We start from the raw sequence: 72,089 nt of genomic DNA, 5'->3' as shown, positions 1-72,089 counted from the left end.
TTCATTACAGAGCAAGATCTCAGAAATAATGAAACAATAAGCCAGAATCTGGTCTTAATAATCTGTGGGTTTTATGTTTTATGCCATTAAAAGATGTAAGGATTTACATCCTACAAAGTAGAACATGCCTTAGGACACACAGATAAATGATTCATGCGGCACTACAACGTCTGACATTGAACATTTGGGTAGAGTCCCTGGTGTTCATTGACTCTACTATGGTAATGCGTTCTTAATTCAAAACTCACAAGGCCAGATTTGTAGATTAACCAGGTTGAACAGACCAGGGCTGAACTGCACATTTGCATATTTGATGACTTTGGCTAAGAGCTGCCTATAGTTGAGGGAAGGAAAGTTGACCAAAGAGAAGGCACAGGTCTCCAGAAGCACCAAACAGAAACTGCAGAGAGTTGAATATAATTTTTGTAAGCACACCATCAGGACAGAGTTCCTACAGGCCTCAACAGACCAGCACTTTTTAAACCTGCAGAATGTTCTACAAAGAACATTCAAATTGCCCTTCTTGTAAAATATAATCTTCCCAGAGTGTTCCACCCATTCATCTTTTATAAAGATGAATTAACCTTTATAAAGGTTAATTATGAGAAAGTTACAGAAGAGGCAAATTTGCTCAAAGTACATTATATGTGTTATGAAAATATCACAATGAAACCCCTTTATACAATTAATATACACTAATAAAAAAGAAAGAAAAAAATAGAGGTCATAAGTGGAATAAAATTGTGGGAAGATAGATTGAGAATGCAGCTCAGTGGTACAGGGCTTGCTCAGGCCCTGGATTCAATCCCTAGCGCTACAAAAACAAACAACAGCTATAAACCAGAAACATCATGGGATGAAATTATTTTAATAAGGGTGATTGAGAAAAGTTGCCCCACTGTCTTGGATCAGAAGGAGAAGTGGTTTTCTTCCCACAGGCAGACACATCACCTCTGCTGGAGAGACTCTAGGTCCCCTCTCTGACTTGTCATAAGTAGAATCCTTCAGCCCCATTCTCCACGTGTACTAACTTTTGTAAGTGCCTCTCTCATTGAGGAGACCAAGAATGATGAAAGTGCCTGAAACATTCTGCATCTTGTACATTGGTAAATTTAACCATAGGTCAGTACTTTGGAGGTGGAGAGGAAGGAAGAAAGGCAGGAAGGCAGGCAGGAAGGAAGAAAGGAGCATGAGGGTCCTGATATGTTGGGACACCGTGCCTGGTGGCCTGGCATATCTGGTTTTTGCCTGGCTTTCTCCCCAGAGGTAATTTGTCTCTGTGTTTGCTCTCCTGGAGAAATGTAAGTGCTTTAGTGAAAGCTGCTGTAAAAATGCACACAGCCTGAGTAACTTCAGTCTGAGGCTGGACACACCTTAGCCACTAAATGCCCCATGAAAGAGAAGACTGTTTAACACAGCACAGAGAGCCCACCCTTGGTTTCCAACAAGTCTTCTGAAATTTAAAACAAAACTCTCTCCCCTCCCATTGCATAAGTCATCATGCTTTTCAATAATAGGTGGCGATTTTGCTCCTCGGCTTTGTGATGGCAATATTTCCCGGGGAAGAATCTTGTCATATCCTCTATCCATGTGGAGCTTGCCAGTGAATAATTGTGCAAATTCCTGCTCTGCTAGGGAATCAAATACTTCTGCAAAACATTTACCTTACTTAATAGCCAAGCTGGCGGCCACACCTGTCAAACAGAAAGCTCCTGATAATCTGAGATAAAATAGTATTAATATTTTTTGTAGGCCAGCAGCATTGTCATGAGGCTCAGTGATAAAAGGAATTTATGAGGTGGGAAGACCGCAGAAGATAGCATTATAACAACATCCCGTGTTTATAATTGGGAAAAGGGGGATGGTATACTCTTTCAACAAGAACAGAACTCAGGATGCAAACCATGACTACCTTGCATTTGTAGAGTTCATTGTAGCTTATGCTCTATCTTCATGCACCAGAATTTTTTTTTTTTTTTGATGGGAGTAGGGTTTGAAGGCAGGGCTTCATACTTGCAAAGCAGGTACGCTATCACTTGAGCACACCTCCAGTCCATTTTGCTCTGGTTATTTTAGAGATGGGGTCTCTTGAACTTTTTGTCTGGGCTGGCCTTGAACCATGATCCTTCTGGATTTCAGTCTCCCAAGTAGCTAGGATTACAGGTGCAAACCACCAGCACCTGGCTCATGTACCAAAACTTGGATGGCTGTGCCTCCTACCTGTGAAGATACCTGAGTGGTTATGATTATTATTATTATTAATTATTGTATTTATAGACCCAGTGTTTTGCACATGTTGAGCATGTGGACTATCACTGACAGCCCCTGGGTGGGTATTTTGAACTCCTTTTCCTGAATTTAAAAAAAAAAAAACAGGTTCAGAAAGGTTAAGTGACAGCTAATCCAATAGGTAATCAACTAAGAGTAAGACCTAGGTGTCCACCTTGAGTATTTTTAGTACATTTCCAATCATAAGGAATATTTAGAACAGGTTGACATTGCTTTGTAAGCCTTTGGATAAAACTTTCAAAATAAAATTTGTATCATAGAATGGAAGACAGTGTCAGTCCTCAAGGACATTGTTCCAAGTGACCTTTTCCTTCATGGTCCAGTGAAAGATCATGTTGCAAATAAAGAGCTAAACTGGATAGAGGGACAGGGTACATTTCAGTTTGAGAATATTCATCCTGAGGCCTCCAGTTGGCAATTGTTTTGGGTTTACCCCAGTCAATAAGGAGGATCTGGGGAGTGCATAGGTGGGGGACTTCTAAGAACGCAGTTTTTGAGTCAAAATAGAAACTTTCCTTACATTCTGACTCACAGGGGATTAGACAGTAGTGGATGGATTAGACTAAAATGCTTCAGTTAAGAATTTAATCCTGTTAGGCAACAGTAAGTCACTTTTCTTAAAGGCTCTCTTGTCAAAAGGTAGAAGGAAAAAAAAGGTGATACAGTTTGTAAGAGATAATTGTTTCTGAAGAGTTGCTTGCCTAAGGCCTCCTAAATTCTATGTTTTCTTCCAGTTTGCAGCAGTTTCTCTTCTAAAGAGACCAGTGGATTTTATAGTGAGTTGAGCATAGGGATAAACCTTCCCTGCTGGGCTGTTCCTGCTTGCTTTGACATCCAGGGACAGAGCTAGAATAGACGAGAAGAATAGCCAGTGAGGGACTCTGGCTGCCATTCACGTAATCAGAATTCAGTTGTGCAGGGGACAACTCATAAAGTGAAACCAAATGGTTAAACTGATTTTGACTTTGAAAGCTGATTAAAACATACAGACCCCTTCTTGTTTCTATTGTCGCAAGACTCTCCTTAAAGGGCAAAGACTTTCTTTAAGATCTGTTTTGCTCTGTCCTTTCTATTATTGTATTTAAAATATCCCCTAGTGGGGGATAAATTATTGGCATGAAGGGGTTAGAGGAATACCTTGTATTTGAGTGACTTTTGACATTTACACCATATAGCTATGATCACCATGTGGCTAGAGCCCTGCCCTTGTATTGCTGGTAGGGCTTTCCTCAGGAAAGACAGATGTCAGAGAAAAGGCAACTTAACTTTAGACTCCAAAGAAATGCTGCAGACCAGTCACTGGTTGAGTCTCCTGTTATCTGCCAAGTTCAAGGCCAAATTCTAAAGAGCAGCATAGGATGTTAAACACAATGCCTATTTCCAAGCTGTTTAGAATTTAGTTTGGGTGAGAAGATATAAATGATTCCATTTATATCTGATGGTCATAAACACTGGGGTTTTTTTTGGAGGGGGGTGATGCTAAGGATGGGATCCAGGGCCTCATGCATGCTAGGCAAGGGCTCCACTAATTACCGAACTATACCCTAGCCCAAGACCTTATTTAATATCAGATTATAAAGGCAGTTCAAAGTCACTAACCAAACAGACTGTCAAAATGCATTTGTCCATGTTGTCTTATTATATTGGACAAGAGGTTATGGGGATTTTCCCTTGGATTTACTACCATGGGAAAATGAATGTAACAGTAATTCATTCAGTCAAGAAGAGGTGTGTGTCTGTGTATTATTCACTCAGTCAACAGGACATAAAGGGCTCCACGAGGAGAGATTTTAGACATTATGTAGCTAAAAGAAGGAACTAATATTTACTGAGTGAGTTTTACTTGCTGGACACTCACAAGATTTGTGAAGCACATTCACATGCTGGGACTTGCGTTCCCACACATACATGCTGGGACTCCCAACCCAGGGATGCTCACTTACACATTGGTCCACCATCCTGGTCATATTTACAACTCATTGGAAGAGACACATTCAGATGCTTCTCTTGAAGCCAGTGGATTCCACAGCCATAGGGGTGGAGGAAGCTTGGTCCAGAGACTGGGTACCAGTGTGGTGCCGTTGCTGCTGCTGTTGCCCTGGACACTGTGTAGCTGTGTCTGGGGAGTTCCCACATCATCCTGATGGTGGAATCCATGGACTTCTTCCACAAAGTGAGAACATGGATCCTCCCAAGTACACCTTAGTTAAATGGGAAAGGAATATGGAGAAAGCCCAGAGTCTCACTTGGATGCCCAGTGTCTAGACACTTGTCATAGTGGTGCCTGTACTTTCAGCACCACAAATTCTTTCTTTCTTCCTTCCTTCCTTCCTTCCTTTCTTTCATTTATTCTCTTGTGTGTGTGTGTGTGTGTATGCAGTACTAAGGATGAATCCAGAAGCCTAACTCCTGCTATATAATCACTCTACCACTGAACTATATCTTCAGCCTTTACTCTCCTCTATTCATCAGGCACCACAAAGGTGTAAGAAACAGTTTGAGGCATTGGGAACACACTGAACAAGAGAGACCTGGACTCTGCCCTTTCTAGGGAAAGGAGATAGAAAGTAGATAAGCCAATGCAGCAAGTGGAATAAGTCCTATGGATGAAAATAGGCAGGGAAGAATGTAGATTGCCCGAGGATGTGTAGGGAGTGAGTTGCTATTTCAAATAAACAGGCAGTCATGAAAGGCCTCACTAATAAACTGGCATTTGTCTGACAGCTGAAAGATGTGAGAGAGAGGGCCACTCTTTGGATGGGATAAACAATTCCTAATAGGAGGACTCACAGGGGCATAGGCAATTTGGTAGGCACACGAAAGGGGTTGGTATTCACCACTCATGAGCATATAGGAAAGGAGTAGGGGCACAAATGATGGTGTGTGTGTGTATAAAGACTTGAGTGCTCACTCACTGGAGGGTTTTGAGCAGAGGAATAAAATGACTGACATGTTATAAACAGACAGTTTGGGCTGGGAATGTAGCTCAGTAGTAGAGCACTTGCCTAGTAGGTGTAAGGCTCTGGGTTTGATCCCCAGAACCACAAAACTTAGTTTTTTGGGTTTTTTTTTTCTCTTTTTTTAAGTGTTTAGGGCTATATGTTTCTCTCTGGGCACTGTTTGGATATACTTTGTGTATATCACATGGCTTCGTTCCCTCTTTTGATTCACTTACAAGGCCTCATCTCTAGGCATAAGATCAATCACCATTGTTCCTCATCCCTTTACAAGAGAGAAGCTTACCTATGTGTTTCATTAATTCCTACCCTTAGGGAGAATTCTCTCTAAGGGACCTCATTGTCCAGCACTCTATATTAGGCCTTGGTTGATGCTTTTAATTCCATCCAACATTTATTTCATTTTATTTTTTTGTTGTGCTGGGAATGGAACCCAAGGCCTCTTTTGTGCTGGGCAGTTTCTTTACTAGTAAGCTATGCCCCCAGCAACTTTCAGACATATTTTAATGATTTTGAGTAGCAACAGAAAGGCCTCTTTCCCCCCCAAAGTCTCCCTGTTCCTATGCAAATTCATGGGACAAGTAGGTAGACTGGTAGACAGTTCTGTCCATCACCACTCATAGTCAACCCCAATGAGTTGGAGCCATGACTGTTAAGGACACTGTCAGCCCTCAACCCCCAGACCTGGTGCTCACACCTCCTCTTGCACTTACCTTGTTTCGTTTAAGCTTCATGATAATTTCGTCAAGTAGTATTTTTTTTAATCTCCATTCGCATATACAGACACAAGTGCTTATAAAGGTAAAAGACTTTCCAGGAAATATTTGTACAGTTAGTAAGTGGCAGAGATGTGATTGGAGCTCAGGTTTTCTTCTTTTTTTCTTCCTTTGGTGGTACTGGGGCTTGAACTCAGGGTCTTTTTCTTACTAGCCAGGTGCTCTACCACTTGAGCCATGCCCCCAGCCCATTCTGTGTTGATTATTTTTGAGATAAGGTCTTGTTTTATGCCTGGCCAGCTTAGGCAGCAATCATCCTATTAGTTCTTCTCCGTATTGCTGGGGATGACAGGAGTGCCTCACTGCACCCAGCCATTAGTTGAAACAGGGTCTCATGAACTTTTTGCCCAGGCTGGCCTCTAACTGTGATCCTTCTGATCTTTACAGGCTTGAGCAACCACATCCAGCCTTGGGTCTTTTGAATCTAGAACTCTTCCAACTCAATCAGTTTGACTCCTCAAAAGTTTCAGTACCTGTCGTTCCATTATATCATTGTGTCAGGAAGTGATGTATTCTATCTACATTATGTTTTTAGATAATCAAAGCTTAGTCTTTTAAGCACCAACATTTTGGAAGCAACTTCAGGCATAAATGTTTCTAGAATGTGTTATATATTCTTCTATTTTCTTACTCAGGGCACACTGAACAGATTATAAATTTTGCTGGATGATTCACCTCATCTTTATGAGCATCAATTATTACACAATGCCATAATATAGGGAATTTAAGTGTCTTGCCCAAGGCTACACAGCTGTGAAGTAGGAAACCATTCAAACACAGGCAGTCTGGCTCCAGCGCCCACTTTCATAGCAACTATGCTATGATGCCTCACGAAGGGCTTTAAAAGAGTCAGAGATCGCTGTGGGCTGGAAATTACTTGTCCCAGTCTTGTTAGTTGCTGTGGTAATTTACTGGATCCAGTTCTGGGTCCAGAAATGGTAGAAACAAGATCAGACCCAGAGGAATACAGGCAAAGGTTTAATTGGATCATTGTTCGAGTCAGATGAGGGATACAGTTCTGACTTAGGATAAGGCAGGCTGGTGGCTCCCTAAACAAAGGAAAAAGGGTTGCTGATACAGGAAGAGTTCCTGCCAGAAAATCCCATCTAGGTTCTTCCTGCAAAAAAGGAATTCAAGCTTGCAGAGCATGATGTCCTGACTGACCAATGTCTGAGCTCAGTTGTAGACAGCTCATTGGTCAGTTCTGACTATGAGGGTCCGGCATGTTTAGGAGGCTGACCCCTTCTTGCATGTGCATGGGGAGGATGTGTTTGTAGCTGTTGTACTTTTAATTCCAGGGCTAGCCTTGGTGCCCTCTTTAGGTTCTTGCTTAGCCTTTCTGTGAAAGTACAAAATAGGATGATTCCTGCAGAGTCCCTTCTCAGCATCTGAGCATTCTATCCCCCTTTTGGGTGGTTCCTGTTGTCTCAGTAATGAGCAGGATCTGAAGGCATGAAACAGGCACAGCAGAGGTGGAGATGGCACTCCATGGTGTTGCCCTTTCCTACTGGAGAAACGCTGAGTCGTAGCTGAAGTCTCCTCATCTATCCGTGGATGCACGCACGCACACATTACTCTGTTACTTGGTCTTAAAAAGGCAGCAAGCAAGTCCTGCATAAATGAATCTGAAGGACATTAAGTGACATAATCCACACACAGAAAAATAAATACTGCATGATCTCACTTCTAAGTGAAATCTACAAAAGCCTAATTTATAGAAAAAGAGTAGAATGGTGGTCATCAGGGATAGGGTAAGGGAAATGGGGAGATGTTGATCAAAGGGTACGAACTTTCAGTTATAAGATGAACGCGGCCTGGAGACCCAGGGAACAGTGTGAGGACTGTAGTTAGTAATAATGTATTGTGTACTTGAAATTGGCTAAGAGAGTAGACACCATACCTACAAAAGAAAATACAACTATGTGAAGTGAAGAATATATTCATTACTTTGATTGTTGTAATTATTTCATAAATGTATATGCATATCAAAATGTTAGTTGTGGACTGGTAGAGTGGCTCAAGTGGTAGAGCAGCTGCCTAGCAAGCATAAGACCCTGAGTTCAAACCCTAATACCACCAAAAAAAAAAAAAAAAAAAAAGTTGTGCACCTTAAATTCATATAATTTTTGTCAATTGTATTCTAATAAAGCTGGGGATAAGAAGAGTTTGAACCTTCTGAGGAGGTTTAGCACTTGTCTGTGTGACTCAGGCCTTGTGTGACTTTGTTTACCTGACTCCTTTTTGTCTTTTAACAAACTAAGATCAGATGCTTGGATAGGTGGGGTTTAAAGGGGCTTGGGGAGGGATGGGTCAGGGGAGTTTTGTTGACAGAGGTTGCTGTAGTGGCCACCTAGCTGCCTAGGCATTGAGGACAGTGGATGGGGAGGAGCTTTGAGGCCAAGCTCTGAAACCCCACACATTGTCCACAAGGTTGGCTTGAACAAGAAATACACCCACTATCTGCTGTGTCTCCACCTCAGAGCTTTCCAAAATTATAGAGAAATCTAACATTACAGCAGTTAGAAGACTGTTCCCTTCTTTACACCTGCTAGCTCACAAGGTCCTCACAGCCAGAACTGCCAAAGTGGTAAGTCAGAGGATAGCCAGGACATGGGAGAAAGGAAAAGAGCAGAGTCATGATGGCAGGGAGGAAAGGTACAAGAGGAATAGTTCATGAACTTAAACCTGGACTGCAAGAGCTGGTCAGGCCCTGACAAATCCTCCAGTTCAGCTCTCCCATCTGTCAAACACTGGCGTCACTTGTAAGTCCTTGGAAAATAACCAGCAGGTGAATAAAGGCAGGAAGAAAAGAACAAAACAGAGCAGTAACCAGAGACTTCCAGGCTCCAGTGATCAGCAGACTACAACAAGAGGGAAGTTCAGTCTAAAATCAGGTTATTCTAGTAGCTCTTTCTTTAGCACTTAAAAAAAGATTTTATCCTATTCATGACTAAGAGAAACAAAGGCAACTCATTGGGGAGGAGTTAAGTCCTCACCCCAACGGCCAGCTAGTTCCTCAATTGTGCTTTGGAGGTTTATGGAATCTTTCCTTTCCTGAGACTGTATAGAACCTACTACTTGTCACCAAACAGAATGGTAAACAAAGCAGGCCAGGATCCTCACCAGGAGGAATTCTCTGTTTCTTGAGGTACAGGGTTCAGGATATACTACCCCAAAATATGACTATAGGAGACCAGCATAGGACATCCCTAAATATGCCTTTTTGGCCTAAGATTTATTTTGAGCTGATCATTTTGAGTAGCTATAGACACAGGAGGAGTCCTGGAAAGTTAGCATGGTACAAGAGAAATTCACAGGGAGGAAAGAAGTCTCCAGGTGTAAAGATGTTTTCTTTTTCTACCAGAAGATAAGGACTGAATCACTGCTGCAGCTGGGCCAATGAAAAAGCATTGATTTAAGCCTGCACAACATACGGTGCCTTTCTTTTATCGTATTTTCCTGGTCATCTCATCCTAACTGGGCTTTTCCTTATAACCTTCTTTCTGTGTAGTTTTGTTAGGGGGGCTTTTTGTGTGTGTGTGTGTGTGTGATGATGATGGAGTTTGAACTCAGGGCCTACACCCTGAGCCACTCCACCCGTCTTTTTTTTTGTGATGGGTTGTTTCGAGATAGGGTCTCGTGAACTGTTTGCCTGGGCTGGCTTCGACCTGTGATCCTCCTGATCTCTGCCTCCTGAGTAGCTAGGATTACAGGCGTGAGCCACTGGTGCTGGCTCTCCGTAGTTTATTATTTTTTTTTTTTGCAGCACTGAGCGTCTGAACCCAGGACACATGCTAGGCAAGTGCTGTGCCAATGAATCATACCCCCGACCCTAGTGAGTGATCAGATGGGTCCAGAATAGGTGTAGTGCGTTGGGGGACCTGCTGAGGGCTGAATGAGCACATTGTGTGTAGAGCGACAAGAGATGCCCAGATCCAGAGAGAGGCATAGTTGGAAAAGTCAGGAAAAGGGGGAAGATGGAGAGCCTCAATGTAACTCCCAGGGGATACTAATAAAAGTTAATAAAAGCAGAAATGGAAAAGGAGAGGCTGAGGATTTGAAATGATGGCAGGGGGAGTTGTACTTTGCTGTTCAGGCAAATGATGTGATGGAATTGGTATTTAGATTATTCACGTTTATATTTCCATCATTTAAATATGCAAACTTTGAGAACTCCATGGGGCACTTGTTCATCATCACATTGGGAAAAAGCTAGAATTTATTAAATGCATGTGTCTTTGTTTATTTTAGGCAATAATAGGAATGCATTGTGTTCTCTACAAGATCATAAAGTGGAAAAGAGAATGACATGATGAAACAGACTGCAAACACCCTGCGTACAGGTAGACATGTAAATAAAGCTTCACAGACAGGAAAATGTGTCCTGGAAGAAGCTGTCTATCAGGAAAACCAGGCAGCCATCTCTTGAGTAAGGAGTACTAAGAAAGGGAAGAAATAAATTCTACTTTCTCCTCCTCTCCTTCTCTGTTCCCCTACCCCATTTCTTTTCCTTTCTTCTCCCTTTTTTCTGTCCTTCATTCTCTTATTCCTTCACTCTCTTCCTTCTTTCCTTCCATCATCAAAATGAGAACTACTATTTTACATGCTCTTAAGAACATAGAGCATTTTGTTTTGTTCTGGGCTCATTATTGACAAAACCTGAAAACTTCTTTTTGCTTCTTTCTGACACAGGGGACTGCCGATAGCCTGGCATTTCACTTTGAGTTTTCCCGAAAGCAGATCTAGTGATGGAGTCAAGGTTTAAGCATGGCCCAGGAGTGGGGGTGAAGGACAGGTGAGCACAGCAGGGAAGGAAGAAGAGCCTATGACAAAGATATACTGCTGAGTTAGGCACAGCTTCCGGATCTGATCCCATGGGACTGCCTAAGATGAGTCTTGAGATCATCAGCCAATAGGATGAAAAGGGGGAAGCATTTATCCATTGGCTCCATTTCTCCCATGGTCAGGCTTTGCCCTATAGGTATTGATTATATTCCCAACTTTTGGACACACCATGCTGGGTCCTGTGTGTCAATCAGCATGTCAGGGCTGGCACTGGGGACTCCAGTCTGGGTGCTGTTAGGTTGCACTTGCTGATCACATCCTGTGCAGAACTAGTCTCAACAGCAGTGGCTGCTGAAAAAAAAAAAGAGGAAGGGGAGAGGGCATCAAGTGGTGCCCAAAGAGGACCGTGACCAAGGCAAGTTGTCTACCATAAGTAATGACTTCAGAAAACCTCTTTTCTTAGAAATACTGCTGATGGAAATGTAGTTGGTAGGTTCCCTCCAAGTGTATTGGTAATACTTGTATTCTACTGTAAAGTAATGCTTATGACAGACACATAGATTTTGTCCATTATGGACCATTCATTGCAATAGATTTGTCCAACAGTATGGGGGACTTCATGGTTTGTCCTCTCACAGAGAACTGGAGGATGTCTGGGTTGGGTTACTAGTGACTAAGTGTTCAATCACCTTGGAAGCTGGAAGAGAATTACAGTGAACTGGAAGACTACATAAAGTACAGACTGGCATAATTTGGGAATACTGACAGATTCCCACGTGTCTCTTTTTGATTCTTGTGGGGAGGCCTGGCTCTATGTAAGATGTCCCTTTGTTCAACCTCTTGAGAAAAATGGATCTAGAGAAATAATAGTTAAAGAAACCGTTCTCAGTTTTTTTTACCTATTGTTTCCAACTGGACTATTTAGTTCAAAGAAAGTTAAAATAAAAATTAAAGAATGGAAAGGGAGATGTCAGATCAGGTCAGAAATGAGCTGGTGCCTTATGGCTCATATTTGAAACTCTCTGATCCTTTAACAGTCTCCTTTATTTCCCCTGTATCTCAGCATTCTGAAATAACATGCTTTTCCCCAAAAAACTTAGATGCTCTACCCAAGAGGCAGTGTCTCTGAGATGTCCCTGTCCTTACACTTAGGCCAGTTATTGAGCTTTTGTTGGGATAATTTTGGGGCTATGGATGTCTACACCCAGAAGGCTGACATCTTATAAGTACATATGGTTTTTGTTCAAACAAATTCACAGTTGACAAATGTTTGGCTAGAAGTTATAATGATAAATTTAATAGCCCAACTGTCATCTTTATTTGAATTAAGCTTGCTAAATGTCAACTGGAATTTCCCAAATCAGCCACATTTGTTGACAAGTATAGATGGATTTTCTTGTCTAGAGATGTTCAGGTGGTGCAAAGTAATTAAGGAGTCTTTCGTTATAATTGTTCACTTCTAATTCTGACAACAATGTCCTGTTTTGTCATTTCTGTAGATGAAAACCTGGAATGACCCAGAATGTTCCATATCCATGGAAGAGCCTTATTTTGCTTGTGAAAGAAAGTCATACATCTATAATAATAATAACATGAAATGATGTCAGGGGTGGAAACTCAAGAAATTAATCTTCAAAAAAATTCTGCAAATGTGTGCTTAAGAAAGCCAAATGATCTGCTCTGATATGAAAAGTCTTCAAGAGAGGCACCAATGTTTTGTTTATTACTTTAATAAGAGATTATTTTTATTTTTTAATTACATGGTATTTATGTGTTTGATCTTTTTCAGAACTGCGGTTTGAATTCAGAGCCTTGTGCTTGTTAGGTAAGTTCTCTACCACTTGAGCCAGATCCCTACCCCATTTTGCTTTTAGTTCCTGGGCAGTTGTCAGTGCTCTTGGCACAGTTTGCTGGTGCTGATGTCTTCATTCAGGCCTTGTTCTTAAAGTACTGTGGTTGTAGGTTTTTATTTGTTTGGAAGTTCCTGAGTCACTGGAGCCCTGGAGCCTGGAGCTGATCCCACCATCCCTACTTTTTTCCTTCCTCCCTCCCTTCCTTCCTTCCTTCTTTTCTTCTCTCTTTCTTTTTTTTTTATTTTTTTGTTTTTTTGTTTAGTGTATCTTGGAGTTATTGCCTAGCATCAGATCTTGTTGAAAGACATATACTACTTATAGCCATTAGGGGCAAGGGATAGTAGAGGAACTAAGCACCAGACAGACCCAAAAGTCTGGGAAGGAAGAGGCTGAGGAGAAAGTGTCTTAGTGGAATGAGAACTTCAAAGGCTGTTACATACAACTGAGGAAGCTGAAATAAAATGTGTACACATAGGGATAGGCACATGCTCAAAAGACCTGAAAGGACACTATGCTTGTACCTATGGTGGATCTGCAGGGTCTGTCCAAGCAAGAGGGGAAGGTTAAGGTGGAGTTGTAGGCAGCCAGGCTTAGTATTGAAGGAATGCCCTAGTTCAGAGCTAGGATGCAAAGATCAGGAAAGTAGATCAATATACTTCCCAGCATTTGGTTCCAAATGTTTGAGGAAGTCTTTATCATGTCACTGGTTGACTGCTGAGATAATGGAACAGAGACTTTAGTGACAACACATGACAAGAAACACAATCTTTACTTCACAACTATGGTTTAGGAAAGTTATTAAACAAATGGATGATTCATGCCATTGGCAAGCCCTGAGGAGCATCTGATTTCCAAAGCGCTCACCTAGTAATAGCCAAAATATCCAGTTTTTTTTTTTTTCTTTCTCCTAGTGGTACTGGGGTTTGAACTGAGGGCCTCACACTTGCTAGGCAGACACTCTACTACTTGAGCCACTCTGCCAGCCCTTTTTTTGTGATGGGTTTTTTCAAGTTAGGGTCTTTTGAACTATTTGCCAGGTTGGCTTTGAACCTTGATCTACCTGATCTCTGCCTTCTTAGCAGCTAGGATTACAAGTGTGAGCCACTGGTGCCCTGCTAAAACACCCAGTTTTTAACAAAAAATACGAGGCATAGAAAGACAGGAAAGTGTGTACCATTCGCAGGGGAAAGAAATGAGTAGAAATTATTCCTGAGGAAGCTCAGCTATGAGACTTTCTGGACAAAGACTATAAATAAACTGTCTTAAATTGCTTTGATTGAAAATGGCAACCAGAGATGAAGAATTAAAGTAAGCCAGGAGACCTATGTCTGAACAAGTGCAGAATATCATTAAAGAGATAGAAATCACAAAATAGAACCAAGTCAAAATTTTAGTACTGAAAAGTACAACAGATGAAGAAATCACAAGAAGGATCCGACAGCATATTTGAACAGGCAGAATAAATGATTCACAATTATTCACAGGAAATTTGGAAATATGTAATTGGAATAGCAGGAAGAAAAAGGAACAGAAGTTGAGACTTCTTCACACTATCAAGTGTACTAACATGTATTATGGAATTTTTAGGAGAAGAAAGATAAAGGGAATATTGGATATTTGAAGAAATAATGACCTAAGACTTTATAAATTTGATGAAAAAAGCATCTATCTATCTATCTATCTATCTATCTATCTAAGAAGCTGAAGAAAGTTTAAGTAAGATAAATCTGCAGCGATCCCATTAAGATACATTGTAATTGAATTGTTGAATGCTGAAAACTATCCAATAAGATCAGTACCAATTGCTCATTGGAAACTAGAGTGGCCAGAAGACATTTAAAATGCTGAAGGGCTGGAGGTATGGCTCTATTGGGAGAGCGCTTGTCAAGTAAGTGTGAGCCCTGAGTTCAAACCCCAGTAACACACACACACACACACACACATACAAACTGAAGAAAAACAGTCTTTGATCAAGAATAATATATTCTTGCGAACTATTCTTCAAAAATGAAAGAGAGACCAGGCACCAATGGCTCATGCTTATAATCCCAGCTACTTGGGAGGCTGAAATCAGGAGGATTGAGGTTGGAGGCCAGCCCAAACAAAGTCTCCATCTCCAAAATAACCAGAGAAAATAGACTAGAGGTGTGGTTAAAGCAGTAGAGCATCTGCTTTGCAAACATGAAGCAGAGTTTAAAAAAAAAGAAGGAAAGAAAGAAAGAAAAAAAAAAGAAATTAAGATATTCCCAGATAAAAGTTGAGATATTTTGTTGTTACCATATCTACCTTATTAGACATGGTATAGGGAGTCTTTTAGGTTGAGCTAAAAGGACAGTAGGCAGTGATTCAAAGCCATATGACGAAATAAATAACTCTGGTAAGTATATAGGTAAATAAAAAAGACACTTGTAATTTTGGATTATAATTTCTCTTTCTGTTCTCTGTGATTTAAAGATAAATGTGTACAACATATCTATGTCAATAAACCAGAAATGTATAAATACGTAATTTGTTACAATAGTAACATCAAAAGAACAGTGTACCTATATAGGAGTAGAGTCATTTTTCCATGACATTGAAACTAAGTTGGTGACAATTCAAATTAGATTGTTATGAATTCAGAAGCTAAGAGTAATAGCCACTAAGAAAAATAAATAAATACAGAAACGGAAAGTGAGAGGCAATGAATGAAAAAACATACACCAGAAAAAAAGCAAATCAAACACAAAATAAGCTAGTATTAGAATAATTAGTGAATCAAAAAGTATGATACCTAGAAAACAAATAACAAAAGAGCAGAGGTCTCTCATTTTTAGTCATCACTTACATGTAAACAAACTAAATTCATCAATTGAAAGACAGAGACTGGCAGAGTATATTAGAAAGTATGATTGCCAGGTGCCAGTGTCCCATGCCTATAATCCTAGCTACTCAGGAGGCAGAGATCAGGAGGATTGCAGCTCAAAGCCAGCCTGAGCAAGTAGTTCACAAGACCCTATCTCAAAAAACCCTTCACAAAAAATTGGGCTGGTCTAGTGACTCAAGGTGAAGGCCCTGAGTTCAAGCCCCAGTACCAAAAAAAAAAAAAGTATATATATATATATATATATGATTGTGGGCAGGGGCAGCCCTTGTCTACCATGTGCAAACCCTGGGTTCCATCCCCAGCACACACTCAAGCAAGATCCAACTATATGCTGTATAATTGAAATTTACTTTCTGTCCTTAGTCACAAGCAGGTTGAAAATGGAAGATTGAAAAAGATCTGCCATGCAAATAGTAATGAAAATGGAGCAGGTGTGACTAGATAGACTATAAGTCAGAAACTGGCATAAGAGACAAAAAGCCTTTTATATATTCATGAAAGGGTTATTTCATCAAGATGATCTAACAATTATAAACACATAAGCACAAAACAGAGCTCCAGAATGTATGAAACAAATATTAACAGAAATGATGGTAGAAAAGAAACATTTCTAAAATAATAGATAGATACATCAATACCTAACTCTAAATAAAGGATGGAATATATAGAATATTCCACCTAACAACAGCAAAAATAAAATACTCTTCTCAAGTGTACATGGATCATTCTCCAAGATAAATCATATGTTACTATGCAAAAAAGTCTCCATAAAACTTACAAGGGTTGAAATCATACAAAGTATTTTCTCCAACCATAATGGCATGAAGTTAGAAATCAGTAACAGAAAAGAATTGGAAAATCCATAAATATGTGGACATTGAATGACACACTCTTAAGGAACCAATGAATCAAACAAAATAAAATCACAATGGAATTCAGAAATTACTTTGAGATGAATGAGACAAAAGGATAACACATCAAAACTTATAAGATGTAGTAAAAGCAGTACACAGAGGGTAATTTATAGCTAAAAATACCTACATTAAGAAAGAACACTCTCAGATTAGAAGCCTAACTTACCACTTCAAACAACTATGAAAAGAAGAGCATACTAAATTCAAACCTGGCAAAAGAAACAAAACAATAAGAATTAGAGAAGAGATAAACAGAATACAGAATAGAAATAATTGAGTTAATGAATCCAAAAGTTGATTTTGGAGAAGATCAATAAAGTTGACAAACCTTTAGTTAGACTAAGAAAAAAAAAAAAGAGGAGATACAAATAACTAAAATCAGAAATGAAAGAGGAACATTATTATTGACTTCATGGAAATGGAAAGGGAATATCAGAGAATTCTATGAAGAACTTTACACCAACAGATGAGATATATACATGAATGAACAAATCCCTAGAAACAGAAAAATTACCAAAATTAAAGAGGAGAGAAAATCTGAATTAAATTATAATAACTAAAGAGACTGAATGACAGTTTAAAACCTCCCAGCAGGCTTCTGTGTCATCTGGCCAGAGCCCATCATTCTTTCTATTGCAATGATTTCCTCTCCTTTTTTTTTTCAATAAAACTCTACTATTACTTTGCAAAACAAAAATTAAAAACAAACAAATGAACAAGACCAAAACAAACAAAAAACCCCAAACCTCCAACATAGAAAAGTCTAGGATTAGATGGCTTCACTAGTGAATTTTACCAAGGAATTAAAGAAGAATTAATATCAATCCTTCTCAAAATCTTTCAAAAGATTGGAGAACACGCCCAAACTCATTTGTATAAGGCCATATTGACACCAAAGCCAAAGAAAGATATCACAGTAAAAGAAGCCTACAGATCAATATTCCCTTTGAATATAGGTATAATGATTCACAATTAAACATTAGCAAATGAAATTCAACAGCATATTGGAAAGAATTATTTGCTATGACCACATGGAATTTATAAGGAATGCAAGGTTGGTTCAACACAGGAAAGTCAATCACTGTAATACACTGCATTAATAGAATGAAGGATACACACACACACTCATCTCGACAGATATAAAAAGCTTTGACAAAATCCAACACTCTTCTATGATAAAAAACACTCAGAAACATAGGTATAGAAGGGAACATCCTTAATATGATAAAGGGCATTTATGAAAGACCTCTTTTGTGTAAGTTAACATCTTATGGTAAACAAACAAACAAACAAAAATCCTGAAAACTTCCCCCTCTAAGAGCAAAAACAAGAGACTGATGCTTGCTTTCACCTCAACAATTGAACTTTGTACTGGAAATTCTGGCCAGAGAAATCAGACAAGGAAAAGAAAACCTTCAAACTTATTTGCAGATGACATGAAACCATAGATAGAATATTTCCATTTTCACAATACTGAATCTGCCAATCCATGAGTGTGGGAGATCTTCCCATCTTCTATACTCTTCTTTGATTTTTGTTCTTCAGTGGTTTAGAGGTCTTTCACTTCCTTTGTTAAGTTTATTCCTAGGTACTTTATTTTTTTTGAGGCTATTGTAAATGGAATTGTTTTCTTATATTCTTTCTCAGTCGTTCTACATATTCTACATGTTCAATGCAATCTCCATCAAAATTCCAATGACATTCTTCACAGAGATTGAAAAATCAACATTAAAATTCATTTGGCGCCCAAAAGACTGCAAATAGACAAGGCAATACTGAGCAAAAAGAGCAATACTGGAGACATCACAATATATGACTTTAGACTATACTACGGAGCCATAGCAATAAAAACAGCATGGTACTGACAGAAAAACAGACATTAAGACTAGTAGAACAGACTAGAAGACCCAGATATGACTGCATGCAGCTATGCCCACTTGATTTTTGACAAAGGCACCAAAAACATGATGGAGAAAAAACAGTTTATTCAACAAATGTTGCTGGGGAAACTAGATATCTGCATGCAGAAAACTGAAACTAAATCCATGTCTTTCACCCTGTACAAGTATCAACTCAAAGTGGATTAAGGACCTTAATATAAGACCTGAAATTTTGAAGCAAGTGCAGGAAAGAGCAGAGAATATACTGGAAGCAATAGGCATAGACAATGACTCCCTAAATAGAACTCAAATGGCTCAGCAACTAAGAGAAAGGATTAACTAATGGGACTGCATGAAATTAAAAAGCTCTGCAGAACAAAAGAAATGGTCACCAGATTAAAGAGGCAGCCCACAGAATGGGAGAAAATCTTTACCAGCTATACATCTGACAAGGGATTAATAACCAGAATATACAGGGAGCTCAAAAAGACTAAACTCCCAAAAAAATCAATGACCCAATAAAGAAATGGGCAAAAGCACTGAACAGAGCCTTTTCAAAGGAAGAAGTCCAAATGGTTAACAAACACATGGAAAAATGCTCACCATCTCTGTTTATAAAGGAAATGCAAATCAAAACCACAGTAAGATTCTACCTCACCCCTGTGAGAATGGTTACTATCAATGTCAGAAATAACAAATGTTGGCGAGGATGCAGGGAAAAAGGAACCCTCATACACTGCTAGTGGTAATGTAAGCTAGTATAATCAATATGGAAAACAGTATGGAGGCCCCTTAAAAAACTAAAAATAGAACTGCCATATGATTCAGCAATACCACTCCTAGGGATATACCCAAAGGAATGTAAGTCAGGTAGGTTACAGTAATTCAGATTCATGGGCACCTGCACACCCCATGTTTATTGCAACAGTATTCATAATAGCTAAGCTATGGAGACAGCCAAGATGCCCTGCTACTGATGAATGGATTAAGAACATGTGGTATTTACATACAATGGAATTTTACTCAGAAGAATGAAATTTGGACATTTTCTCTCATATGTGGAATATAGACCCAGTACAAATAGAAGCAAATATTATGAAAAACAGTTCACATTAAGGGGAGGTCACATATGAGAGAAGGATAGTAAAAGAAGGAAGCTAAGAAGGTGAATGTGGTTGAGTACTTTCTATACAAGAATGAATATAGAAATTTTAAACCTGTTAAAATCACCATAAGAAGAGGACTGTGGTAGAAAGGAGAAAAATAGAGGGGATGAAAGAATTCAGGTTATAATACATGGAAATGTCACAATGAAACACTCTGTATGGCTATCTTAAACAAACAAAAATGTCATTTTTTTTTTCTGAAACAGAGAACAGAAAGGCAAAACAGGTCCTGTCTGGGAGTTGTAGGATACCAGTGGAAGGAGAGAGAATATAAGGAAAGTGTGCAGGAGAGTGAATGTGGTGGAAATAGTATATAAACAGGTATGCAAATGAGACTGGGTGAATCTATTCCAGGTGGGGGAGGGGGATAAAAGAAAATGATGGAGGGGATGAATTCAACTATGATGTTTTGTAAGAAATTTTGTAAATGTCACAATGTACTGCCACTACAGCAATAATAAAAATAAAGTGTAAAAAATAAAAATAAAAGACAGTATGGCAAAAAAAAAAAAAAAAAAGGAAATTTCCAAAGAATTCACTATACAGCTACTAGATCTTATAAGTAAGTTCAGCAAAGTTACAGGGCAGAAGATAACACACAAAAATCAGTTGTGTTTCTACATACCAGCAATGAACAATCCAAAGAAGAAAGCAAGAAAACAATCCCATTACCACGGTACTCAAAAGAACAAAATACCTAGAAATAATTTTAAGGAGGCAAAGGCTTCATATACTAAAAGTACAAAACATTGCTGAAAAAAATTATAGAGCACTTGCCTATCAAGTATGAGATCCTGAGTTCAATACCTATTGAGTTAAAAACAAAAGACCTCCCAGATTCAAGGATAAAAGATTTAGTGTTGCTAAGATGACAAAACTAGAGGCTCAATGTAATTCATATCAAAATTCCAATGGCTTTTTTCTCCCCCAGAAGTAGAAAAGCCATTTCTCAAATTCATATGGAATTTTAAGGGGTCCTAACTAGTCAAAACTGTCTTTAAACAGAACAAATTTGGAGAACTCACACTTCCCTCTTTATAAAACTTACTATAAGCTAGGAATGTAGTTCAGAGGTAAAGTGCTTGCCTGGCATGCACAAGGCTTGGGGTTTGCTCCCCAACACGGAAAACAACCCAAACCAAAGCACACAAAACTTGTTACAAAGCAATAGTAACTAAACAGTGCAGGAGTGGTAGGAGGATACACGAATGGTTAATGAGGATACAAAAGATGCTCAGCATCATGTCAGTAGAGAAATACAAATCCAATACACAATGAAATACAACCTTATACCTACTAGGTTGCTTATACTTAAAAATAAGGGAAATAGTTGTTTGTGAAGATGTTGAAAAATGGTAACCCTCGCCCAGTGTTGGCTAGAATGTAAAATGGTCCAGCCTCTATGGAAAACAATGTGGTAGTTCCTAAAAAGCTAAACAGTATTATCATATGACCAGCAATTGCACTCCTAAGTATATACTCCAAAGGACTGAAAGTAGAGACTCAAACAAATATTTGTACACACATGTTCATAGCAGCATTCATAAGAACCAGAAAGAAAAACCCAAGTGCCCATCAATCGATAGATGGATAAACAAAGTTTGGTATGTAAACAGAATGTAATATAATTCAGCCACAAAAAAAATGAAATACTAGCATATGCTGCAACATGGATGAAACTTGAAGCACTATCCTACATGAAAGAAGCCACACACAAAAGGTCACATAGCTTGTAACTCCATTTACATGAAATATCTAGAATGGGTGAATCCAGGGAGACAGAAAGCAGATGGTTGGCTGCTAGGGGTTGGGGGAAAGGAGGAAGAAATTGAGAGAAACTGCTTCATAAGTCTGTGGTCCAGTCTGATGAAAAGTTTCAAAACCAGGGCTGGAGGAGTGGTTTCAAGTGGTAGGGCACCTGCCCAGCAAGTATGAGGCATGAGTTTAAGCCCTAGTATTGCAAAGAAAGAAAGAAAAAGAAAGGAAGGTAAGAAAAATGGAGGGAATGAGTGAGGGAGGGAGGAGAGAGGAAAGGAGGAAGTTTCAGTAACAGAAGAGGTGTTCATGCAATATTGTGAATATACTTAATGTCACTCAATTGTTCATTTAAAAATGGCTAATTTTATGCTACTGGAATTTCACCTCAACAAAGGAAAAAGGTCTTCTAGTGGATGAATTCACTTATCTAAATTTAAAAACAGGCAAAACAAATTTTTAGAATCAGAAGTTAGGTTGTAGTCCCATGTGGGGAGAAGGGATAAGGTAGTAACTAGGAAGAGGCAAGTTCAGGTGCACTCAAGTCCAAGTCAGACCTTGTACTTGTCCATCAGAACTGGGTTGTCCAATGACCCTAAGCCTTCTTGTGATCTTTAACTTGACCTGAGCTGTTGAGATCTGCAAGGAATGGTGTTATGCCCCATCAAATGACGTCACATGGCAGTGGTGACTAATCCTTAGGAGAGACTTATTAGTCACAGTCTATAATTAATTCAAAGGTGTCTTTCAGAAGCCTATGTTATTGAAGATGTCTTCCTTTTCACTCTATACTGTTTCCTCACATACACACCGGGAGAGACAAGGATTGCCCTACAGAATGATCCCACCCCCCTCACCCAGCAGCCTCAGCATACAGAATTTGAGATTGGTACTGTTCTACTTCTTGATCTGGATGGTTCTTACACGGTGTGTTCACTCTGTGATACTCACTGGGAAATATTCACTTAGGGGCTGTGTACCGTGCTGTGTATGTAAGCTTCCCATAGATGTCTATTTTTAAAAAACAGAAACAGTACAACACAAACAAGTTTCGGATCTTCTGAAAATTGGGACAACCTGACTTCTACTACTCTATCATTTGTTTCTTTAGGCCTCCAGTTTCAGTGGTTTGTACAAATCCCTAAGAAAGTACAACACAATGACCCTGTGTCTTTGGTTCATGACTCCTCTTTGCCCACCTGGGAGTTTTCTTCTATTTGGTTAATGCATGCTACACTGGTTTTTAGCATAGATGATTAATTAAATCATTGAAAAGATAGGTATTTACCCACCTACTTTTGCCCTAGTCATTAAGGTTGGGATCAGAGATTCAAAGAATATTAAATTTCTTATTCCCAAGAATTGAATGATAATAGTGATAATTTTAGTACTGATCCTTATTTTGAGCAAGGAAGAAAAATATTACTGTAAAACATTGCCACATGATAGGCAAATTATATTTTCCTTCTGCTTGTCAACCTTGAGAGCTATGTCTTTGATCTGGATGGCAAAAACAAGGGTATTGTCTCTAGAAGTTTATTTCTGAACACAGCCTGAAGATTAGAGGAGCACAGAAAAGGGGAAAGACTCAAAGCGAAAGAGAAATTGACTTATCTCTAACTTTCATCTATTAGAATCCTTGGCAGGGGTATTTACTTTGTCTTGGGAAGATGAAGCAAGAGACGTATGTGTATGTGTGTGTGTGTGAGAAAGAGAGAGAGAGAGAGAGAGAGAGAGAGAGAGAGCACTCAGGGCTCCCCCCACCCCAATGCTTGCTAGGCAAGCACTCTATCACTTGACCCATGCTACCAGTCCTTTTTGCTTTTGTTTGTTTTCAAGTAGGTTCTTACAGTTCTTCTTGGAGCCAGCCTCAGACCACAATCCTGTACCTCCACCTCCTGCGTAGTTGGGATGACAGGCGCATGACACCACGTCTGGCTTGTTGATTGAAATGGGTCTCACTAACTTTTCACTTGAGCTGGCCTCCAACCATGATCCTCCTTGATCTCCTTCTCTTGAGTAGCTGAGATTACAGGTGTGAGCCACTACACTTAGCCACAGATGGTCATTTTTTATGTAAAGAGCAAAAATAAATGTGGCGGGCAGTCTAATGACACTGGCTGCCAGTGATGCATATGACAAATGTGAGTGGAGAATGTAGGCTAGCTAGGACTGAGCTGAAACACTATAAGATTAGCAAGGGAGATAGCAAAAAAGAGAAAGAAAGAAAGGAAGGAAGGAAGGAAGGAAGGAGGAAGGAAAGAGGAAGGAAGGAAAGAAGGAAAGAAAGAAAGGAAGGAAGGAAGGTGGGGGAGGAGGGTGGGGAAGGTGCCAGGGAGGGGGCAACACAGACAGAGCTGGGACAAAAAAGGTGGGAAAGGGAGAAGAAGTGGGTACAGTACAGCATCTACCTGTCTGTGCATGGGTTTTCTGGGCTCGAAGGAGAGTGGAGCTGAACTTGCTGTAGTTACTGTAAATTTGACACTCGGTGAGGGTTCAGACCTGCTTGTTACAGGCCACAGCCATAGCACAAGGGCATAATTTCTGTAAGTCTGATTGTCACAAATTAATATTTCAGTTTTTTGACAACTGGAGTCATTTGAAGGGCTGGGCATTTCCATTGGGATACAATCATTTGAATTATAAATTGAGAGTTGGGTAAGCTTAGCTCTAGGTGTGAGCTGGAGGGAGACAGTTTGCTATCTCTGTGCCAAAAAGCCAAAGCCCTCCATCAACACACCTACCATGAACAAATTGGTTTCATTGACTCACTGCACTGAGAAGAACAGGCACAATGGGAACTGAGGAGGGTCTCTGTGGGAGTCAGAAAGGACAGAGGATTTGGACTGTGTTAGGGGATTTGGAAAAGAACTGAAGCAAGTGGGACTTTGGTCTGAACTGGATGCTGTCGGGAAGTGGAATTAATTCTACAATTGGGCATATGAATATATCTTCCCTAGGAGGCAAGAGGAAGGAAGCCATGCCAGGCCTTGATTGCTAGAAGCTACATTCATGTTAGCTAGGATGGGGGAGCGAGGGTTGCTATTTTGTGGTTGGGATTCATGATATGGGGTGATTTTATTTTTGTCTTTTTTTGAGACTGGGTATTGCTATATAGCCCTGTTCAAGGCTGGCCCCCAACTCACAAGGTAGCCCACGTTGACTTGATTTCTCGATCTTCTGCCTTAGTCTCCCAAGAGAGGGGATAACAGGCATTCGCAAAAACAAAACAAAACAAAACAAAAGTGGCCTTGTCTGATGCTGATGTTTTGTAAAATTGCTTATGTTCCACAAGGCAACACCAAGACCTAATTATGGCTGCACCAAATCCAGCTGTTTCTAGCAGGCAGGTCCAAGAGGTTAGGACTGCTTTTCGGTTTTTCAACTTGCAGAGTGTAACTATAAATAGAGTTGTTTATGTTAGGTGATACGTTACTTGAAATTGGCTTTTTTTTTTTTTGTGGTAGTGGGGTTTTGAACTCAGGGCCTTCACCTTGAGCCACTCCACCAGCCCTATTTTTGTGATGGTTTTTTTTTTTTTTTTTTTCCCGATAGGGTCTTGTGAACTATTTGCCCAGGCTGGCTTCGAACCTCAGTCATCCTGATCTCTGCCTCCTGAGTGGCTAGGATTATAGGCATGAGCCACCAGTGACCAGCGCTTGGCTGAAATTGGCTTTTGACACATAAAACAAATGCTTAGTGTAGCTGGTAAAGACGCTTATCTCTCTTTCACATATAAAACAATTTTGGAGGTAGTTAGCTGGAAAGGTAACTTCATGGTCCCTCCATCCGGGCTCCTTCTGTCTCAGTACTTTGGACTTAAGGTCTACTATGGCTGCTGGAGTTCCAGTCATCACACTAAGATTCTGTTCAGCAGGAAGAGAAAGACAAGAAAGTGCCCTCCCTGGTTGCTTTTTAAAGGAGATTTCTTGTAAGTACCATTCAACACATCTACTCACGTTTCATTTGTCAGCACTTCCTTATAGAGCAAACATATTTGTGAAGTGCAATGAAATGCAATCATTTAGGTGGCAATACTTTTGCTTGAATAATTGGGACTCTTCTTTTTTTTTTTTTAAGTAATTATCACACTGAGTTCTATGGGAGGCAATTCTATTGGCAGATTGTTCTATGCAAATATCCTTCTCTTTGGTGAACCAGCAAGCAGCTAATTAGCCTAAGAGGCTGCCTCTTTGGGGTCTTTCTTTTGTAACAATCTCAAGGGTTCAAGTTTCCAAAATGAACTGGCTTTTCAGTCTTTTGAAGCTTTGTAGCTTGATTGAAAAGAACGCTGTGATTCAGCTGGTGGGTTGCTAGGCTGCCGAATAATTTACCTCTAACAGCAGGAGGGAATCAATTGTGTTGTTGGAAATGTTAGCTTAAAAATGGAGAAAAGTCATCTTGGAAATTTATTTGTAAGAACAATTAAATTTCTTTGCTTAGGAGACTGAAAATTAAAGTGCGATCCTCCTTTCTTCCTTTCCTTTCTTTTTTCACTTTTTTCTTTTGTTCTTTCTTCTTTTTTTTTTTTAAGGTAATACATAGGTGAATAAAATGGCCAACATAAAAGTTCATACGGGCACTGTAACTGCATGCAGACATCTGGCCTGGAAATGTGGGAAAATCATGAAGAATCTGCAAAGGTTCAAAGCCTCAGGTTATTAAACTTTTAATAATCTTTTCTGCAGGGCTGGCCTCCTGCTATTCTCTCATTGCAGGAGAAAAACAATATATGGACAACATTGTAGTTAATTAGAGCTACATCTTCCTTAGAAAACCTATAGGAATCACTAAGAATTTTTATCGGGGATGAGAACTGGGAGCCAGCATCTGAAAAGGTTCAGTTCCATTTCATTTTCATTTAAGGAATTTGGAGAATTTTTGTTAGATTTGAATGAATTAGGATATATATTTTTTCTTTTTTTAAAATAAAATCTGTCAGTTAACTCACATAGTCAATTGAAAGACATTATTTTGCAAAGAATTACCTATGAAAAGAAAATTAGTATTTTAGCTTTTTCATGTTGGCCAATCAAAGAAAACCAAAATATCTATCACACAAATCAATATACTGCCACACAAAGGACATGGCTTTAATTCATTACCAAACATTTTGGTTAACGAAACTTGAACTCTGGTGAAAACTGTAAAAACCTGACTTTTGAGTAAAAATGTAATTATTTTTTGCCACAGATGTGTAATGCTTGTGTTGCCATTTTTCTGTTGAAATTATCTTTCTTTAAAAAAAAAAAAGGTAAACTACAGTCAAGTATAATGGTGCATGCTTGTAATCCTAAAACCTTGGGAGGCCTATGCAGGAGGGATCACAAATTCAAGCCCAACCTGGACTATGTAGCAAAATCCTTTCTTAAAAAACAGACCAAAAAAAAAAAGTATATAGTATGTCCATACATGGTGCAGCATGTGTTTTACTATCTGTTGTAGAAGGCTCTGCTTAGTGCACGACATTTTTACAATAGCTGTGTACATTTGTATGAAAATGTGCATGTATGAGGTCGTGTGTATATCTGAGACATGCAGATGCGAGAATCAAGGAAGGTAAAAGAACATTAGTCAGTAGGGCTCCAGCCATGGGCACTGAAATCAGATTTGCAAGAGATGATGTTTGGAGTTGCTTTAATAGGCTAAGTGGTTCCAAATGCAAGTCCGTATTGCAGACTCCCAGGCTCTTTGTGAGACTAATTGACTTTGCTGTAGAGTTTTGGCAAAGCTCTTATTATTTTTACTACATTTTCCTTTTTAATAATGTAAAATTGAACTAACTTCTAAAATTCAAGTTCCCCTTTATGAGTTTGTTAGCCCGTCCTTCACCAAATTAATGACTGACTAGTCAGGACAGCCAAGAATGCTTACCGCTCTGGGCATTTGTTAATTGGTTGTTCGTTGGACTATATATGAGGGAAAATTATTGCTACTATAAACCAAAGAGTGTAAAGGAAAAGTAGTGATATAAATATGGAACTGGAGTAGGCAGGGAAGCTAGTGATGTAAAAGTTCTGTTTTTATGCTCAAAGGTTCCCCCAGGATGTTGCAAATATTAAAAATAAAACTCAGCAGACCACATCGGAACGTAGACATGCATTTTGGTAAGGCTCAGAAAAGAAGATTCATTGTTTTGGTTTGTTTCTGCAGCCTTTTGATAAACTTTCTGTTGTTTTTTTAAACAAATAATAAGTAATAAAATTGATTTCACCTTGCAAATTGCTGCAAAAAGTAGTTTGATCCTCTGGCCTGGGAGAGTGATCAGGAAGAAATAAAAATTCCAAGACTGGAATTCCTGACCCTTCAAGAATGTGAGGTGTCCATGAATTCCTGGTCTCTAGGCCTAACATTCCTGGGACATTTCCCTTGGAATATTCTGGGGGATAAACTCAGACCGAGACATAAGAGAGCTCACACTCATTGTTCACTGCTTTTCTTATCCAGGGTTGTTCCGGAATTCTCCTAAATGCCAGTCAGACGCTGCTGTAACTCAGGCTATAAGTTAGGGTAGGAATCCAGGGGATAGGCTCAGGTTGAGAAGTCTCCAACAGTATCAGGTAATTTACTATTAGTTGGGCTTTGTTCAGAATGGTAAGGGAGACCTGAAAGGCTGCACGACTCATTACCAATTACCAATACCCTGGGCCATCCGGTTCCCTGGCAGAAAGGCTTCCGATGAATTTGTGTTGCAAATTGAAAACATGTTGTCAACAGCAACAAGTCCAAAAGATGCTTACCTTCATGTTCCCAAGGCAGACTTTGACATGGGATGATTCTGTTTGAGGAGTGACATTCAAGATCCCCTTTTTTTCCCGGGGTCACTGTCTCATGGTGGAGAGAAGTGAAGGAGGATTCTTGCCTGTGCTATGGCAGTGTTGTGCAGCGAAGCCTGACATAGGACTCTGGACTAGGCATGAGCTGGTGGGTGTCTCGACTGACACAAAGCCATTTCATTTTCTTTGGGGTACAGGTACCTGGGGCCTCATCCTGTTGAAAGCCTCCTTGGGCAGATAAGTAAACAGAGGTTCAGACTGGCTATGTCATTTCCTCAAGGACATCTGGTAGTTAGCATTATGGTTGAATCTAAAAGGGCTTCTTGGAAGCTCCATGTGATAGGTTAGGCCTCAGGATCAACAGTTGCTAATGACCGTGTAAAAAAAAGGTCTTAGACAAAAATTAATTTATAAGTCTCTGCTGAAACTGAGAACACTGGGACATAGACCTCAAAGAAAAACTATTTAACCCTTTGAATCTTGTTTCATAGACTTCTTGAAAGTGCTATTAGAAGGAGCCCTTCACTTTGGGTAGAGAGATGGTATCCTTTAAGCTTGGGTTAAAATAAAGTCCTGATGAACCTACTCCATGGGAGGTCCATTTGGACTATAAAAGTGTGGGTAACAGAGACAGTCCAAGCAAAACCCTGGGAGTGCATATTGGGGAGGCTCTACTTTCTTTAATGGCTTGGTTTTAATTCTGAGACTCTCTTTCACCCATAAATTACAGCTGAATGTATTTACTTAGATTATATGTCATCAAGTCCTACTCAGAGATCAGACAAACTTTTTGAGCAAGTCTGAAAAAGAAATTTAACCCATTGTGAACTTCGGGTGAAAAACCCACCACATTTTTTAATGGCTGCCAAAGGAAGGGTAACTGGCTGGACCAAGGCAGAAGGCTGTCTCACTCATAAGGCAGGGAGAGTTGTTAAATGGGTTTTTCAGCAGTGCTCTGAGAGTGTCCTATGACATCAACAAGAAATAAGCCACGTGTAGAATGTTCCCAAGATACAGGAAATGAAAAAGTTCAGAAGCTCAGACCTGACCAGAGACAGACTCCTGGAGGTAACTGAATGAGAGAGGACAGACAGGGACAAAGGGAGGAACATAAGGTGTCTGGGCTGGCACTGGTTGGGCTTCTTTGGTTTCATGTGAATGAAAGTATTTTTTTTTTCCAGGGGAGAGCACGAACGCAGTCCCCCACTACTACAAATTATGCAGTCGAGTTTCCCACATTTGGGGAAATCGCAGGGGTCAGCACATCCGGAGTGCAATGGGAAAACCACCTTTGTGATCATGGTATCTCCCCTGCCAGGTGAGTATGAATGGAAGTTTTTTCAAAAGCATTCTTTTTAGCCTAGATTGGTGTTTCATTGTGACATTTTCCTCTATGCTTACACTGTACCTTGTGGTTAAATTCATCCTACCATCATTCTCTCTCATTCCCCTCCCCCTACTTAAACGATTTCAATGTTCTGTTTTCATACATGTATATAAATCGACCATATTTGCCTTCCTTCATCCTCTGCATTCACCTTCCCTCTTCCACTGGTATGCTCACCCACTACCCCCCCACACCCCCCCTCCTCCCCCACTCCCAGCAACAGGACCTGTTTTACATTCCTGTCCTTCATTTAAGTGAATAGTCATTGCTCAAAGGGGTTTGCCATAGTATTTCACCTGTGACTGTATTGTTCTTTAATCAGTCTAACCACCTCCTATCACTCTCTCTTCCTCTTCTTCCCCCATTACTCAACTGCTCTGAGTGGAAATGTTTTCTCACCTTTCTTACCTACCTCAGCATCCCTAAAGAGCTCTATTTGATTGTGACATTACAGAACAAAGAGGACATGTGCATAGCTGCCTCACATTTACTTGGTTTAAAACTTTTGGTACCTTGCTCCCCACTCTCCATATTTATGGAAGGCAGAAAAATCCTCATTTTCACCAGGCAAATGTCTTTCAAAAAGATTTCTCACAGTAGGTAACCAAGGGGAAGTGAGGAAAGCGCTGGTATTGGAGTTGTCTTAGTCCATTCCAGCTGCTGTAACAAACCATAGACTGAGTGGTTTATAAACAACATACATTTCTTTCTCATAGTTCTGGATGTTGGGAGTCCTCAGTCATAGCACCTGGAGATTTGCTGTCTGGTGAAGGCCTCTTTCCTGGTTCATAGATGGACATCATCCTGCCGTGTTTTCAAATGGTGGAAAGGGTGAGGGTGTGCCCTGGTGTCCTTTTATGAAGCCACTAATCCCATGCATGATGGTTCTGTTCCCAAAATTTAATCACCTCTTAGACCATATCTCCAAATACCATTACACTGGGGGTTAGGTTTCAACATACGAACTTTGGGGGAGACACATTCAGTCTCTTGCATGAGTCAAACAGACTCATGATTGTCACAAAGAAAACATGCACCTTGTGTTTATTATTAGCATTTTATTTTTTCAGATTTAAAAAAAATTCAAGGTTTTGGATAGGAAAAAAATTAAAATGGGGCAGCAAAATATCCCTCAAGAGTTCAATCAGGAAAAGACCAGGAAGAACTTAGGCCTAACTTACAATCATTAAAGAACCAATTTCTAGGGAAGGTAACAGAAAATGTTTCCTGGAGGTAAGATTGCATGAGTAAGAAATGGGCTTACATCTAGGTGATGTTTATTCCCTATCAAGCCTGACCTGGACTCTTTTGATGAAGTGTGGCTCTTGGGAAAGAGGAATTCACTAATCCTATCATCAGGAGAATATTCATTCTCTAGAGCAAACACTAAAGGTACTGGATCTAGGTTTGATTTCTATTTTATTCAACCAACTAGAGTATATCAGTATCAGGTGGTTAAGTGTTAGGAGTGATTGGAAGACTAGGGACATTTTTTCCTTTTGGGCAATGATGGTGGATTTGGTTAGAGTTGAGCTTGGGTTTCTAGAATTGTGTGTCTTAGATTTCCCATCCAGCTGTGCCTTGCATCAAGACTATGGACCTTGGGCATTGTTATCACAGGGGTACTTTTTGGACCAGTGCCAAAAGATGTTAGAAGGAGTCAGTTAGATCCTGGAAAAGTCATTTAGGATGATGACCTTCTCAGAAGGACAGTAGGGAGAACATGGGAAGAAAAGTCATGACAAGTGGGTCTTGAACCAGGGAATGAGAACATGATCCATTGAAGGCAAGTGTAGGTTGTCAGGCTTCTAGAAACTTCTACTTTGTCCTGGCATTGGCCTTGCTACTCTTATGGATATACTTGGCATAAATCAAACAGTTAACAGAAATTCACTCACTCTCTGAAGGTATCTGCTGGGGAACCTGTCAAGACTTACACTCAGCAGTTAATTTCTTACCAATCTAATTAATTGCAAATGCAGATTATTATAAAGTTTATGGAAGGCACCCTTTGAATCTACCTGTGTCAATTAGTGAGCAGTTACACTGATAATTATCATCTCAAACAAACTTAAAGATTCTGTATCAAAGCTTGGGGTAGTAGAAACTTGCATTTTGTCATTCTTCGTTTCACTGAATCACAGAGTCAGTGGATCACAGGGACCTATTGAATATTTATGTCCAGTCTCTTTGAAAAAGCATTCAGATTGGAGATGCAGCTAGGTGATAGAGCACTTGCTTAGAATGAGCCCAGCCTGGGTTGGATTCCCATCACTGGGGAAAACAAAAAGCCTTCAAAGTGACATGACATAAAAGGGGTCACTTTTTCTGAGGACATAGGAATTGGTGACATATGGAGGTGAAAAAGGGGACACTGAAGTCAGACAAGACTCTTTCCTCATGTCTTGGCTGTGTCTGTAGAGCCACTGGCACGTTTTATTTTGGGGACAAAGGACAGCACTGTTTAATCCTTCTATTCGTGCCAAACTCCAAAAGGGATCATTACATTCTGCCTCCTGAAATTCCCTGTGGAATTTCATGTGGGCAAAGGACTTGTAACTGCCTGGGGTGTTGCTGTGCACTGGGAAACAGCGCCATGTTTACCCCCAGCTGGGTTTTTCAAGCATGGCCAGTGGCCATTGTTCATAGCCCATGGTTTGATATGCCCCAGCTCATAATCAGACTGAGGGCTCTTTCTGTAAAGTGCATAGTGTCAGATATCACGTACCAGCTCACTGGAGCGCTGTGTTGTCCTTGCTTGTCCCCTGTGCACAGCTGGTTTACTTGGATATACCAAGTCAACTGTGCAACTCTCTCTCTTAAAAAACAAACAAACAAAAAACCCCCAGCACTGCCCCCCACCTCCAAACCAACTATTTTAGAGCAGTTATTTTATGTTCAGGTAAAAACTAAAAACTACAGCTCAGATACAGTATCTTGACTCATTAAAACCATTAAAACTAATTGGAATTCTACATGCCAGCCCCTAAAAAACTCAGTTTGATTCTCTGACATATAATTATTTTTTTCTACATAGCTCTGATAGCAATACCATTGAAAATGGGACCAAAAAAATTCATTTTTATAGGTTTGTTTAAATTTCCAGAACCAATCTTCATAATATAAGGACAATTGATCAAGCTTGTAAGAATGAAACCCGATGAAAATGTTACCACTGTATTACTTCTCTAAATGTTCTGAGAAATAGATACAAAAACGATCATTCCAACTCCCCAAGGGAATTTGCCAAACCTGGACAAGATGTTGGTTTTAATAATGGTATTGCAAGCCGGTCCCAGCTTTAATTGTATCACGGAATGAAACTGTAGCCATGGAGTGCTGTGTTTAAAACCCACCAAGAGGTTTCAGCAGGAGAGCGGAACCCAAGAAAGGGGGAATCGCTAACCACAAAAGTGACTGAAGTGGTTTAATAATTATGTGATTTCAAAGGGGGGTGGGGAGGATATGCCTAAAGTAGAAGGGGAAGGGAAGGAGTGATAACTAGGACTTGTTTCTATCCTGGGTCGTCTGCTGCTGGGCCTACTAGTGGACATGGTCTATTAACTAATTGATCTGCTAGGCTCAATAGAGCTCTGTAGCTGGAGATCAAAGGAAATTCTCCTACAAAGGCAAGCGGCAACCTTGGACCAGATGTTTTCCTTCCAGCTCTGTCATGCTTGATAACTGTAGAGGATGGCTGAATCTGGCCATAAGCCTTATCCATCCAACCACTGGCTAGAAAAACAAGGGTTATATGTGCACACATGTGCATGTATGTGCTTGAGAAGGAAAGAGGCAAGGGCCATTTCAGTGTCAAGAGGGTCCAGAGTATAAGCTCACTTTGAGCTAAGAAGTTATTTTTCTCCCTATTTACCTGCAAAGTGAAGGATGCTAAAGAATGTGCCAACAGCCAACTTTTCCAAATGTCCCTGTACCCTGATTGTTCTACAGTTGTCATTTATAGTAACATATAAGAATGCATTATAATGCCTACCTGTTATAATAAAACTACTTGAGATATCAAAGAATGGATGACATTGCAGAGGTTCAACTCAGTGCTAGTCTACCTGTGGTTTTTTTTTTTAATGTTTAGAATAATGGTAAGAGTTTATCATCCAAACATGGTTTTTCTTTTAGTCATTTACTATAGAATTATTTATTTACATGTGTTATTCATCTGTTTTCTTTCTAATTTAACTCTATTCTTGTTCTTTTTTTATTTTTACATCTGGATATGATATTATTTATGATGAGGCAAAATATTTAGCTTGGAAGTTTCTTTGAAAGGTATGTTAACTTATCAATATTTCTTTTCTATGAACTTTCAAAGATTCCTACAGTTTTAAATATTTTTGAAAAATGTGTGTCTAGAATTGCCTTGATGTGGTTAGTTTGCTCTGGTCTCTGGCCTTCCTTAAAATGCTACATTGCTTTCTCAGTTGATTACAAATATCACCAAAAGTCCATTAATTCACCTGATTGGTATAAGTGTTGGGGTTCAGGGATATTCAGATTGAATTATAACTGATATTAGATAATTAAATTCCCCATGAAAGGAAAATCCCATAAAATATTTGACCATTTGGATATTCATGATATCTGAAATTCTCAAATAATAACCTAATTTTTATTTTTCTTGCAATACTGAGGATTGAACCCAGGGCCTTGTGCATGCTAGGAAAGTACTCCACCACTGAACTACATTCCCAGCCCATAACCTGGTAGTTTTATTAAAGCTACGCCTTTTTTTGTTAAACTAAAACTTAATTTCCTTACTATCTTTGTGTGTATTTATGCATGTATTTATCACATAATTTCCTGAAAATGTAAATTGATAAAGGAAAAAGTAAAGGTAGCTTCGAAAAGACAAATTCCATACACTGTAAACTTTGCTGAATGTCTTCTTGTTCAAGTTGGCAGACTGACCATGTGTGTCAACCTTTGACCTTTCTCAAGTTCCATTGAAAAGGCTGAAATTATTAACTGTCCATTGTCTGTTTGTTCGTCTATAAATCTAGCTAATGAAAGCACAGCAGTGCTACATCACTGAAGGAATCACAGAGTGGATGAATGTTGGTAAATTGAAAGCAGACAGGCTTCTATGCAAAGCAAACAAAAGTAAATGGAGAGAAGAGAGTCTAGAGATAAGGACAGATTGAAGGAGCTCCAAGCTCGGAGTCATCAAACAAAGAGGACAAGAACGGGTTGGGGCACTGGGGAACTCCTCACAGTGTTTCTTTAAAGTTCTCAACTCCGAATTTGGGAGACCTTCCCTCAATCAGAATGTCCACATTTCTCTTCCTTATCTTTTCTTTTGCACAATTTCAAGGCAAACATAGACAGATTGTGGCAAGTGGGAGAAAACTGAATAATGTCTACAGAATGCTATCCTAATCATTAAGAGGCAGCATAGGTGCTGGACCTGAAGAAAATAGCCGGAGGCGATGGAGGCAACCCTAGGCTGCCTGGCAAATGCTGGGAGAAGGCAGCTTTTGCTCAGGCATGAGCTACGCCAAAGTTCTTCAGGCACAAGGCAGTGTTGTTGTTTTCCTTTGTTTGTTTGTTGTGGTTTTTTGTTTGTGGTATTGGGGTTTGAACTTGCAGTTACTAGGTAGGTGCTGTACCACACCAGCCATGCCCCCAGCCCTTTTTGCTTCAGTTATTTTTCAGACAGGGTATCAGACTTTTTGCCCAGATTGGCCTTGAATCATGAGTAGCTGGAATTATGAGTGTGCACTATCATGTCCAGCTCCTGAAGCAGCCTTGAAGATGTCTCGATTGCCTGTTTTGTACCATAGGGACCTGACCATTGACACTGCCACTTACAATGTCTGCACTGAACTCCCTCAACAAGAAAGGATGCTTCTGACTTGTAGATGTACTAGTAAATATTTACTGATGGCAGTATCACGAAAGAGAAGACTTAATATGAGCAAATAGAATAACTGACTCAAGAAAGCAGAAGCAATATAGCTCGGGGAACTAAAAATAACTTTAAAAATTGTTTTTAGCCAGGCATGGTGTGGCAGTCCATGCCTGTTGTTCCAGCATTCCAGAGGCTGAGGCAGGAGAATCGCAAGTTCAGGGCCAGCCTGAGCTACATAGCAAAACCCTGTGTCAAAAGAGAAAAAGCAAAACAAAACAACAAGACAAAATAAAGCAAAGAATGAATAAACAAACAAACAAAAACCAAACAAATAATCAGAGAAGAAGAGCACCTGATAATTAAAGTAGAATTGTTAAAATAAGAAATTCAATTGTTGCCTTGAAAAATACATTGGACATGACTGAAGAAAAACAAAGGAAATCTTCCACTGTGTGAACTAAAAATACAAAAAGTAAAAGAAAACAAAAGATAAATGAAAGAAAAGTTAACAATTTGTAGAAGAGGATTAGAGGTCCAATATTCATCTAATAGGGAAGAAATATGAACCAGAGAAACTGAAAGGGATAAAATTAAATATGTGATGGAGGAAAACTGCCTTATACAAAGGAAAACATGAATCTTTAATTGTAAAAGGCCACTGGGTGCTAGAAAGGGGAAATTAAAACAAACCCCCAAACATGATGTTGCTTGAATAGCACAAGGATAGAGAAAAGTTCAAACTTGTTTTCAGAGAGAACAAAGTGTCATGATGCTGAACAATCAAGCTGAATCAGGAACCCAGGACGAGGAAGCAGAGCTTTCAAAGTTTTCATCAGCAGGAGAACAAGGACTAGAACCCCAGTGTCCTGCCATATGATAATTTTCAATAAAATTTTTCTCTAAGGGGCAAAATAGCAAATGTTTTAGATTTTGGGGGTCATGTGCCTCTTTTGCAACTACTCAACTCTGCTATTGCAACATGAAAACATCCATCATAATCCATACATGTCTGAGGGTGGTCATGTTCCAATAAAACTTTACTTATAAAACCAGGTGAAAGGCTGGATTTGGCTTGTGAGCCATGGTTTGCCAACTTCTGTGTTTGGAGATAGAATTCTACACCCCACCAAACAATCAAAATAAAGACATTCCCCGGCAAACAAAACCTCAGAAAGTTTAGCAACAATGCACCCTGTACGAAAAAGATAATATTCAAGAGGGAATTGAGCAAAACAGAGAAGGAATAACTGAGGATGACTCGAGGCAGAAGAAACAGTGGCACATGACCTCGAAGTTTGGAACATTCTCCTTGAAGGAGCAGAGCTTTTTATTATTACTATTTTTTAATTGTTTATTCATTTATTCATATGTGTATACTTTGTTTGGGCCATCTCTCCCTCCTACCCCCAAACCAGGAACAGTGCTTTGTGACAAAGCATTGTTACTTATCCTCTGTCATCCCAATTATATTCAATTCTGCACAGAATATTATTTATATAATCATAATGCAGTACTGTATTGTGAGATTAAAATTTAGAATTAGTGAAGAAACCCATAATGACATTGTTATAATCACTGAATGATATAAAAACATAAACCTTGAAAATGTAAAAATAACATAACTAACAAAGTTGGACAGTGGAGATGGGAATTTGTGCAGTTGTGGAGTCACACAAGAATTTCTTACTTTTAATAAAGACAGAGTTGAATCAAATAGTACAAGCAGACATGTATTGTTTAGAGTTGGAGTGATCATCATCAGAAGAAATGATAAGCAACAACCATTGCCCCTGGTGAGTGAAAGTGAGGGTGGGCATAGGAAAGATGGGAGAACTGGACTTTCAATTCTTTCTTTATACTTTGAATTTCCTAGCACACACCAAGTGTTACTGTAATTTATAAAAATAAATAAATAAATAGATAAATAAAATAAAATAATTTCTAGCCAGGCCCCAGTGGCTCATGCCTGTAATCCTTGCTCAGAAGAGTAAGATTGGGAGGACTGCAGTTTAAGGCCAACCAGGGCAAAAGTTTGGGAGACTCCATCTCAACTAATAGCTGGGTGTGCACAACCACGGTGTGCACCTGCCATCCTAGCTACGTGGAAGAATTGGGAGGACTACCATTCCAGGGCAGACTGGGCAAAAAGTGAGACCCCATCTCCAAACTCTCAAGAGGAAAAAGGGCTTGGGACTTAATACGTGGACTCAACTTAAAGCTTCTATTAAAAATTTAGAAAGTTATAATCAGTCATCTGTAATAAAGTAATTTGACAAACACATGCTTATAACTTTTCACTAGGAAAGTTAATTTAAAAGGAAATGGACATTTTTGTAAAGTTTTTCTTAAAACCACTCCAATTTTTGTTAATTAAAACTTTAGGGCTTGGGCTGGTGGAGATGTTTAAGTGGTTGAAAACAAGGAAGTGCCTGCCTAGCAAGTGTGAGGCCCTGAGTTCAGACCCCAGTACCAAAACCAAAAACCAAAACCCAAAAAACTTTAGGGCTGGATGTGGTGGTTCACACCTGAAATCCCAGGAGTCCAGAGGCTGAGGCAGGAGGATCATGAGTTTGAGGCCAGCCTGGGCTACATAGCAAGACTCTGATTCAAAAAACCAAAAATAATAAAAACAAAAAACCCCAAAACTTTAATGCTTAGAATATTACCAATTTTAAAAAGTGAGAGTTCTGCTATAGCTATTTTCAAGGCACTTGTTACACGAGAAACAGGGGGTTAGTGAAATGCAGCATAAAGGCTGGCCAAATCATTTTGTAAATAAAGTTTTATTGGAATGCTTCTCATTCATTTGTTTCTGTGTTTTTCTTTGCTTTTTTGTTTGCTTGTTTATTTGTTTGCAGTGCTAGAGATGGGACCCAGGGCTTCCGCACGTTAGGCAAGCGTCCTACCTCTGAATTACATCTCCTGCCTTGTTTATGTATTTTTTATGGCTGCTTTTGCATGTAGCCTGCAATTTCAAGATACTTGCTGACCCTTTAAGAAAAAGTTGAGTGACCTCTTTAGTGATAATCAGAATTACTTGAAGACCCTTGTTAAACCACTGATCCACTGGGCTCCAGCCCCCAACATTCTGATTCAGTAGGTCTGGGTGGGATAAAGAATTTGCATTTCTAATGAGTTCCCAGCTGTTAACTGTTGGTAGTCTGGGAACCACACTATGAGTACCAAAGTGCATAGTTTTAATCTTGAATACACCCCAAAGGCCCACATGTTTACTTCTTGGTTCCCAGAATGGTAGACCTTTTAGGAGGTGAGGCCTAGTAGTGTGTCCTTAGGGTCTTGGGTTGTGCCCTCAGAGGGGATTGTAGGACTCTGACCTCATCCTCCTCTCTTTTGCCTTGTGGCCACGAGGACAGCAGTTTTGCTTCATCATGTGCTCCTACCATGATGTGCTGCCCTGCCACGAGCCCAAGCAATGGGCCCAACCAACCGTGGACTGATACCTCTAAAACTATGAGCAGGAACAAATCTCTCTCTTTCTCTCTCTGAGGTTCTAAGTTTTGAACTCAGGACCACATGCTTGCTAGGCAGGCGCTCTATCACTTGAACCACTCCCCAACCCAGATCTTTCTATATAAATTGGTCATGTCAGGTATTTTGTTATAGCAATGGAAAGGGACACGGGAGCAGACACACCTGAATTTGAACCTTGCCTTGACAGCCCAGAGGCTGTACTGCGTGAGCTTGTACAAGGTACTTAATTTTCAGGCCCTTCAGTTTTTTCATTTGTGATTTGAAGACTAATATTGTTCTCATCTTCTTGGATTGTTGTGAGGATTTGATGAGGTAACACAGGTAATACACTTAGCACAGTACATAGCATATGCAGTAAGAAGTCAATTAAAAGTTTGCTATAATGATGATTAAACCATACATTGCTAAAGGTTGATCAGGTAAGGGAGACTGCATTAGAATGTCAGCAGCCGGGAAAGTAGGATCTGAATCATTTTCCTGTGTCTTCTAGAACTCATTCTTTGCATAAAAATTTCCCTAAATATCAAAGCAGCAGGAAGAAAAAAATGGCTGGTTTTACATCATGTCCCTAGTAATGAAGCATTCACTGAAAAAGGGAAGGTTATAGGCATGTTTTTGCATCTATCACTCTCTCATGTGGAGGACTTTTATGTTTAAAAAGAAATGTGTGATTTCACACACATTACATTGAGTTTGTCTCTCTCAACAAGTTTTCACTGGGTGCTACTCCTTTGCAGAGTATGTGTTGGTAATCAATGGGAGGCAATCAGGGGGAGAAGGGATGCGTGTGAAAGAGATGGAAAATGAACATTTTCGTCCTCGAGGTATTGATGAGCTAATTTTGGATAACAGACTCTCATGAAGTAGTGACATGCGATGCCAGGCAGGGTGTAGCTAGAAGGTAGGAGTAACACATATAAATAGATTATTAGCATAGTCTCCGAGAGGCTGGGATCACTTGAGGGTCACATGAGATTGGTAAGAATCAGTGGGAAGGCTTCTATCCCAAGACTGTCTTCCCCACATGGTAGAAGAAATGGCTTTTAAAAGGTATGGGGATAAGCATGATTGAAATTTATCTAGAAGTGAAGAAAGGGAGTCACTGTTGAAAACAATGAGGCAAGCAGCTGTCAGTTGAGCAAGTATCCATGCTGTGACATTTTTCATTTTTGCAGGTGTCAAAGAAAATGAAAGTGCAATAATTGTGATGGACAGAGGCTCCAGCTCAAAAAAACTCTTGCTAACTTGAAAGCTCAATCTTATATTCAATGCATTTTGTACACCAGATGGAAAAGTCTTCTCCTTGGAGTCATCAGAAGGGATGAGCTGCAACAGCCCAGAAATTTTCCTCATTTTTTCTTCTCCAGGCAGAAAGGCTGAAACAGACCATGTTCATGGCCAGGGAGTGACAAGTGCCAGGAATCTTGGTTCCGGGTCTTGGATCTCAGAGAGAGCAGTTAATCTTCAGGCTGTGGTTGAAGAGGACTTTTTCCAAGGGTTGACAGGGCAACAAGTGAGAAGAGTGTTCTGGAAGGGCCATCTACTTCCTTGGGACTGGCAGGTGAAGAAAACTGGGGATTCCTGCCCACTCAAAAGCTGAAATTGGGGGTGGAATCCAAGTATGGTCACCCCCAAAAGCTTGGGGACTGTCTTTCTAAAGATATAGAACAAGACCAGCCAACACCTTATCTTTCCTGACATGGAATCACAGTGATGCAGATGATAAAGTGACTAATAATGGTGATCTCATTAAGAGAGAGGAGAATGCCTCCTGCTGATTAGTGGGATAGTAGCCATGGCTTAGTCATGGCAAAGACAGGCATGGTTGGCTCTGTCACTCACTTATCTGTTTCTGGTTTTTAAATTGCCAGAAGAGGAGATTTTGGGGAAAAATATGAGACTTCTCCTTCTCCCCAGGAGATACTCCAGTCCCTGACTCTTCCTTTACAGCATCCACTCCTGGTTAATTGCTTTAGCAACCAGACAAGATTACTGTAGACCTTGCTTCTTGGGCTGTCTTTCCTTATAAAAGAAAATACTGGGATGGGCTCATGCCTGTAATCCTAGCTACTTGGGAGGCCGAGATTGGAAGAACAGAGGTATGAGGTCAGACTGGGCAAAAAGTTATTGAGAGCTCATTTCAACCAATAGCTGGGTGCAGTAGTGGTGGTGGTGGTATGTGCCTGTCATCCAGCTATGCAGATGGCTGAGTTTGAGAGGGTTGTGATTCTCAGGCCAGATCAAGCAAAAAGTTCACAAGACTCCATCTCAACAGAAAAAGCTGGGTGTGCTGGTGTGTGGCTGTCATCCTAGCCAGGGTAGTAAGTGTAAAATAGAAGGATCATGGTCCAGGTTGGACAGGCAAAAAGTGACACCTTCTCTCCAAAATAACCAGAGGAAAAGGGCTGGAGGTGTGGCTTGAGCAGTAGATTGTCTGCCTAGCAAGCACTAGTTCAAATTCCAGTATTGTCAAAAAAAAAAAAAATCATATATGCTTTTGCTTTATTTTGTTCTCACTGGTAAAATAGCTTTGATTTTGGACATTTGTAGCTGGAAGACTGGGGTAGGTTGGAACAAAACCACAAAAGCACTCCAGTGCTTAATTGTAAGTGACTTTGGCATACAATCATGGCTGTGAGTTCTTCCGGTTTCTAGTTAGGTGTGCATGGTTTCTCCCTATCCTAGAAGTGGCCGTCTTCCCTATGGCTCAACCAAAGCTATGTTGGCCTTGAAACTACAACAACTTTCCTTATTCCCATGGGCATCTTCCTCCCATAAAGCAACTAAGCAGGGATGTCTATCTCATGTGTTTGTCAACAGCCATTGCCTTTCTTGGGTCCTCATTTCAATTGTCTGTATCTTATTTAAGTTAAGTTCCTCAAAGACAGACTTCCTACATAGTGCTCTGGTGTAGATAAGTGTTCTCCACAGACTCATGGGTAAAGGCTTGGGTGCAAGTTTGTGGTGCTATTGGAAGGTGCTGGACCACTTAGCATGTAGGGATCTTGTGGAAGAAACTCAGGTCATTGGGAGTGACCTAGAAGGGGATATTGGGACCTTGGCCTCTCCTCTTCCTCTTTTTGCTTCTCAATTATCATTTTGTTAACAGCTTCCACTGCCACATGCCCCCAGCCTGTTATACTGCTTCACCACAGGCCCAAGTAACAAGCCTACCAACCATGGACTGAAATCTACAAAACTGTGAGTCAAAATAAACCTTTCCTTTTTTAAAGTTGATTTACCTGAGGTATTTGTTATTGATAACACATTTAGTAAATGTTAACCAATAGACATACTAAAGAAAATTAATCTATGCCTTTGGGATGACTTGGAAAAAAATATACACATAATGAGTATGAGTGTATAGATTTGCATATATGTAAAATTAAATAAGTATAAGAACTTCCATAGGTAATTTAATCTTGGTTTTCTCAGCATGATAAAGTGAATTTGCTGATTTTCTTAGACTTCATTTTCACCTCTACAAAAACACAAATTCAAATTTATAATTTTGCAGCCCACTTCCCTTTCTAACCCAAAGAGAATGAAGATTTGATCAAAGACGGGACCTTTTCATTTTAATCTGCAGGGATTGTTTTTTTCCTGTAGATAAGGGCCTTGGTGAATGAATCTGTACTCAGAGAGGACCCTCCCAGAGTGCAGAACACAAGCTCTAGCGTCCTCTTTGGTAAGGAGGGCCAACTGAGGGACCTTGACTGACCCTAATGGATGGACTTCAACCAGGAAATGAGTCTACCCCAGAGAGGACTGCTTCTCAGAAAGAAGAAGACCACTGGCTAGGCCCTGGTATTCTCCTGGTGTCCACTTCTTTTTCTTCCTTCCTTGCTTCCTTGCTTCCTTCCTTCCTTCCTTCCTTCCTTCCTTTCTTCCTTCCCTCCCTCCCTCCCTCCCTTCCTTCTCCTTCCTTTCATTTGTTTTTCCCTTCCCTTCCCTCCTCTCTCCTTCTCTCCCCGCCCTCCCTTTTATGGTGCTGGAGATCAATGCTTCTTTAGTTTTTTAGGCCTTGTGTAGAGTACAGAGTGATAGTGAGAGAATGAAAGTTGGACATGAGTTTTCTAGGCCATGTCCAACAAATATGATTGAAAAATACTTTTAATGATTGAGTAAAAACCAGAGGAAACAAAACCTCACCACTGGATGCTTGAGCCTTCATTGAATGGGGTCAGGCAAGTCAATGACAGAGGAAAGCAAGAGGTGATGTGAAAAGGCTGCTCGAGGACATTTAACTTAGTTACCATAACTAGAACCAGCAATTATTCTTTTTCCTCCAAGTGTTGTCACACCTGCGAGCACACATTTCCATATGGGGACATTCCTTGTGGCATTATTTATACTGACAAAGCACAAAATACAATCTAAATGTTTATAGATTGTGGTTCATCCATACAAATAACACTGTGGGTAATACAAAGAACAGTACTGGATCACTGCGTTATGTTGTGGAATAATTCAAACGTCTGTTTATTTCCTACTGCTGAAGTAACAAATGGCCCTGAATTCAATGGTATAAAAGAATACAATTTTATTATCATACAGTTCTAGCGATCAGAAATCTAAAATCATTTGTCTCATTCACCAAAGTTTAGTTTCAGATCACTGAAATTGAATATTGTTGACTTACTAAAGGCCAGGGCCTGGCCATCTGGGGCTCTAGGGAAAGATCCATTTCTGGGCCTTTCCCAGCTTCTAAAGGTAACCTGCTTGTGTGTCCTTTCAAGTCACCAGCCCAGCATCTTCACATCATCTGCTGTCTGGCTTTTGCTTTTGTCCCTGTGTCTTATTTTAAGGACTCTTGGGAATGCATTGGGTGCCTCGGATAACCAGGCTCATCCAGGACCAGCTCTCCTTCACAAGATTTTTCACTCTATGACATATGAAAATCCCTTTGCCACCTAAGGTTTACAGGTTCTAAGAATTAGGATGTGACATCTTTGGGGTGCCATTATTCAGTCTACCATACTGGCCTCTACTTTAAGGCAAACACAGTAAGGTACATCATGGGTGGATGAAATGCTACCATTTGTGTGAAAACATAAGTGTGGGGATTGATATCTAGTCTGTGTTCTTACACATTCACAGAATATCTTCGGAAAGAGATCCAGGAACTGGTTAGCAATGATTTGGGGGCTGGATTGAGGTCAGCCACATGCCATCCTTTCTTAACAGTCTTTCACGAGAGCTTTGATTGGCAGATCCTTGCCTCTGATGTTAAAAAGAGATGGTATAAAAGCCAGGCAGAGAAACCAGGTTTAATGATAATCCCTCAACCAGCAGTTCAGCACCAGGATAGCTAAACACTGGACTTCCCCTTCATAGCTTTGTGGCCTGGCCAGCCACCATGCATGAGCCTGACTATTTCCCTCTGGTTCCTTAGCTTCAGTTCTGCCTCTCTTTCTCCCTCTCTCTGTCTCTTTCTCTTGCTCTCTCCCTCTCCCTCTCTTTCTCTCTCTCTTTGTCTCTTACCCCCCCCCCCACTTTGGAACTAGGGGCTGAACTCAGGGCCTCATGCTTGCTAGGCAGGCTCTCTACCACTTAAGCCATGTCCACAGCCCAGCTTTAGAGGCCCTCTCTTAAAATAAAAATAAAATAATAAGTAACTAAAAAATATAGATGCATGAAAGAAGGGGAGAGAATAAAGAAAGATTCTTTGTGGAGACATAGGCAAGAAATTTTTTCTTTTCTGTTTTTTTTTTTTTTTTAGTGGTACTAGAGGATTGAACACAGGGCCTTGTTCATGCTAGGCAAGTGTTCTACCACTTGAGCTGTACCCCCCAACTCTGTTTGCTCGCTTTTGTTTATGAGATAGGGTCTTGCCCCCACTTTTGCCCAGGCTGGCTTCAAACTCACATCCTCCTGCCTCTACCTCTCCATTCTCTGGGATTAATTTGTGCATCACCACACCCAACTAAGAAATTTTCTTCTAACATTCCACCTTAAAATCTGTTTCTCATGGATATGATTTCAGAGCTACAAGGACTTAAAAGTCCCGGAACTCAAATTTCTCGAAAAGAATGAGAAAACTGGGGCTGAGGGTGTAGCCTAGTGGTAGAGTGCACTTAGCGTGCAGAAGGCCCTAGATTTAATCTCCAGTAGAAAAAAAGAAAAGAAAAAGAAAATTGAGGTCTGAACAGATTGCTATAGATGAAATGGACTCACTCACCTTTTGTAACAAATAAAATGCAATATTATTTAGCAATTAATTTTTTTATGATATGGCAGTCTTGCTGTTGGGCTACAAAGGTGATAAGTCCTGCTTACCTAGGAATCTTGGGCTGAAGTGCCACTCGCAGCCACAGTCACAGCCTTTGTTGAGAAGGGAGAACAGAGGCTATGGTTCCAGAGAGTGAATCCTCAAGTACACCAATGGGAAGTGTGACAGAGCATTCTGTGAAGTGGAGCTGATGGATGAGCCTTTGTGGGGTACCCAGCACTGCAGGGTGGGCACCAGTCAGCCCTGGTGTATTTGGGGGGCAATCCACAGTTCTGTGACTGTGGTGAGGAGGAAGACTGGCAGGAAGAGGTAGGTGGGCAAGTTCATGAAAGGTCTTGTATGTTATATTATGTTTACACTTTCAGTTTTCTATTGAGGTCATAGAGTCTGAGACATTTTCTGAAAAGGACCAGATAGAAAAGATTTGAGGCTTTGCAGGTGCTATACATCTTTGTCACATATTCTTTTTAAAAAATTTTAATGACCCTGTTAACATGTAAAAACAGTCTTAGCCTGAAAGCAGATTTGGCCCAGAGGTCATGGTTTGCTCATAGTCAGAGGCAATAGGAAGCCACTGGAGGCTTCTAAGCAGCAAGTGCCAGCATCAGATCTGGGGGCAGACAGTGTGGCAGAGGGTTTGGGGTGTAGGGATCTGTAGAAGGGGATATGTGAAAGACAACTGAAAGGAGGTTACGATAATGGTCCAGGGAGAACTATGAGGGTGCTGTGATTGGGGTGGTGGCAATGATACAGAGCCAGGCTGAGCTCCCCACATGCAGGAAGGTGCCACCTTTCCCACTGCCCACCAACTCCACGGGACATTCTTCTTGTTCACTTAGGACAGTGGTGGAAGGGTACTACTTGCCAGTGCCCTGTGTCCAGGCTTGGCTTTACCCTGGTGAATAACCCAAGTTCTCTGGGCAGTACTTGTACTTCCCACAGGCTCAGTCCACCTCACTTCTTCCTGTACTCGGTGACAGTTCAGTCTTCACTAAGACGCTGATTCTCCTTCCCTTTGGGATCAGAGTCTTACTTTCCCTTTCACAGAAACATTTTCACAGGATGTCTGACTGTACCTGTCAGCTCCTGGGCTGGGAATTTATTCTAACTTCATTCTAATTGCTTTGGTTGATAATCAAGAACAGTTTCCTGGACTGGGGGTACAGCTTATGGTGGAGCACTTACTTACCTAGCCATGGGTTCCAGCCACAGAGTAAGGTTTCCTGTTTCAGGTGTAGAAGGTAGGGCAGGAGAAGGGGACTGCAGATAGATTTTAATTCATTTCTTATCCTCTGCTCAGGGCTGATTACATCGTCCCTTATTGTGGGAAAATGCTGCTTCCCAACAGACAACTGTGTACAAACTCTGAATGTTGTCACTTGGATTTCTTATGCTATTTATTGACTGGCTCTCTTTTATCTCAGGGCTCATCTCCAGTCTCTTATCTGTGAGTCCCTGGTTGTCTGAAAGTGCCTCTTTCAACTCTGCAGGGTTATCTTCCTCCCCGAGGACATGAATACTTTTTCAAGTTTTGCTTGCAGTTCCCAGGCTAGAATTCACCCTCCCCACCCCACTCCTCTTAAACTTTCAGTTACCTCTTAAATACTTCGTTGCAATTTCTTGATTACTTCAGTAGTCAGTTGCTCATTTTGATTAGCACATACTTCCCAAAACTTCAAATATATAATGACAAAAACCTCAATTTTCTACTTTCCTCTCTTCTATTTTACTTGATAAAAATTTATTGGAGAGTTTGGGAATATAAAAATTTGGTGAGTTTCCCTTCAGCCATAGGGGCACAGGTCTCATTCTGTATTGTTTAACCTGGTCCTTGTATTATTTTTTTGAGCTACAGTCTCGCTTCCCTCACCACCCCACTGCCCAACCTGGCTATCCTTGAACTGCAATCCTCCAGATCTCTGCCTCCAGAGTAGCTAGGATTGCAGGCATGAGCCACTGGTGTCTGGCTTGGTCCTTGTTTATACAACTTTAAGGGTATGATACCCCTCATTTAATATCATAATCAGTCTTTGTCACAGAAAATATTTTCTCCATTTGCCATAGTTACTTTAACTTCTTTTTTTTCTTTATTATTTATTTGTTTGTTATCACTTTTATCATCTGTTGATCATTTTAAGAGTTAATCCAGGGGCTGGAAGTGCAGCTCAGTGGTACAGCATGTGCTTAGTCCTGGGTTTGAGCCCAGCATCCATCCAAATAGGAGTCAGGTATTTACACCCAGACTCAAGTTCTCCACTTGTGAGGGGGGGACACGGCAATGGCGCACTGGTTTGGAGCACTTTTGTTCTAGTGTCTTCATGGGCAGAAGCAGTAGGTGCTCATCATGGAGCAGCGCTGATAGGACGGTTGGTAATAATGATGATGTTTGCCCTATGTCTACGCAGTGGGGACCACGTGCCAGCTCCTGTGCCAACTTCTGATCAATTACTTCATCTAGTGCCCACAGCATCTCTGGGAGTTGGACTTTTATCATGTCATTCTGCAAATGAGGACACAGACTTGGAGAGAGGTTAATGCATTTATCCAAAACTGGATAATGGCACCAGAATTTAACCAGACTTTATCAAACCATTTGTCATTGTCAGTTTGGGTTGTTATATAAACAGATGCATTTTATTTCGGTATTTTCAAAGGTGTTGTGAAGTCGTGTGAATTATAAGCTTGGATTTGTTTGATTTGTCATTTTTACCCTCCCAGGGCCCCCAAGGAGTATCCTTCAGGATTTTCACTATCTCTAGGATTAAGTTTCACTTACGGTAACAAGACACCATAATTCCCAAAATGACAGATCTGTGTAGCCATGAGTCCCATCAGGTGTAGTGCCAAGAGCCCATGATAAGTGTTAGTAATGTTTCATTTAAAATCAGAGGGAAAAAATGAGCTTTTAGATCAAGGAAAATGTTTTAATATGTAATATTAATACCCCTGCCTTTCCTTATACCAATGCAGTTGTAAATTACAATTTTTTATTAGCTTACTTTTCTTTTCTGTGGTGCTAAAGATGAAACCCAGGGCCTCGTGCATGCTAGGCAAGTACTTTACCATTAAGCTACACTTCCAGTCCCAAATTACAATTTTTAATTTCTGTTTTTGTCTGGAAGAAGATGCCCAGAGCTTGTTGGTCCTGCCAGCAAAGGTCTCCTGTAGAGGCCCAGCACAGGCTCTGGGCCTCCTCAATTTCATATGAACTCTGACTCCTTCTTGTAGTAGAAAAGGAAAAGAAGGCACTGGAGTCAGCTTCGACACTGGAGCACTTACCTTGGGCAAGCTGCTTATCTCATGGAGCCTGGGTTTCTTCCATGGTCAGAAGGGGTCCTGTCAGTGTGAGGGCAGAAGAAGACAACCTAGGTGGGTTTGTTAAAGGGAACACAGGCATGGGAAACGCTAATCCCCTTTCACCTGCACGCACCTTGGTTTCCTCCAGCTGTCCCCCAATTAAAGAGGTGGCTACAGGCAGTGTCTGAGATTCAGAGCACAGACAAGCAGTGTATAAAAGAAAGGGGGGGTGGGTGATCACCAAATGTGACATTATTAGTGCTCCTCAAATGAACATACATTTCCCCTCCCACCCAACAGAGGGCTCAAACCCACAAATTTTCACCTATCATCCTTTTACTTTTTTTTTTTGGTGGCACTTGGGTTTGAACTCAGTGCCTAATGCTTGCTGGGCAGGCACTTTTAACACCTGAGCCACTCTGCCAGGCCTTCACCTATCATCTTTTGAAGGCTGTTTGGGTAATGGTTTAGGATTAAATAAATGGTTCTGGAATCAGACTGCTTGGGGTTGAATTTTGGCCTCACTGCTTACCAGCTGTGGGATGGTGGGAAGTGAGTGGACCTCTCAGGGCTTCAGTTTTCCCATCTGGGCAATGGCATTATTCATTGTTCCTGCCTTGACTGCATCTTTTCTTTTTTTTTTTTTTGTTTTGAGGAGGACATAAGTTAAATAAATTAGAACTGTTAGAATAGAGCCGGGTGTGTGGTGCAAGCTCCATGAATATAAATTAATTGTGGCTGTTTCGGTTTACTGACCAAGAAGAAGGGCTTTCTCAGGGATTGGACTAGCCTGCCTTTTCCCTGGTGTTTATCTGTGGATTCTTTTCTCCTACAACTGGTCACTTATCGATCGTGATTGAGTCACTAGGTTTTGCCTGCATTGCCATTGTGCTCTCTCTGATAGTTTATTTTAAAATTACCCCCTTGGAGAACTTGAGTCTAGAAGTGAGGACTCTGGAGTTGCAGGCCACTATCACACACCTGACTTGAAATGATTACAATGAATTGAAATCCTAGGGTGAAATTTTACCAAAGAGAACACTTTATGAAAGTGAAGTGCTCTCCAATGTACATTGACCAGTCATCCAAATCATTATTATATTTTTAAATTCTCAATGAAAGAGAATGTCAACACAATACCCCACGGCTGTATCCCGGCTGGCCCTTAGTGGCAGCCTTAGGTTAAAACTGTGACCAGCAATGGTGCATTCTCTGGTCAGATTTCCAAATTCTTTGTGTGCCATGTGGAAGAATCCATGACAGGACACATGGGTGTAAATGGAGCTGATTAAGTTAGGGAATGGAACTACAAAAGGGGATACGGTGGGTCCAGGTGAAGTTGGAAGCAGAGACAGTGTCTTTCTCTTTTCCAGTGCTTTTAAAACTCATGTTAACCTATGGGAAGGGAAGAACCTGGTGATTCCCAACCAAGAATTGATGAGTGGGGAGGGGCTTGGCTGGTGGTGGGGTGGGTGGCAGGTGAAGGCGGTTTCAGTTGTCTCTGTGCTAAGGTGTGAGTAACTTACACACATCTGCAATTGAAAAGAAGGCTCAGAGAGAAAGGTTCAATCTGAAATACAATATTAAGTCATATTTTTTCTAAGAGTCCCAAATTTTCCTAAATCTAGCTTGCCTCAAAACTAGTCTAAGGCGTGTTTAATGGAGGACATGGTCCTGAGTGTGGCATGAAAGAAATAGGAGGGGATGGCGATCACAGAATCCAAGGGATTTGCTCCTTAGAAATAGCCAGGGTCCATAGGTGCTTTTTGGTGCTGGGGCCACTCACATTCTAGCACCTCTGGAGTCTCAGCCCAGCCCTGCTCCCCTTTCCTTTCTTCAATGATCTTTACACTCTAGGGGTACATCCATCCTATTTTAGGACAATGCCTCCTTTTCTAGATTCACTGAAGATCACCCCCCCCACTGCCTTCCCCCAACTTTTTAAAAGCAGTCTTTGCACATGATGCATTTTCTGGTTGCTTCCTTCTGGTGGAGGTTAAAATCCAAGGATAGAACCAGTGGTTTGTGCAGGAAGAGCAAAGATGAGCTTTTCCTCTACAGATGTGGAGCTGGCTAGGCAGAGGGAAGCCCTGATGACTTGCCCCTTGCATAAACCCACTAAAGCCAGGCTGGCTAGTGGTGGGCTTTGGGGCCTGGGAAGTCATGCTCATGCTCTCAGCTTTGCAGCCTGCTGATTCAGGGCTGCTTTGGGGGGCTATTTTACTTTTCCTGGAAATAGAAGCGAAGGAGAAATTGTGAATACTGGCTTTGTTTAGATGTGGTAATTTTCAGTGAAAATTATGCCATATTTCATTTTAGGATTTGTGCCCTGGGTTCAGGCTTCTCCAAAGCAGCTACTGCCGGAGTTAATTAATGCATTTCACAGAACAGCAGGTCACCTGGTGTGGAACAGACAACTGAGAGCCACGCTGGTAATGTGAGCTGCAGCTCTGTTAATTCAAGGCTAGAAAGGCCAGGAGAAAGGTGTCCTGGAACTCTGTAGCTTTACAGTTCTTTGAAATGCTACAGGGACATTCCTAAAGTTTCCATTTTAAATCCAGACCCCCCAAACCCTCTGGCAGGTGGGGGTCTCGCTATGTTGCCCAGGCTGGCTCTGAACTCCTGGGCTATCCTTTACCTCAAACTCCGGGTAGCTGGGACTATATATGTGCACTGTTACACCCAGCTAGACATAATTTTCCAGCAGAAGAGAGATTTTAAAGATCACCCAACCTAATGTGTGTATTATCCATGGACACAGAGCCCACAAGGATCGAATTTCTTGCCCAAGGTCACACATGTAATGGTTCCCAGAGTAGCACTCGAGGCATTGATACAGTGATGCCTGGATTGTCCCCTCTTCTTTGTGCTCTTTAGATAACTTATTTTCAGAATTTGCCCCCAAGTACTCGCTGTGTGAGCTGTCACATCTTTTCCTATCTATATGGAGCGGCCCTGGTTTTATAGGCAAGTTGAAGCTCTTGAACTATTGTCTTTTCTAAATAGAACTTTTTAAGATGAAAAAAAGATAATGAATAAAAGGTTTACATTTTCAGTTCTACTCCTGTTAGGAAGAAACTGTGGGCACTTGTGCTTCTAAGGGGAGTTTTGTTCCTTATTTATAGGAAAGAACACTTGCTCTTTCTTTCTTTTTTTTTTTTTTTTTCAGTACTTGGGGTTGAACTCAGTAGAAAGCCCACCTTTTCCTTTCAGTTTGTTTTTCAGATGGGGTCTCGCATTTTTGCCCAGGGCTGGCCTCAGACCTTGATCCTCTTGTCTCCACTTGAGTTAGCTCTGATTATAGTCGTGTACCATCACACCCAGCCCTGTATGTTCTTTCTTTTAAAAATAAAAAGTGCTTAGTGCAAACTGGCCTTTGTGCTGTCATTGACTTTTCTGCAGGCCCTCTAAATGTCAGACCATCTCGAGGGCTTCATGAAAAGTTCGTGTTTGGGCTGTCACCTGGTGCCATTTGCCCTGACATTTTTCTTAACTGCTTGCCTATGTGCAGGGAGTGTTTGGAAGATTGTAGAAGATTGTAGAAGGCTAGTGCTGGCTCATCTTCCATTCTGCAATCGGGGAAACAAATAGGAAGCAGAAGGTGGAGGGCTGTAGCCTGGGGCATTGGGTTGGGTGGTGTTATAGACAGGGTTGTATATTACAAAGTCAGAAAGATGATGTGTGAGGGCCAGCTGATGACTGACAATCATGTCAACTTACCCTAAAAGGCCATTTTTTTCTGTCTGGCTGCTGGGTGGTTGGCATCAGGGACTTGGGTCTGTGGGTTTGGCTCCTGGGAAGCAGAGGTGTATGAGAAACTAGCTGAAAACCTAATGAATGGATTTCAGCTTATTTCCAGGAATGCATATTCAATATGCCATTTTTTGTTGAAAAATGAATAAATATAGCATGTAGGAATGAATGAAGCACTTAGCAGAGCCCTTTCCCATTGGCGGAGTGTGTAGTATATGTGTGCTCAGAGCCTTTGGGAAATATAGAAACAAGGCACGCTTTGTGAGGCATTAAGAACACGGGATGCGTTCTGCGTATCACACAAACCTCAGCATCATCACTCTGAATTCAACACATAGATTGCTTTATTTCCAAGATTTAAAAAAAACAAAACTCAACCTAGCCCTTTGACTTGATTTGATTTTAAACCTCAATTTCGTGGCCAAAGCATACAGCCTGAAGGAACTGTTACCGTTTCTTAAAACAAAGACAACAGCAGTATCCTGGCTGACTCTGTTTTATAAAGTGACATTCCCACATCTGCCTTGTGAATTTCTTTCTTAGTCAAGTGGTCATAAAAAAAAAAGAGGAAGATAAAAACAAATGAAAAGAAATGGGAGTAATTTAAGTAAAGAATAACTTCTTTTTTATTAGGTTTAACTTGAAACCAGGTATCATATTTATATAAATACTGCAGAAAATATTTAACCTATTCATAAAGGTTAAGTAACTCACTGATAAGCCTTGTAGGGCAAGTGTGTTAAAACGCTCCCATTAAACTCAATCCGTGCCCGGCAATTTTTCAAATTTTCAAAGACATACCATTAGGAAGCTGAAAAGAAGATTGGGAACGGAAAGAATGTCTGGTGAACTAATATAATTGTTCATTGTAGAAATGCTGCCTACTTTATGTATCTGAGGGCACACAGAGAGTCAGAAAGGCAAAATAACAGGACTTAGAAGAAAGTCTTAGTGACACAATTTAGTTTTCTGCAAAGGCTAAGATAAATCCACTCTAATTTGCTAGAGAAAAAGAAAGGGGCAATGTATTTTAGCTGGGGTTCTTTATAAACAATGCACAAAATAATATTGGGAGATCTGGGGACAAACACAGCATTTCCAAGAGACTGACAAAGTTGTTTAGAAGGAGAAAGATGAGGTAATGACATATTTGTAGATTTCCTCTTCAAATAGGATGAAATAGAATTTCTCCTGATTTCAAATCAGGACAAAGAAGTGGACAGTATTCATAGCTATGCCAAGACAAAAGGCACAATGCAGGACTATCATGATACATCCAGCATTTATGGCCACCCTTTCTTTGTTTTCTTTCTTTTTGTTTTTCAATGTGACAATAATTATATAGGCCACAATCTTTGTTTTTGTTTCTTCTGGGAAAGCTGGGAAATTGTATGCATGTTTTAAAGGATTTGTGCTATTTCTTTGCATTAAAGAAAAATGCTCATAAAATAATCAGACAATAAAAAACGTAAACCTGAAAAGTGAAAATTTGTGCAGATTCACTGTCCAGTGAAAATCCATTTAACTTTGTCACTCAGAGACAAACACTATTGCCTTTTGTTATCTACCCATTTAAATATTTCTATACTTGTTCTGAGGGGGATGGTGCTGCCTGGAGGTTGAACTCAAGGCTTTATGTTAAACTTTTCTATTCTTATTAAATATATGTATATACGTTTATATCAATAGGATCCTACTGTACAGGTTATTTAATTGCCTGCTTTGGGTCCATTTAATACTGTAAATTTGCATTATAATGTGATGAATAGCTTTTTATTCATTAAGTATGCTAGTTTTAGTCACTGCAAAATATTTCATTAGTTCAACAAGTACAATAATTAATTTCGCTAATCCCCTGTTCATGAATTAGTGCTCCTAGTAAATATTAACAAGACTGTACTAAATGACTGGGGCATACATTTTTACACTCGTATGATTGTTTCTAAAAGAATTATTCCCAAATAAAATGGTTGGGTTGTAGAACAAAGATATTTGAATATGCATATATATTACACTGCATATGTGTATATATTTAATATGTAAGTGTAAACTACTTTCATACAGTTATGCACTGCTTAACAAGGAAGATGCTTTCTGAGAAATATGTCATTAGGTGATTGTGTAAATATCAAAGAACAGATAGAGCAAAACTAATATGGCTATAGTGCCACTAGGAGATATAATCCAATGGAAGCACCATCATGTATGCAGCGCACAACCAAAACATTGTTAAGGGGTGCACGGCTGTGTATACCCATATACAGTGCCAATGTGATAGCTTTATGTGTTCACTTGACTGGGTTAAGGGATTCCCAGATAGCTGGGAAAACCTTATTTCTGGGTGTGTCTGAGGGTGTTCCATGAAGAGATTAGCATTTGAAACAGTGGAGTCCTTATTTCCCTTTGCTAGACCAGTACTTACGCATCTCTGTATTCCTAGTGGCTGGGACACAATCAAATACACATAACAGGAGCTTGTGCATGAAGGATGAAGTTGTTTTTCCAATCTCTTGCTTCTCTTCTCTTCACTGAATCTTCTGTGTTGTCACCATGGCCACAACTAGCCCCCTTTGGAAACTGAGTGGAGCCCATTGCCTGTGGCAAGGTTTCTCATCCTCAATCCTATTGACATTTGGCTCAGGTAAAATCTTTGATGGAGGAGGCTGTTCTGTGCCTTGAAGGATATTTAATAGCATCCTTGGCCTCTGCCCACTGATATTAGAAACATTCCTCCCTTCCTCTCTTCCTCCTTTTCCCCCCACTTTGGTTATGACAACCAAATCCTCATTGACACATGTTTTCTGCAGGGACAAGATCACCCCTGGTTGAGAACCACTGACCTATAGCAGTAAGTGAAAACTTAGATACCGTGGCATGGTGTGACCCTGGGCCGCCTTTCCAGCCTCATTTGCTGCCTTTTCTGTATTGGTCAGTTATATCAAGACTAGGAGTCTGATTCTGAAAAGATCTGCCATGCTGTAGTTAAAAGAAAACAAAACAAAACCAATCTAAATAGTTTTTCCCACTCAAGTCCTAATTAGAGAAAAATGTCTTCCCTGTATAAATTCTATAATTTGTTTCTAAAGTAGGAATTTTTGTACTCAGAAATGAACAATCTTTGGAACTCTGGCTATTTAGTTGCCAAGGTAAACAGGGCTATGCCTTTGATGGCTGGGGTTCTTATTAACCAGATGGGGTGAGAATGGAAGTATTTCTTCAGCGAATGTTAATTCAGGGGATTTGAGCACTCATTTAAGACTGTAACCAGGCCAGAATTTCCTTTCTGAGGTCAGGTAGAATCTGATCCAAAAACATGAACACAACAGGAATGTTTCTGGTCATTTTTCTCAAATCCACCAGAGTTCCTACTGAATTTTCTGACAAGCTTTGCCTATACATTACATCTACAAGACAAGGGAACATTTATGTAAAATGGTTTTTTTTCTCCCACTACTTACTTTGACAATTCCAACCCTCACTTTCTCCTTTGCTCGGATGGACATCTGAGAAGGGAGACCGCAACTGCATACCCCAGTAGAGATCCGGCTGATTAAAACCAGTTCTCCCTATAGATCCCATCCTGTGGGAGACACAAGGTTTTTGTCAAGAGACCAGCTACTAGCAGAAAAGGTTTTGATGCTATTGCTAGTAAGAAATTAGTAACTAGATCCTTCGTCTGTTTTACGCCAACTTTATAATTACACTGTTTCAGTGGTAAACCAGACCCTTGAGCCAAAGATCATTTATAAACTCTAGATTTGAATTCTTTTCTTCCTTCTTCCTTTTATGTTCATCTTTGCTGCCTCTCCATCTTCCTCCAAACATATAATTTCCCTTTATTGCCTCCTTACCCTGGCTCCTTGTTCCTGTGACCCTCTGTCAGGAAAGGACAGATGCATCTTGTCCCCCTCATCCTGACACATCATGGGCAACAATGAAGGCTGTGCACGCACAAACCTAATTATGGAGCATGTTGTCACTTTGCAAGGTTGTCACCAGCATGGGGTCACAAGCTTGCCTCTGGGACTGGAAGCGAACATGTGGCCTGATCCTACAGACTGTCCATGTGTTGAGGAACTAGCCTCTCTTTTCTTAGACTAGAAACACATGGAAATTACTTTTTCCAACATTCGAGCTCTTCCTGATTCTGTAACCTTTTGGTACTCAGAGTTCTTTTGATATAGAAAGATTTATTAAATATAAAAAACAAAAACCAGGGCTTCCTAGGTGAAAAGTATTCTAGTTTCATTTGAGTTTTGTACTCTATTTTCCCTTTTCTGTTTTCTTCCTTCGCCCGTCCCAACTCTGCAGTTGTTTTCCTTCCCTTTTAAGCTGTATTTTGGGATGGCTGGGAAAAAAAACAAAACAAAATAAAACAAAAAACCTCTTAAGTATATCTTAAAATCCTAAATATTCCTTTGAGCTGAAAGTTGTCCAAACCATATGCATTTCAACTGAAAAATCCTCCAGCTGGTCTTTCTTTGTCAAAGGTTTTTTTTTTTTATACCTGACCAAATTTCTTTAGGATATGTCTGTAGTAAGTCTATTGATTCCTCCAAGATCATTAGAGGAATCACTGTCACCAAATTCTAGATCATTCTTTCACACAGCAAACTAGCAAGGATTGTTTGATTTTCTTAAACTTGACAGCACTTCTCCTCCAAAACTTCTCTTTCTTTACATTTCTTTATGTTTTGTCTTATTTCTTGTTCTTTTTTTTGAGACATGGTCTCACTGTGTAACCCAGGCTGGCCTCAAACTCATGATCCTCCTACCTCAGCCTCCCAAGTGCTGGAATTATAGGCACAAACCACTTTTTACTCTGTCTCACTCCACCTTTTCTCTCCTTCCAGGAGTCATCTCATTTGACTTGTGTATCCCTGTCTCTGTTTCCTTGTCTTGTGAACATGAATCTTCCACTAAGAAATCAAGCTGGAGAGTAGATGCCACACGGCTGCCTGCCATGGTCCAGGGGGCAGCCAAAGTTCCCTTCAGAGACAGCTGGTTCCCATTTCAGGAGTCTCAACATTGTGGCTTTGTTAATTGTCTTTTCACCTCTAGGTTGGTCTTACTTATAGTTAAAACATAACTAACCATTTTCACTATCCCTTCAGGGCCACTGCTCCAGCCCTTTCAAGCTCTCTCTATGAGTGTCTTGTCATGCTGATAACACTGGAGTCCCCACAAGCCACCACCTCCAACCCAGGGGAGAAATTAAGGCAATTTTGTTAGGGCCACTGCTGAGGACAATTGGTTGATCAAATTATTGCTAAATGGCTTTTCAAATCTTCTCATTATTCCGTAAGAAGTGAGTTAGTTCTTTAGTTTGTCAAAGCCTGGTCCCTTGGCCAGAGATAAAGCCAAATCCACAGGAATCCTGTGAATGGTGAGGCTTGGAGCCTAGCTCAGCAGGGCTGCCCCTTGGTGCAAAATGCAACCAACTCTTGCCCATTTTAAGTGAAAACATCCCAGGATGGGAAAGTGAATTCTGAGTGTGGAATGCTTTGTAGTCGTGGGTACTTGAGGGGAGGCAGGGCGTGTTAATAAATGAGAGTGCTGTGTGCAAGTCCACCTTTCCCACCCCCAGGCTCCTCTCCTCAGGGAGCCTGGGATGAAGATCATTAGGGGATGGACGCTTTGCCATCTGATTGTTTGCCAAATCAGTTGCACGTTTATTAACTCTGTCGCAATTATCATAGAACCTTTTGCACGTATACATACACATATACTTATGTATATCACACAAGTGTCAAATATATGTGAAATCTCTGTATTTTTCCATCTGGCTGCATGTTTACACTGGCTCTGCAGATACCCGTATGAAGAAGGACATGTCACTTAATGTCTTTGTGTCTCAGTTGCCCATAAGTAAAATGTAAGAGTTGGCTGAGCCCATGTGCTTGGTGGGAAGGAAGGTGCTTCTGCCCTGTGAGTGACCTCCGTACTTCATTCCCAGCTCTAGCTCAGCTCTAGGCCCATGGATGGCTCTCAGTGCAAAATGATGTGCTCATGCTTGATAAAAACCAGTGCAACTTCTAAGTTTCCGCCTAGTGCTAATGTTCTGCCATTCTAAAGCAGTGGGAGGAGAGAAATAATCATTGAGTCAGCATGATGCCAATTCTGAGAGAAGGTGTATTGTACACACCGCTCCTGGCTCCATGTACAAGATTTGCCGGAGGGATGTTCTCTCTCGCTAGGGGACTTTCATTGACCCGTTGGATAAAGGCAAGGCGCAACCCTGACCTAGCTTGATGTTAGCAAGATGTTTGACCTGGTCTTGGGCAGCATGCTTACTTATAAATCTCTGTCAAGTCCCTTTTGTCTCTCACCCAGGTTGCAAGTTTACCTCTAGTACCACACATCTTGCACACAACTGCTAGCTTAAATCTCTCAAATGTCACATTGTTCTTTAAAAACCACCAGGAGTGGCTCACTATGGCCTTTCTGATGCTTCTCAAGGTCCTTACCATGGCAGTCACTGTCTTTTTGCCATTTTTTCCTTCCAACCCTGTTTCTAGATGTTTCCCACAGATTTACCTGTCCAGTGAGGAGGGCCTTCTAATAACTTTATCCTTCCCAGAGGCGCCCTGCCCTGTCTGACATCTGCTCATGTCCTCGCACTGCTGTGTGGCACACGTGGAATACCTTCTGATACAGCCCATGGTCCCTCACCCCTCTTGCTCCTTCCTTTAGCTTTCAGATCAAGATTTAAATCCTCCATCAAAATTTCCTGGTGAAGCAGATTATTCTTTCTCTGGTTTTTCAAGCCACTGCTGTTCATATGACACTGTTTAGTGCACAGAGCTCCTGGAGGGCCTGACAGAACTTGGAGGATGACTGAGGATCCCAAGGGGGTTACCAAAGTCTGGGAACTAAGAAGACTGAGAAAGTTTGGAGGATGGCTCCATACTGCTTTTGAAAGAGACCAAGCAGATAGCAGGATGGATCAAAGCTGCACCCCCACTGGCTTTAGGAAAGTAGAAAAATGCTTTGCCAGGGAAGGCAGCAAAAGTTCCTTTCCTGGGTAGTGTCTTTAAGGTGGATTAGGCTGTCTCTTGTCAGTGTTAGAGACAGTGCCCACCAAAGACAGAAATCTGAAAACATGTACCCCCACCATGTACCATTTCCATTAAACTCAAATATGCAATGCTTTAAAAATAACTCCAATATTTGATCTTAAAATGCAAAAATTAAGCTAAAAATTGTAAATATACTGATATTTAGAAATCAGTGTTGTAGGATTTGAGGCTGTAGGTAGCTGTGCTTGCTAAGCATGTGCAAGGTCCTGTGTTTAGTCCCCAGCACACCAGCCCCCCAAAGAAATCAATGTTACAACACCCACAAAAATTTTCCTATATTGTTCTTAATCAAGCTAGAAAATGATAGCAATTTTAAAATTTGCTTAGTTAACGGATCTTATCTGAATATGTGGTTATTTATGCACTTTGTTATAAAAACATAATATATAGAGGAACTTAAAGACAGTTAGGGAATTTCAAAAAAGAGAGATTATTAGAGACAAGATGATGAGTGCCTGGAGTCTTACTGGGAAGGCTGAGGCAGGAGGATTGCTTGAGACCAGCCTGGGCAATATAGCAAGACCCCCATCTCAAAACAACAAAACAAAGCAGCCGTCTTTTTCTTTTTTTTTTTTTTCTTTAAAACTTGCTTTTTATGACAGCCTGTCTTTCTAACTAGAGAGCAAGTTTAGCCCAAAATTCTTAACCTTGCCCTCCTTCTGCTTGTCTTAAGTCAAGACTTATCGGACTAAATCTGTCTCAGGCAGGAGTGCTCTTAACATAGCTTTTACTAGATTCTTGAGTAAAATTGTCTTCCTCCCATTTTCTTTGCTTTCATTTTATAGGGAGCACTACCCTGAGATCAAAAACAACCTGTCACAATTTATGAGAAAGAAAGGAAGTGGGAGAGGATCCCAGCCCCTCTAAGGAGTGTCCTAGAATCCTGAATCTATCTGGAATAGCTGACATCTGGTGTGTCTGTGAGAACTGGGACAAGGCACTGCTCTCAGGTGTGACAGATGGACATGAGTGCTTACCCCTGGAGTATTGGTCCTCAGTGGGAATCAGTGGATCTTACTACTGACTGGGCCTTAGGGCCAGCGAGCTTCCCTTTGTTACATGTCATATTTCCTATTTACCATGCTAAGGATGGAGCCCAGGCCTCCCACATGCTAGGCAAGTGCTCTACCACTGAGCCACACTCTGGCCCTGGTTTCTTTTGAGCCATGAAGATACCTAGATTCTATTTAATGATTCCCCAGTAAGTCCTAAACCTTCATAGCTCAAAAGCCTTACAGGTCTCCTGTGGCTCAAATAGCACCAAGAAGTTTTCATCTATGTCTGGTATCTAGCAGTCTTTTCAATGTTGTCCTCTTCCCTACAAATGTGATTATATTTGCCAAAGAGTCTCTAACCAAGAACTAGGGCATCCTGACTCTAGCCACTGGTTAAGAACAAAGGGAAAATTTATAAAACAGCCTTCCAAAGTAAGACTACCTAAATTAAATTATTTTGAAGAAGATTTTTGCTTTTTGTACATTTTTAGAGGGCCTCTGGGAGACACAAACATAGAGAAACGGAGTAAACAGGAAAGAGAAGATTCACTTTTATAGCTTGACGGTTTAAGTAAAAAAAAAAAATTAAAAAAAATATTTTGAGGTCTCCCGCTCCTGTTAGATCCATACCAAGCTATTTTTAGGAGGGATGGGTGGCTGGTTTGGGGAAGGATGAGGAACATGACATCATCATGCTATTTTGATAGAGCAAGAAATATGCCAGCTAGGTGGGTTTAGGTTTAGTCCCGTGTATTTAAAAGCTGAATCGCGTCTTTTTCTAATTTGGTTGCACTTGGGGCTGCAGCTTTTCACTGGAGACGGGAAGGATAATATTTATTCAAAGCTAATTTGTAAACTTCATTTTCAGTTGAAGGTCTGGAACTTAAGTGGCTATTCTGTCCTTGAAGGCGGCAATCCCAAGACTCTGGTTTCTCCTGGAGCAGTTTCCTTGAGCTCAAGTTCACAGGAGGCTTCTCTTGGATCCCAGACTCCCCCAGCCCCCAGTGGTCTGCTCTATCTTAGGTCAACCATGGGCTGTCCATTGAAGGCAAATTCTTAACCTGGGCTGTGGGTAGCAGAGAGGTACTTTGCTCATTTATTTAGATTGTATATTGTCTGTAACTCCTATCTTTCCCCAGTCCCCAAGGGGAGAGGGAAGGTTTTGAAATGTTAAATATGTTTATAACATTTCTCAAACAGAACCCCAATAAACATTCAGTCTTTTCTACGAGGCACCCCATGTCTTATCCCTGAGACAAAAGCACACCTTTGGGTGTATGATACAAAGGATGCCACGATGTCTGTTGTGTTGTTTTCTCTAAACTCTTATTTTTGAAAGCAGCATTTTATTCCTCTGTTCCTGACCTATTTATGGGTCTCTGATAGATGGCTATTTTTTGGCAGGCTCGAGATAAGCCTGGGTCAAGAAAACAGCTTGCATTCGTCTCTTCAAGTCGAGCTTGCCTTGGCCGGATCATTTCATGATTTCCTTCCGTGTTATCTTCAAACATTCCCTCCAAGTTTGACAAGAGCAGGAAGGTTTGCAAGGGTCTGGCCAGGAGATTGGATTCTTGTTCCTGTTCTAAAAAGGGTGCTCCCCTCCCCCGCCCTGCCCCATCCTTTCTTCTTTATTACCAGGCCCCTCTCCAAAGCTGATGGAAAAAAAAAAGAAGTCCTTTCCCTCTTTAAAGAAGGAACTCTAAGAGGTTTCTAATCAGCTCACTGTCAGCTTGTTTCCTCTGATCAGCTTAAATAGGTCCACTTGAAGTTCACGACTGCCAAACCCAGCGTTCAGATTGAAAGCCTAGGAGCATTTGAGAAGCATTTCTGAACTTCACCCAGCTTATCCGGCAGGCAGAGATCTGAGTGCCTGTTCCACAGCCCTTTCTTCTTGATTAAATTAGGGGTCCCACTCACAGGAGGAGGAATTCCCCCTCCCACAAGTGCTGGCCTTTCTTTTCTGACTCCCTCCCCCCTCCATTAAAATGTAAACGTGACTCCAATGTCCTTGGCAGAGGCCCCCCTGAGCCCGCCCTAAACATCTCCTCACAAACGAACCTTTTAACCTCTCCTGGATGCTTTTCTGTCTAACTTTATCCATGCAAAAAAAAGAAAAAGAAAAAAGTAAGATACGTTATCTCTGACTGGCGCAGACGTGTAAGGGCAGGAAGTTTCTGTGCGGTGGCTCCTCAGGGTCCTTTACTCACTGATGTTTTCCTGCTCTGTCTTCAGAAAAGGACGGCTTTGTTAACCATTAGCCACTGACAAGAGTGTGTCCATTTCAGCAAAATTAATAAGAAATAGCATTTTTCTTCCTTCTAAATGGCCCATGGCAGTAATTAACATCGCCTTTCATTACTCAACTTGAAAGCAGCTGGCCCTGACCTTGCCTGGGCTTGGTTAAACGGTGGCTTCAGCCTGCGAGAAACCTTAAATGCAGAAATGTGTTCCCAGACCCCTGCTCACCCACATGCCTTGAAAGAATCATTCGACAAATATTTATTGAGTGCCTACTGTGTGGGGCTACCACATGGAAACAGACAGTAAGGAAGCTGGGAGAAAAAGATAAAAAGGGGCTTGTTTAAAATAGCCCAAGATAACAGAAGGCCATGGGGACCACAGGATCAGAGCTGGGGGGAGTTGGAGGGGGGCAGGGCTGAGAGGAGCCAAGGCGGAAATCCATGGAAGTTTTATGGTACAAAGGACTTAGAGGGGAACAGTCAGAGACTGGCGTTCAGAGCAAAACAGAGATGCAGAAGTTCAAATAAGCTTTCCTTATTCGTTAGAGAAAGGGGAGGAGTACTTTCAAAGAGTGTAAGTTTATGGCTCAAGAGGGAATGTTTCCTTTTTTGGTGGGTTGTTTGCACGCATGCCTAGCTCAACGAGGAATTAACTGGTGACCTTTTAAAAATGGCACTGGATTCTAGTTTAGCCATCTCCCACAAAAACACATGAAATAGTTTCCTTTTTGTTCTCCCACCTCCCTATCAGGTTAGTGCTCCAGGAGGAGTCATGGTCACAGATGGAGAATGTCACTTTAGGGTAAGCTAAACCAGGAAGAGAGGATGAATTGAAAAAAATTGTGGTGCAGATCTACGGGTGTGACTCAAGTGGTAGAGTGCTTGCCTAGCAAGTGCAAGGCAAGGAGTTCAAAATTCCTAAAAGTTCTAAAAAGAAGTAAGAAAAATTGTAGTGCAGCATATGATAAATCTAATTGCAAGTCAGATGGTGAAGTTTTTAATGGTTTCTGCACACACACACACACACACACACACACCGTGTAGGAATCAAATCTAGGACTTTGGGCACAATAGCTGAGCATTCTGCCATGGAGCTACAGTCCCAGCCCCATTTTTTTTTTTGAGATAGGGTCTTGCTATGCAGCTCAGACTGGTCAGGAACTCCCGCTCCTCCTTCCTCAGCCTCCCAAAGTGCTGATTACAGATGTGTACCATCATGTCTGATGGCATATTTTCACTTTTATGGAGACTAGGAATACCACGAAGTACAGCCTCGAAGAATAAACTCCAAAATGTTGTTATTGGTTATTGGTGGGAGCTGGAACAAGTGAGTTGAATGTTTCTTTCCTATGATTTTCAGAATTTTCCAAAATGTCTCTAATGTACCCATATTACTTTTGTGATTAGATATGGTAGTCTTAAAGAGAAAGGATGCTGGGGACAGACTTTTTTGTGATGGTGAGTTTCAATACAGGCGATTATGGAAATGGTTGAGAGGACATTCCCCTTCCTTGTCCACCTTGTATATCATCAATTTTTAAAAAAGAGAAAAACCACACTATCTTACAAACAGAGCCCAGTACCAGTGTCTCTTTCTAGTGAGTGATTGTCATTCACTAAACTTAGAAGGACATGTGTCTTTATCATCTTTGGTTGAAGTTTTGTTAGTTGATTCTTTTTAGAAATTCTTGTAGTGAAAGAATCTTTTCTCTGTCTCTCTAAAAGGCTCCAGTTCTGAATTATTCAAGGTTCAAAAGTCTATTATGAAGGTTGTCCTGGTCAATTTTTTTGAGGGGGGGGTGGTCTTAAACCCTTTGTTATTGCTTAATAAGCTCATGATATAAAAATTTTGCTCAAGACTTGTGACCTAAAAATCTAAAGGCCAGTTATTCATGTAGTGATGGCCTTCTCAAATGAACAACAATAAACCTCTATTTTTTAATCTACTATTTTATAGTTTTCCTTTACTCAAATTACACATATCAGATAAGCTTATTTCACAACTGGTGGTAAGTGTGCAAAAGGCTCAAATTGTGATGCAGGGGTGGTGGGCAGTTCCAAAGCGGAGGAAATAATCCCTGCCTTCTTTCAAATCCTGTCCCCCCCACAGCATTTGCAATAGAAAAGCTAAATTAGGGTGTGGAGGGGGGTTAGGGCAAAAGACGTTCCAGGCTTCTGGTGGAATTTTGTGTCATGTATACCTCACAATTTCAAGATCTGTGGGCGCCCCTCCCCCAGCCCTGAAGTTTTGTGTGTGTGTGTGTGTGTGTGTGTGTGTGTGAGTCACTGAAAATTGTGGGGCAGAAACATATAAACAGAACACGCAACTTTTAAAACTGTTTGGGGCCTTGGGAGGCCTTTGTAAGGCTCCCTCCCTTACACTCAGGAAAATCAAAAAAGAAACTCAAGAAACAGCTTCTGTTTTCATCATGAAAGGATTCAGGATCTGTCTGCTTTTTGTGGCTGGATTAGATCTTGGGTACTGGCTGAGATGTCAGAGGTGACTTGGGGAGAAAGGACAGCTCCGTTGCAGAAGGGCTGGGAGTCAGTACTGGACAGTATGTCCTGCTGAGCCTAGGAGAGCAGGGGAGGAGGGCGCAGATCTGCGTGACCCTGTCCTTGGGACTCTGGGGGACGTGGAGGAATGAGCCTCTGAAATCTGTCTTGCCCCAGTTAGTATAACCACATGCTTAGAAATGTCTTTTTCATCTTCCTTGTCCTGCCTCTATAAATTGAAGCAACTTACAGGAAATACATTCTAAAACACAAATGAAAACATAAACCGAATAGGTAGGTGTGATGCATATGTACTCTGAGCCCAGGGTCTCTGGTTCAAAATTTTGAAGAATGAAAATCACAAACAACTAGAGTGAGTGAAATGGGAGAGTTTATTGAAATAGACAAATAGCAGAGCTGGGATGGGTCCCAAGAGAGGATGCCAGAGAAGTGACATGGTCTGAGGTTTTTATCCATTTTCTCCAGGGTGGTGCTCAATCTCTTTGTTAATTAGAAATGCAGAAAGCAGCATTCCAATTGGCTGTGGCTGCAGCCTTTTTACTGGTCGTGCCCTAGTCTTCCTAGTGTCTTCATTCTGGTCCATCCTGCTTTTCCTTCTTTCCACCCTTTAAGGTCAATGAGGTCATAATGGAGGTTTCCAGGGGATCTTCTGTCCTAGCTATACTGTCTTAATTTCAGCTAACTGCCTAGCCTACTTGCTCAGGTGGGGAGAGAACACAGACAATGGCGAGTGGGTAGAGAGGAAGGATACAAACAGTTGCATATTGTTTTTCTTCTTGTTCTTTTTCTTTTCTTTTCTTTTTAAAGATAGGGTCTCACTATGTAGCCTAAGCTGGCCTTGAACTTGTAATCCTCTTGCCTTAGCCTCCCAAGTGCTGGAATAAGGCATGTGCCACAGTACCTGGCACATATTTTTGTTCTTTGTAGGGAAAATCACATTGAGCAAGTAGGCTAGGCAGTTAGCTAAAATTAGAGAGCATAGCTAGGACAGAAGGGCCCCTGGAAAACTCCACTATGACCTCCTTGTGACCTTAAAGGGCAGAAGAAGAAAAAGCGGTATGGACCAAAATGAGGACAATTCAAGAACTAGTAGGAATTTCAAACCCCTGTGATCTAAAGGGCACAGTCAATTGGAACGTCATAGGCACAGCCAATCCGAACGCTGTTTTCTGCACACCTAATTAGCATAGAGACTGAGCAACACTCGGGTAAATGGATAAAAACCCAAGACCAAGTCATGTCATGGGCAACCCATTGGGGACCCCTCCCCATCTCATGTGTTTTTCCTATTAATAAACTTATTGCCTGCAGGCTCACCTGCCATTGTCTGTGGGCTGTATTCTTTGTATTCATGAGGCAAAGAATTCTGTGTGAATCAGGAACTCTCTGCCACAGAGCTAAAAAGAGCGGTGATCTAGCCAGCACAGCAGACCCTGATCTCACAAGAAGATCCCGGTTTCAGCATGACCACAGGGGAAAAAAAAAGACCTTTCCTACCACTTGGTAGGAAATTCACCTGTGTTACCATAACAAAATATCTACAGTGATGAACTTAAAAAGAGGAAAGGTTTATTTTGGCTCATAGCTTTGAGGCTATGGCCAGTTAGTCTTATTGCTGCTGGGGCTGTGGCAAGGCAGCACATCACAGTGAGAGTATGGAGCAGAAGAAACTGCTCACCTCATGGATGCCAGAAAACAAAGAGAAGAGAGGTAGACCTAGAGCCCTAATATACCCCCTACAAGGGTACATCCCCAGTGACTTCAATTCTTCCCATTAGGCCCCACCTCTTAAAGGTTCTACCACCTCCTAGTAGTGCTCTCCTGGGACTAAGCCTTCAACACATGGTCTTTGGGGGAAAATTCAAGATCTGAACTATAACACTTTGAAATTTCTTAAATTCTTTTTTTTTTTTTTTTTTTTGCAGTACTAGGGATTGAACCCAAGTCCTCGTGCATGCTAGGCACATGCTTGTTCAGTTTTACAGCATTTTCGAAATGTTGGCTGATTCTAAAATCACAAATAAAAGTCAATTAAGATCTTTAAATTAAATCCATTGCAATTTTATCTTTTAACAGCTCTTGTGTCCAGGGAGGAGCCCAAAGTACACTGCTGACAACCACCAAGACACCTTGAAGACTTAGAGGAGGTGCTGGCTGCCTCTGGAACTCCAAGAGGTACAAGAAGCTCCTCTTAGATCTGACACTGCTCTTTTCACATTGAGTCCGCACCCCTTTAATACACACCCACACACTCCACCCCCTGCTCTTACTGCATTTTGAATGTGCTGGGAGAGGGCAGTTGGCCTGTGGGTTTTGGCTGACCAGTCACTGTTTATTTATTTATTTTTGCAGGGCTCATGTCTGCTGGGCAAGGCTCTTCCATTGAGCCCCAAGCTCCAGCTTTAAAGGGAAGGACAGGGGACTCCGGAGGTGATTACTGCTGCAGTGGGTGTGAACTCAGGCTTTTGGATGCCTCAAACTTTTGCTTCTGTTCTCTTCCTTTCTTTCCCTTGTATGCTTAGGTAAAGGAGGCCTCAGGTACCTGATGGGGACCTGGAAAACCAGTGGCTGAGCTGGTCAAGGAGACCTCAAAGCCAAGCCCTGACCTGACCAGTGGGCACTGGTCCAGGGGATCCAGAGACATCAGACTCTTGTGAAAGGAGAAGGGATGAGGGACATCAGGCTGTGCGCCAGTCTCAAGAAAATGTCCCTGCGACAAGGGACATGAGAAAGCATTCATGATCTGGCCTCAGGGCCTTTCTCTTTCCAACTTTTATTTCAGCTTGAACAGACCCAAGATTGAGTGTAAAAAATGGAACTGCTAATTTCTAAAGAACTGAGCACCCCACCTTCTGGCTACATCTGCATCTATGGATGTAAATCTTAGGTCCCAGAAGCTGCGAATGCTAACAAAAGCAGTAGAATCTTACTAAAAACGATGGAGAGTTCCCACACTGTGTGGAACATTGCACATGAACAACACTGCACTTTAAGAAATGCAGAAAAATAACTAAAGCAAAAAGGGCTGAAAGTGTGGTTCAAGTGGTAAAGTACTTTCCTAGCAAGCATGAAGTCCTGAGTTCAAACCTCAGCACTGCCAAAAAAAAAAAAGGAAAAAGTTCCTTTTAGCTGGTGGATTTCCTTACTCAAGCTGTTATTTTAAAACTTTACATTCTTTCCTCTCTTGTGCTCTTCAGGATGATGTAATTGCATAGAGAGGTCAGGGAGGAACAGGATCTGGGCGACACCCACCAGGACAGTTAGTTCCTGCAGGATTAAAAGCTGGCTGGTTGGATTTCATTCTTTTCAAAGGTAATGACCACATTTCCTAAGAAATAGGCACAAAGTTCCAGTTGGCGGCCTGCTGCATAAATCAATATCCCACAAACCTCCCTCTCCCCAAAACCTGTAATGCTCACAAAATGAGACACATTTGTTGGCCTCCTGGGGATCTTTGTTTGCATGACCCTCCTTTTTTTTGCTGCCCTGTACTCTCCACACTGTATATCAAAACCCAGAGCCTGGATCCCTCGCTCCACTTTGTAGGGAATTCTTTTGTGCTTCCCTCATTCCATGTAACCCTGACTTCTGGGTTCAAGGCAGAAGAAAGAGTTTAGTGTCTAAAAAGTGGTCTGTGAACCAGAGAGCGCCTACATAAACTCCCATTCCACACTTCACACCAAGTCATTAAAAACTAAAGAATTAGCTGATCTGATAGCCAATAAAGTCTCCCCTGATTCATGTCCCTGTGAAAATGCTTATTCAAGACCTTTTCAAATGAAGTTTGCCATGAGCATTTCTGCCACAGTTGGAATGTGTGTGTGCATATGCATGCGCATGTATATATACATGTGTATTAGTGATAGGGAAACTTCTTTAAATATATTGAAATACCCTTTATATATTTAAGGCATTTGTATACTGATACATTATTATATCAATCGCACATCACAGAGAAACCCATGTTTGTTTCATTAAAGACTTAAGCAGCAGATATCTCTTACTGTTTTGTCTGACACAGTTTGTTGCATTCTGTACAGTCCTGGTGGGTGGGTAATTCAGTGGTGTTGCAAAACCAACACCACTCCCATCACAGAGTGAGCAGGAGACCAAGCAGGCCAGACAAAAGCTTTTTCAGACACAGATTGGGTCGTTGAGAGCAATGGTCTCCCCTTGAGTTGTTGGGGGTCATCTTTCTTAGTACATAGTAGAATATGCTGAGAACAACTTCAACATAGTTGGATGGGGGAATGATAGATGGATGGATGAGTGGGTAGGTAGGTAGGTAGGTGGGTGGGTGGATGGGTGGGTAGCTGAATGGATAAGTTGATTAAATAGATAAATATCTTTTGTAATTTGGACTTGGAGTTAATTGGATCTGAAGTGTTTCTCCAACTTCCTAACTATAAGAAGCATACTTTTTTTTTTTTTTTGATACTTCAGCAAGTTTGACTCCAGTGCATTCTATGATTGGAGGCAGGATTAAATTCTATTTCAAAGCACTTTCACACACTGAAGACCCACAGCTTACATGGAACAGGAAGAACCTACAACCAAGGGGTACTGTCGTGTTGTCTTTTTGTCCCCATCCTAACAGACAGACTAATTCCAAGAAAGAGAAACCCATTCAGATAAAACTAAGGGGGCTAGGATGTAGCACTTGCCCAAAATGTGTGAGGCACTAGGTTTGCTTCTTTGGTGCCACAAAAGAAAAAAGAAGAAAATAAAATGAAGGAAAAAGGCTTTGCTGGTAGGCTGCACAAGTGTGTTTCAGAACCTTATTTTAAGAAATAGGGCCTGAAACTGACATCTGACAGTCAGGAACCAAAGCACCTCTCTAAGGTCACATGTACTTTCATCTCAGTTAGAGAATTTATTGGACCATTGGTACCTTTTGTATGGGTTATTTCTCTTAGCTTCCTGTGCCACAAATCAAGGCACAACAGAATGATGCTTTGTGATTCACAGCCTCCCTGTGGTGGAGCAAAGCAGCTAAACTCATGGCAGACAGGAAGCAGAGAGGAACAGAGGGAGGGGCCGGAATCAAGATACACCCTTCAGAGGCATTCCTTTAGTGACCCACTTCATTCCAACTAGGCTCCACATCCCACAGTTCCAACCCTCCTAAGAGTCTATTCAAATTTTGAATCATTGATTAGGTCAGAGCCCTCATGATCCTAGGCTCTGAAAATGCCCTCACAGGCACACTAGAGGTGTGCTTTACTAATCACTTATGTGTCTCTCAATCCAATCAAGTTGACAATGAAAATTAACCAGCAATAGTCTGTTCTGGGGTTTTCTCATTCTTCCCCTTCTCATTTCTTTCAGGTAAAAGAGCTGTAGACGGATGGCTTAGACAGAGAAGAAGGGGAGCAGGGGAGTTTTAGACTGATTCAGTAAAGCTCAGTATTAGCAAGGGCACCTGTTACAGCTTTGAAGTGGCAACGATGGAATGTCCCCGTGGCTCACCTGTTCCAGAGGCTGTTGAAGGCAGTGTAGAGAGGATGAAGGCATCCTAAGTAGTTGGCTGAATGTAACTCTGGGACGAGAGGATAAATAATATCCAGGGTGTTAGTTACATACAAGTTTGCCACTCTAGAGTGTGGAGTTTGTTCCTGATTAGTCAGGGAATGAGGGTAACAAAGGCATCAGCTGGGACCTGAAAAAGGAGACCTTGCTTTACAAATTTTATGTCAGAATCAAACTGCAGAACTCTGAGAAGGTATGTCATAGTGGGAAGATGACCTTGGTGGGGGTTAAGGAAACACAGAAGGTGGAAGGGACTGGAGTTTCAGGACACTAATATAATGAAATGAAGGACCTTTTAGAAATTGATTGACAGAATAGGGAACAAGTAGACTGAGCGATTTGGTTGAGCAGTAAATGACCGCAATGTGAAGAGAGAGCAGTTGAATAACAACTTGAAAGGAAACTGGGAGGAAAACAAATTAGTAAAACTCACTGGAAGTCGAAAAATAGATTCTACTTTTCAGACAAGATGCCTGGAGAGGATTGTTAGGCACTTCAAGGGCCACGTTTGGTCCCCAGGTATGTAGGTTTGTCCAGAGACTGACCCCAAAGAATTGAAATGAAGGAGACCCACCTGGTAGACATCCTGCCCAGCAGAATGATTCCCTAGCAGAAGGGGCAAACTGACCTCTCTTCTCTTGGACCAGGAAACTCAAAGGAGGAGATTCTGTTCTGGACAGTCCCAGGCCAGCACTGTGTTAGCACTCTCTGAGGCCCAGAGCACATGGCAAACTTAGAAGCCCCATGATTCTCCTCTCTGTAATGCTGCTGCTATTGCTTTCAGTTCCATTCCTCTTTTTAATACCAAAACCCTCAATAAAGATGATTTGTGTGGCCCATTTATGCAACAGCTAAGAGCCTAATTAATGCAGGTGACTTTCTCTATGTTTCAGAAGCTTAGTGAGAACGTGGAGATATTGTAAGTGTGTATTAGAAAGAATGCAGACACGAACAGCCAGGGAAACTGGAAAATTGGGAGTCATTGGCAGCTAGATGGTTAGTGACGCCACACACGTGAACACTTCTGCTGTCTAGGAGAAGGAAAGTTGGCTGAGTTTTCCTGTGAGAGGGGTGTGGTCAAGTTGAAAGAGCACTGAAATGGCATCCCAGAGGACCTGAGCTTTACCGCTAATGAGCTGTGTGACCTCTTGCTTGGCCCCTGTTTTAATTCAATTCTAAATTTATGGAGTCCTTCCTCTATGAACAAGACCCTGTTTTGTCAGGCCCTGGAGGGCACAGAATGAGTCAGGCCCAGCAGGATGGAGAGGCTGGGGTTTCTCAGACAAGCACAAAACTAACCCTCCATTAAGCAGAACAGGACTGGGATGCATGCTATATTTGGGTAGAAATGAAGTGTTATGGAATGCGTATGATGACTGTTGGATCCTGAGGGTGTCTGCAGGTCTAAGACAATTTGCAGATTCTGCTTGAAGCAAAGATTCTTTACCTGTGCCTCCTTGCACAGTAGGAGGCAAACCAGGGAGAGGTACCATGAACTCTTTGTTCGGAGCCTGGGACTCTGAGATCTGAAGAATGTCTTCTCGGGTGTTGATGACAGATGTCCAGCAAGCTATACTTGGAGTGGATGTGAGCTTGAGTTGATGTCCCCTTTCAGCTGGTGCTGGTCTCCATCAGTGAAAGAATCCCAGCAACAGAAACAGGATCCTCCCTCTGCTTTCTGTATT

At 41.0% G+C, this 72,089-nt stretch overlaps 1 pseudogene; it reads right to left on the bottom strand.

Annotated features, from left to right (window-relative positions):
- Positions 1–29,195: 29,195 nt before the first annotated feature.
- Positions 29,196–29,343, bottom strand: LOC141417790 (U1 spliceosomal RNA; annotated as a pseudogene).
- Between the last annotated feature and the right edge of the window lie 42,746 nt (positions 29,344–72,089).

Source organism: Castor canadensis, chromosome 15 (genome assembly GCF_047511655.1).
Source record: "Castor canadensis chromosome 15, mCasCan1.hap1v2, whole genome shotgun sequence".
Taxonomy (NCBI): Eukaryota; Metazoa; Chordata; class Mammalia; order Rodentia; family Castoridae; genus Castor; species Castor canadensis.
The sequence above is the reverse complement of the archived record's forward strand: the minus strand, read 5'-3'. Positions and strand labels throughout refer to the sequence as shown.